Here is a 72089-nt window from a genome sequence, read left to right on the forward strand (position 1 = left end):
AAAATAGGAACCTATTTAAATGAACATAAAAATGAGAATTTGACTTGTGTGGATGGTCAACGATACATTGTTATTTCCCTCAAAAGATACATCTTTTACGGATACTTAGTTCCATTATCAACTTAGTTATTCACCTCTACCAGGACCATGACCAACTTAGTTCCATATTCCTCTTGATGTGATGATACATCATTCTGAATACAAACTCAATAACAAAAAAAGAAAGATTAGGGATACTTAAAAAAAAGCAGAGGTATATTTTGAATACAAAAGAAACAATAAAAACAAATGTTAATCTATGGCTTTCATGAATATACTGTTAATAAATTCTGTTTTTGTAGTGCATACTCTTGTTAATCTAGAATGAAATCGAGAACGACTTTATAGCCGTCTTCTTCAATTAACTTCCACCCATCATCACCTTACACCTGGAAATTACAATGAATGACAGAAAGTAAAACAAATATAGCTAATTACAGTGTAATCGTCGATGATATATATTTCTTATGATAAAAAAACAAACATTTAGCTAATTACTTCCAACAAAATGTGTGGAAAAATGGATGTTAATTTAAAAAAATCCAAAGATGATGATGTAAATTATAAACTTCAAATTCCAAATTGACACCTTTAACACTTGTGCAAGTTCAATTTCTAATCTTCACAAATCACACACTACTCCTTTGTTTTCTCTTGGTTTCTTCTTCCTTAAACCTATTGTTCTTGATTATATTTATCGTTGATGTTTTTACAAGCATATCATTAAAGTTGCCCTTCAAATTTACCATCAAAGAAACCACAGTCAAAACCAATTAACCTGAATCATATAAAGTACTAATTATTAAAAGCTTGGGAGTTTTCCTCGAGTGTTCGTCGATCCACATTAATGAATTGAGTTGATTGTTAGGGATCCGAACCACCACATCCAGTGGGGCCATACGATCACTTGCTTCAACTTCTCCCGCCTATTATTATTATATCCAACATAAACATATTCAAATTAATCATTTTTTTTTTACTTTTCAAAGCTGCTTTTTGCATTGCCAAATAAAAAAATAAAATAAAGATAAATAACCTGATTGGCATTAAGAGTCTGAATAACAGACTTTATTTGTTCGGTCATTTGTTCCATTTCTCTCTATATGAATTCAGCCTGCTCCTGAAATTTAGCAAATGAAAACAATAAGAAGCACCTTGTTTGTAATGTGAAAAAGACGTAAATGCCCTCGACTCTAGAAACTTACATTGCATCGCTGGTTGAAGCTGCTTCATGTATGTGACTAAGAATCTGAGACTAACAAACTCCATGAGCAATCATACTCTTATAACTCTCATCCAATAACCTTATGAGTCTAAAGGGATGAATAAAAGAAAAAAAAAAGTTCTAGTCATCATCGTAAACAATTTACTTTGGTTTTAAGATAAAATCAATAAAAAATCTAAGTCTATCCACAAAAATTAAGTGATTATTAAAAATTTGCAAACACTTCTTTTATACAACATTCCAATACAAACAATTTTTTGTTCCAAGATTCATAAATATAAAATGTTCTTTACTTTCTATTTTTCAACTACAAAATCTTTCTCTACTCCTTTGATGTTGGAAATTATAAAAAATATGCTGTTTTTACAAAGTAGAATGCTATAAATAACAGTTTAAGGAAAGTGGAATACTATAAAAGATGTTTTTTTTTTAAATCCACTCAATGTTCGGAGTCCTCGAAAAGATACCATTTTACAAAGTAGAATGCTATAAATGACAGTTTCAAGAAAGTAGAATACTATAAAATAAAATGTTTTTTTTTTTTTTTAATTTTCACGCCTATGTTCGAAATTCTAAAAAATTTTACAAAAAAGAAGGCTATAAATGAAAGTTTCCAGTATGTTTGAATCGATATCAGGGAAATTAGATCTTAGTTTACCATATTTCTCATGTTACATGCCGATTGATCTCTATCTTTAGCTGAAAAATGAATATGAACTTTATAAAAAACAACTCAGCAAGATAAATCCAAATATCCTAAAGCAATTTCTTAAACATCTATCATGAAATAGAAATATATATATATTATAACCTTAAACATTTAATTCATTTAAATATGAACAATATGTAAGATGGTGGTGGTGAATATTTAAAACTAAACATCTCACCTCATATCAAAAGATATATTGCAGAGTAATGTAATCTCCTAATAAAATAAAGCAATACACCCCTGTAAAAGGGTTAGTCCATAAAATGGAAATTTCATCCTCTAGCAGCATGTCTTTCAAATTCCACATTATCAGTCTACGCTAAAAGTAAATCAAATCAAAGATATATAAAAAATCAAATATTTAAATTTTACCACTACAAACACATAAAGTTAACATAGTATATTATCATGTGGCATAAAAGTATATGAGACTTTGGTAGAAAGAAAAAGCTTTTTCAAGCCGCTAAAGAACACGTTCTTCATTTTTTGAAAACTTTGGGAAAAATGACCTCATTTATGCAACAAAATGGCAAAAACACACATATCATCCCTGGAACCAAGAATAAAAGCACAAAGAAAAAATCTATGCATTTTCTTGTTAAACATCTTTTACTCGAAATTTTTAAAATAATAATAATAATAATAATAATAATAATAATAATAACCAAAGCAAGATACTCAGATGAATGGCATCAAATCTGAGAACCAACACTTACAAAAACACCCAGATTGTTCATTCAAGCTATGAAATACGTATTCAGATAGATTGAAGATGAAAGTTCAATTTGTATTCAATAAACCTAATCAAGTTGGAATCGAAGATCGAACATGCAAAGTCAAAAATCGAAGTTGAAATCAGAAATCGAACCCTGTGGCCGGAGGTAGAACGTCGTCGTCGGTGTGTCTGGCCGGATCAAGATGTGGGAGTAACAGCTTAACCTAGATGAGTAAAGTTGCGCAAAGAAGATCGATGTTTACCCGAACGGAAATTGTGGCGCTGGAGGGCATATGGGTGTCCTCTTCACCATTGATGAGGGAGTAATCGCAATTCAACATAAGCCCTAGTATACCTGATTCAGTGGGTGGAGGTTTCATCATTAAGGTCATTGGAAGCAGGAGAAAAAGAGAGAAAGAAAACGATTGATATTGAAGATTAGGGAAAAACGTAACCGAATTAATTTGGAACAGTTTGAATTTTGATTTTGATTTTCCTGAGAAGAAGAAACATCGGAGAAGTATCAGAGGTAAAATGGAGTTTATCGTAATCGTAATCGTAACGTAAGGATAAGGGCAGTGTTGGTATTTCACTTTACAGAGTCGAGTGGGAAAAATTGATTTGAAGGGGCTTAGAGATTGCCGAGTGGCAAGAAATGTTTTATTTATTAGGATAGGAGATATTAGATATTTTTCTCAAATCAGAATCAACAACCAAATCCGAAAAATCCTGATATCCTAACTTTCTCATAATTTTGGATCGAGTATTCAAAGAGAGGATATTTCTAAGACCTAGCTAGGTTGTCATTCATGTGATTATTATATCTCACCGTATCATCAAGCTATAGTGTTTTTGAAAAAGAAAATCATTATTAAAACATGAAAGCAGATCCTAAATATATGTAACGTTTGATTCGAACATGAAGCCAAATCCCAAATGTGTATAACGTTTGATTCAAGCATGAAACCAGATCCAAAATCTATGTAACGTTTGTACAAGTTGAAATTCATATATTGAAAATATTATCGAATCTCCACCATCTTAAAACCAAAATACCCTTCAGCAACTCCTCCGTTAACATTTGGATTGCCCTCCCTCCACCACCGTGTGTGCCACCATGACCCTCCTACTCCTCCCCACTATCTTCCCTTTATTCTTCTTCCTAGCTTACATTAGTTACATATTCTACCAAAAACACCGATTCAAGCTCCCACCGGGCCCACGCCCATGGCCAATCGTCGGAAACCTCTACGACGTCAAACCAGTCAGGTTCCGCTGCTACGCAGAGTGGGCACAGCAATATGGTCCGATCATCTCCGTTTGGTTTGGATCAACTCTAAACGTCGTCATTTCCAACAGTGAGTTAGCAAAAGAAGTACTTAAGGAAAAGGACCAACAAATGGCGGATCGGCACCGGAGCAGATCGGCGGCGAAGTTTAGCAGAGAAGGGCAGGATTTGATTTGGGCGGATTATGGACCACACTATGTGAAGGTTCGGAAAGTATGTACACTTGAATTGTTTTCACGGAAGAGGCTTGAAGCTCTAAGACCAATTAGGGAAGATGAAGTTACGGCTATGGTGGAATCTATTTTCAAGGACTGTACTCATCCTGGTAAGTCTATTCTTTTTTAAAATCATTTTTCGTGGTTTTATGTAAATTTTCGCAAATTGGTAAAAATCTTACATAGTCTTACATAGACTGATAAAAAGTAGGTTTATTACATCTAAATAGTTAACTAGGGAAGTGATGGCTCAATGGGTTTTAATTGGATACCCATGAAGTTAGAGGGAGCAAAAGTGAACCCTTGAAAATATAGGAGCAAAAGTTTTTAATATATGAAGATGGGTTACAAGTGTCAATAACAGAAATAGTTGTGGCCAAACTCATAATCAAGAAAACTTAAATGTTTTTAAGTGATGCCATTTTTAATATATATATATATATATATATATACCAGTGGGCAATAAACCTAGTCGTTTTTTTTTTTGTTTACACTATATATTTTACTACAACATATTTAAGAAAGAAATATAATGATAAAAGAGCATGCCATGGACAAATTCATAAAGAAAAAATTACATATATTAGCAACATACTTTTATTATTTTGAAATCTTGGGTGTTGTTTTTGTTATTTAATCTTTATGAAATCTAATATAGTGGCACCATTCTTTCAAGATGTGTAGTCTCAATTCTGTCTGGTCTTTAACCAAATTTGTAATTGCGGCTTCAGCTTCAAAAGGTGGCATCTCCCTTGTAATTGCATATCCCCCATCATAACCATCAACAGAATCTTCAAGGATGTTATTCCTATAAATTGGTACATTTTTCCAAGCCTCTTGTTTGTACAACTCTTGTGGATTCCACATGCTATCTACTCAGATTGAACATCATCACCTCAAACTTTCTGTTACTGCCGCATTCCATTTCCAATCTCATATATCAAAACCATATAACCATGGAACACATATTCATATACAAATTGATTGTTGAGAAAAAAAAGCTAAAAATAGTAGAGCTACCCTACCCATTGATTTTAATTCACAAGGTTGTTTTGTTTTTTACTTCTTTCCATTGCATGTTTTCTGCTTCTTAAAAATCAACAATCTACAACAATTTGTCCCACATATTACAATTAAACTAATATCCTTTAATGAAGGAAAATATAATTTCATAATTCATACATTAGAATAAATAACTTCTGAAGTCAAATTAATGGAAACTTTTTTTTTAAAGTAAGTAGAAGTAAATGTTGTCGGAAAACCAAGGCTGTTTTCACATTTGTTCTCTTCATTTTACTAAAATCTAATAGTGTTAAGGATGGTGAAATGGGTGGTTACGTAGGAAATGTATGTGGTATGATTTTGACCATATCATGCGACAAATCAAGTAATGTTAGATTATTACTTTTACCAAATCCATGGCCAGAATTTCAGATCCGGTACTATTGACCCGAACATATTATATATTAAAGGATATGGGAAGTTTCACGGGAAACTTTCCATGTTTATAATTTTAACATTATATTTTTATTTTTTCTTAATTTTGTCACTAAAATTTCAACAAACTTTTCCTTTTTATAATTTTGCTTTTTATAATTTTGCCACTTATTTTTAGTTCTTCATATTTTTGCCACTAAACTTTAAAACCTTTTTTCTTTATTCTTTTATAATTTTACCACTTTATTTTTACTTTTTTATAATTTTGCCACTAAAATTTCAACAAACTTTTCCTCTTTATAGTTTTGGTACTTTATTTTTACTAATCTTGCCACTAAAGTTTCAACAAACTTTTCATCTTTATAATTTTGACACTTTATTTTTACTGCTTTATATTTTTGTCACTAAACTTTCACCCGTGCGTTGCACGGGCTTTTTCCTAGTTATAATCAAATAGAATAAGTAATTCCATTGTCATTTTTATTTCACGTGTAGTGAAAAATATCAAAAACTACCTTCATTCCGCCCATGGCAGAACAATCAAAACACAACATCGGGTTTTACTAATCTCATCCATCGGTGATTCGGTTCTGTCCCACGAAGCCTACAACCGTATAAAAAACCCAAATTTTATTGTATTGCAAACAATTACATCCGGTACAGATTGTAAAAAACATGAAAACCTTGATTATCCCTAAAACCCGACATCATCATATACAAATAGTGAAAAAAAAATAGAACATAGTGGTTCTTGCTCACCTGGATATCAATAAGATAGCATACCAATCGCACAACACTGAAACCTGCAAAAAAAAATCCAACTTCAACATAAACAAATTGAATACAAAACAATATTAGTGTTTAAAAATATGTGTGTAATAGTAACACAATCACTTAATGACTTTTATAGACATTATGTATACTAAACTATAGTGAATTTAAACAACTTTATGATACCTAATTACCTATTATGCAACTGAAAAGGAAAGAGGAAGTTATTTTGAAATACCTACCATCCCTAGAAGTTCCTTTGGCAGTTTGGATATGTTATCCAATATACCAAGGATGTTGGCTACAGATGCAAATAAAGGCTCAGTAACCATTTCCATGGCATTTTTGTTCTGGTCTAGGGCTTGGAGTGCTCGCCTCCCCTCTTCTCTCTTCCCGTCTCAACCTCGTCGGATTACTCCGTCTTGTACTCTTTCCGGTTACCGATCTCCATCTCGGTCTTCTCTCTGCCCAATGGAGTATATGCCCTCCATCTCTGGATGTGCTTCAGCCAAATACCCTCTTTGCCACTTTCCTGCTTTGAATCCGGTGGGTTTGAGATTATAAAACGAATAATAAAGAAGAGAAATAGAAATCAGATCTGTAGAAGAGAAAATAACAGGCGACGATATCATCGAGAGAGAACGACGTTGACTGAGAATCGAGGACGGCTCCATACTCCAGTTGACAGAAAATCGAGGAATCGCAACCCGTCAAGTTTGAGTCTTTAATACCGAATGATCTATGTGGATTAGTAGTATTTTAGAAAATAACGTTTGCATATGCCTGAATCGAAAATAAAGAAGAAATTAGGGCTCACTGCCGACTGTAAGGGGTAGGGCCCCTTCTTTGTAGAGGTGGAAGGTTCAGGTTCAACTCTGGGGAGATGATTTAAGAGCATTGAACTCGTCAAAGAGGAAAACAGAAGCGACAGAAAGAGAAGGGGTATGGAGGAGACTCGACTTGGGAGAGGAGAAAGTAAGCGGTGGTGGCAGGATCAAAAGAAGTGGCAGGAACGGCGATGAAGGTATCTAGAAGAAAAAAGAAGTGGTGGGATCTCGATGCAATGGTGGTGGACCGAATGTGACGATAGTAGATTGTAACCCACCGATCAAAAAGAAAAAAAAAATTAAAAATTTTTTTTTGGTCCAATTCAGATCAACTATTGACAAAGGAACTGATAATTAATATATATATATATATATATATATATATATATATATATATATATATATGGGATCTGGATGCAATGGTGGTGGACCGAATGTGACGATAGTAGATTGTAACCCACCGATCAAAAAGAAAAAAAAAATTAAAAAAAAAATTTTGGTCCAATTCAGATCAACTATTGACAAAGGAACTGATAATTAATATATATATATATATATATATATATATATATATATATATATATATATATATGGGATCTGGATGCAATGGTGGTGGACCGAATGTGACGATAGTAGATTGTAACCCACCGATCAAAAAGAAAAAAAAAATTAAAAAATTTTTTTTGGTCCAATTCAGATCAACTATTGACAAAGGAACTGATAATTAATATATATATATATATATATATATATATATATATATATATATATATATATGGGATCTGGATGCAATGGTGGTGGACCGAATGTGACGATAGTAGATTGTAACCCACCGATCAAAAAGAAAAAAAAAATTAAAAAAAAAATTTTGGTCCAATTCAGATCAACTATTGACAAAGGAACTGATAATTAATATATATATATATATATATATATATATATATATATATATATATATATATATATATATATATGGGATCTGGATGCAATGGTGGTGGACCGAATGTGACGATAGTAGATTGTAACCCACCGATCAAAAAGAAAAAAAAAATTAAAAAAAAAATTTTGGTCCAATTCAGATCAACTATTGACAAAGGAACTGATAATTAATATATATATATATATATATATATATATATATATGGGATCTGGATGCAATGGTGGTGGACCGAATGTGACGATAGTAGATTGTAACCCACCGATCAAAAAGAAAAAAAAAATTAAAATTTTTTTTTTGGTCCAATTCAGATCAACTATTGACAAAGGAACTGAAAATTAATATATATATATATATATATATATATATATATATATATATATATATATATATATATCCATTCTTAATAAAAACATCTCCTACATGCCACATGTCTATCTTTTAAAGCAACTTTCTGCCACGTGTAATCGTTATAGAGCTCTTCAGCGTTTTTTTCCCGCCCATCCGTTTTATGCAAAAAGTTTAAAATCAAATTTTAAAGAATTACCAAATTCAAGTCAGTAATTTGAAAGCCAAATCCCTAAATTCTAGGCCAATTTCAAAAGAAAGTTCTACAAACAAATAAGAGTTTCCAACTTTATGTGAGAATCAGCTCCAAAATATCCAATATTTTCGTTCCGATTACCAAGAAAGACAACGATGAAGGTAATCTCACGAAACCAGCTCCAAGGTTGTAGACACCGTTCAATTCTTCAAGCACATCGTCTTAATCCTTTGATTCATCGATCGATTGTTGAACATTCTTCCACAAAAATCTACGATTCCTCAACTTCTTCAAATATTCAAGTAAGATTTTTCTTTTCTCGAGATCTGATATCGATTTTGAGTTTTGTTTGATGTCGATTTCAGGTTTTGTTAACGGAGGAACGAAGCACCTTTATCTGCTATGATTTTATGACTTCAGGCTTGATTTTCATTTATTGCGCCTTTAATTTTAGGATCCGATAGGGTTTTGTTCGATCTCTGCAGTGTGTTCTGATTTTTGGTTTTTTATTTGATGCTTTTGAAGCTATGTTGAAATTATACCTCCATGATTGTTGCTCACTATGGATTCGTACATGTGCTAGGGATTCAACTTCCAAGAATTTGCAAATGGAAGCCACGGGAGAAGCTAATATCAGTAGCTTGTTGGATAAAATCAAACCACCGCTACTCGAAGATGCAGGCCTTGAGGATTGTGCACTTCCTCCGGACTCCATACAAGAAGCGTTCCTGAAGGCGGCCACGCTGTCCGCTCCTATATTTTCCACGACTCCGGTGATGAATCCAAAGGAGATTGCATCAATGATCTATGGCCTAGAAACGAATCTGGAGGTGATAGACTCATCGGATTTACAAACTATCAATTTGATTATTTAAGTTCATAAATGGGCTGAATGCATATATTTCCACTTCTTACATCATCCTAATTTCATTTTACAAAGTATCAATTTTTATGTTTTTTGTTTTAAAATATCAAGATTATGAGAAATTATGGTGTTTAGGAAATTGGCTAAGCGGTAAATGATTTGTGTGATGTGTGGAGTTTAGAAAAATTATGTGTGTGATGTTTGTGTGATGTGTTGTTTGCAAGTAAGTTCCTTAATCACCTTCAGATTTGAAAGGGTTGATGATTGATTTCACAAAACACTCTTTATTTTTGTACAATTATAACTGGACACATGAATCCTTTTTGCACCCACTGATTGGCTTCATGCATTGATCCAATGCAATATAACATATAGGACATATTGATATTGGTTATGACATTTCCATCTCTAATCAGGTAGGTTATGAAATGCCTAAGACATGTCAATTGCAATCATATTTGTTTGATTGCTGCAATGATAGGAGGGCGGCTGCAAGTCGGGACAGATACGACTTCTTATAATCAGATTTAAAGTCTAACCCTCACAATCTGAAGCTAAAGGTGAAATCTTTGACTTAATATCCTCTTTTTGAAATTATTCCTCATTTTGTCGATTTATTTCGAATGAAGCGGCGACATAAGAGGCCATGATGAATATTCAAGCATGTGGTGGTCATGGTTTAACAATGTTGATGTAGTGGTGCAGATACATGGTTGGGATAGTTGCAACAAATCATTTGGTGCACGAATATTATAGGTCATGATCGAATCCTCTTTACATAATTGAAAAGGGGAATAGTCACTCTTGAGATAGTCAAGGAGGTTAATTTTTCCATACCAGCAGGTTGATATTAAATTTTCTATTGATTGACTTCAATATCATTGGTTTTATCTAAACGAAGAATATGATAAAAGTGTCAATATATACATACATTAATCTCAAGTTTTTTTTTAGTGAAACCTTATAATATGGTTAACGTATTTTGTAACTATACTAATATCATTATTTAATAAAGATACGTATGGTATTTTTTATGGTTAATTGTTAAAAAGATACTAATGGTATTTTTGTTTTATGGGTAATTGTTAAACATTAATTATTAATTTAACATATATTTATTTTAGTTTCAAACATGTTAATGATTTATTGATTTTGATGCGGTGCAGAAGCATCAACTTAACACAGGTTTTCGAAGGGTTTTACATTTTTTATTGTTAGAGATTGGTAAGAATATTTTCTTTCTATATCTCTTCCGTCTACAACATGATGATATTAATTTAAAATAACGACAATATAGTTATGGTTAACATATTAAATTTTGTAAAAAACTTAATGATTGCAAATCTATTAATAATGATTACTAATTTTTATAATTTGTATGTTATTTTTACTTTGCGAACCGTGGTTTCCACGGGTTATAACCTAGTATATATATATATATATATATATATATATATATATATATATATATATATATATATATCTCCATTCTTAATAAAAACCTCTCCTACATGCCACATGTCTATCTTTTAAAGCAACTTTCTGCCACGTGTAATCGTTATAGAGCTCTTCAGCGTTTTTTTCCCGCCCATCCGTTTTATGCAAAAAGTTTAAAATCAAATTTTAAAGAATTACCAAATTCAAGTCAGTAATTTGAAAACCAAATCCCTAAATTTTAGGCCAATTTCAAAAGAAAGTTCTACAAACAAATAAGAGTTTCCAACTTTATGTGAGAATCAGCTCCTAAATTACCAATATTTTCGTTCTGATTACCAAGACCGACAACGATGACGGTAATCTCACGAAACCAGCTCCAAGGTTGTAGACACCGTTCAATTCTTCAAGCACATCGTCTTAATCCTTTGATTCATCGATCGATTGTTGAACATTCTTCCACAAAAATCTACGATTCCTCAACTTCTTCAAATATTCAAGTAAGAATTTTCTTTTCTCGAGATCTGATATCGATTTTGAGTTTTGTTTGATGTCGATTTCAGGTTTTGTTAACGGAGGAACGAAGCACCTTTATCTGCTATGATTTTATGACTTCAGGCTTGATTTTCATTTATTGCGCCTTTAATTTTAGGATCCGATAGGGTTTTGTTCGATCTCTGCAGTGTGTTCTGATTTTTGGTTTTTTATTTGATGCTTTTGAAGCTATGTTGAAATTATACCTCCATGATTGTTGCTCACTATGGATTCGTACATGTGCTAGGGATTCAACTTCCAAGAATTTGCAAATGGAAGCCACGGGAGAAGCTAATATAAGTAGCTTGTTGGATAAAATCAAACCACCGCTACTCGAAGATGCAGGCCTTGAGGATTGTGCACTTCCTCCGGACTCCATACAAGAAGCGTTCCTGAAGGCGGCCACGCTGTCCGCTCCTATATTTTCCACGACTCCGGTGATGAATCCAAAGGAGATTGCATCAATGATCTATGGCCTAGAAACGAATCTGGAGGTGATAGACTCATCGGATTTACAAACTATCAATTTGATTATTTAAGTTCATAAATGGGCTGAATGCATATATTTCCACTTCTTACATCATCCTAATTTCATTTTACAAAGTATCAATTTTTATGTTTTTTGTTTTAAAATATCAAGATTATGAGAAATTATGGTGTTTAGGAAATTGGCTAAGCGGTAAATGATTTGTGTGATGTGTGGAGTTTAGAAAAATTATGTGTGTGATGTTTGTGTGATGTGTTGTTTGCAAGTAAGTTCGTTAATCACCTTCAGATTTGAAAGGGTTGATGATTGATTTCACAAAACACTCTTTATTTTTGTACAATTATAACTGGACACATGAATCCTTTTTGCACCCACTGATTGGCTTCATGCATTGATCCAATGCAATATAACATATAGGACATATTGATATTGGTTATGACATTTCCATCTCTAATCAGGTAGGTTATGAAATGCCTAAGACATGTCAATTGCAATCATATTTGTTTGATTGCTGCAATGATAGGAGGGCGGCTGCAAGTCGGGACAGATACGACTTCTTATAATCAGATTTAAAGTCTAACCCTCACAATCTGAAGCTAAAGGTGAAATCTTTGACTTAATATCCTCTTTTTGAAATTATTCCTCATTTTGTCGATTTATTTCGAATGAAGCGGCGACATAAGAGGCCATGATGAATATTCAAGCATGTGGTGGTCATGGTTTAACAATGTTGATGTAGTGGTGCAAATACATGGTTGGGATAGTTGCAACAAATCATTTGGTGCACGAATATTATAGGTCATGACCGAATCCTCTTTACATAATTGAAAAGGGGAATAGTCACTCTTGAGATAGTCAAGGAGGTTAATTTTTCCATACCAGCAGGTTGATATTAAATTTTCTATTGATTGACTTCAATATCATGGGTTTTATCTAAACGAAGAATATGATAAAAATGTCAATATATACATACATTAATCTCAAGTTTTTTTTAGTGAAACCTTATAATATGGTTAACGTATTTTGTAACTATACTAATATCATTATTTAATAAAGATACGTATGGTATTTTTTATGGTTAATTGTTAAAAAGATACTAATGGTATTTTTGTTTTATGGGTAATTGTTAAACATTAATTATTAATTTAACATATATTTATTTTAGTTTCAAACATGTTAATGATTTATTGATTTTGATGCGGTGCAGAAGCATCAACTTAACACAGGTTTTCGAAGGGTTTTACATTTTTTATTGTTAGAGATTGGTAAGAATATTTTCTTTCTATATCTCTTCCGTCTACAACATGATGATATTAATTTAAAATAACGACAATATAGTTATGGTTAACATATTAAATTTTGTAAAAAACTTAATGATTGCAAATCTATTAATAATGATTACTAATTTTTATAATTTGTATGTTATTTTTACTTTGCGAACCGTGGTTTCCACGGGTTATAACCTAGTATATATATATATATATATATATATATATATATATATATATATATATATATATATATATATATATATATATATATCTCCATTCTTAATAAAAACCTCTCCTACATGCCACATGTCTATCTTTTAAAGCAACTTTCTGCCACGTGTAATCGTTATAGAGCTCTTCAGCGTTTTTTTCCCGCCCATCCGTTTTATGCAAAAAGTTTAAAATCTAATTTTAAAGAATTACCAAATTCAAGTCAGTAATTTGAAAACCAAATCCCTAAATTTTAGGCCAATTTCAAAAGAAAGTTCTACAAACAAATAAGAGTTTCCAACTTTATGTGAGAATCAGCTCCTAAATTACCAATATTTTCGTTCTGATTACCAAGACCGACAACGATGACGGTAATCTCACGAAACCAGCTCCAAGGTTGTAGACATCGTTCAATTCTTCAAGCACATCGTCTTAATCCTTTGATTCATCGATCGATTGTTGAACATTCTTCCACAAAAATCTACGATTCCTCAACTTCTTCAAATATTCAAGTAAGAATTTTCTTTTCTCGAGATCTGATATCGATTTTGAGTTTTGTTTGATGTCGATTTCAGGTTTTGTTAACGGAGGAACGAAGCACCTTTATCTGCTATGATTTTATGACTTCAGGCTTGATTTTCATTTATTGCGCCTTTAATTTTAGGATCCGATAGGGTTTTGTTCGATCTCTGCAGTGTGTTCTGATTTTTGGTTTTTTATTTGATGCTTTTGAAGCTATGTTGAAATTATACCTCCATGATTGTTGCTCACTATGGATTCGTACATGTGCTAGGGATTCAACTTCCAAGAATTTGCAAATGGAAGCCACGGGAGAAGCTAATATAAGTAGCTTGTTGGATAAAATCAAAACCACCGCTACTCGAAGATGCAGGTCTTGAGGATTGTGCACTTCCTCCGGACTCCATACAAGAAGCGTTCCTGAAGGCGGCCACGCTGTCCGCTCCTATATTTTCCACGACTCCGGTGATGAATCCAAAGGAGATTGCATCAATGATCTATGGCCTAGAAACGAATCTGGAGGTGATAGACTCATCGGATTTACAAACTATCAATTTGATTATTTAAGTTCATAAATGGGCTGAATGCATATATTTCCACTTCTTACATCATCCTAATTTCATTTTACAAAGTATCAATTTTTATGTTTTTTGTTTTAAAATATCAAGATTATGAGAAATTATGGTGTTTAGGAAATTGGCTAAGCGGTAAATGATTTGTGTGATGTGTGGAGTTTAGAAAAATTATGTGTGTGATGTTTGTGTGATGTGTTGTTTGCAAGTAAGTTCCTTAATCACCTTCAGATTTGAAAGGGTTGATGATTGATTTCACAAAACACTCTTTATTTTTGTACAATTATAACTGGACACATGAATCCTTTTTGCACCCACTGATTGGCTTCATGCATTGATCCAATGCAATATAACATATAGGACATATTGATATTGGTTATGACATTTCCATCTCTAATCAGGTAGGTTATGAAATGCCTAAGACATGTCAATTGCAATCATATTTGTTTGATTGCTGCAATGATAGGAGGGCGGCTGCAAGTCGGGACAGATACGACTTCTTATAATCAGATTTAAAGTCTAACCCTCACAATCTGAAGCTAAAGGTGAAATCTTTGACTTAATATCCTCTTTTTGAAATTATTCCTCATTTTGTCGATTTATTTCGAATGAAGCGGCGACATAAGAGGCCATGATGAATATTCAAGCATGTGGTGGTCATGGTTTAACAATGTTGATGTAGTGGTGCAAATACATGGTTGGGATAGTTGCAACAAATCATTTGGTGCACGAATATTATAGGTCATGACCGAATCCTCTTTACATAATTGAAAAGGGGAATAGTCACTCTTGAGATAGTCAAGGAGGTTAATTTTTCCATACCAGCAGGTTGATATTAAATTTTCTATTGATTGACTTCAATATCATGGGTTTTATCTAAACGAAGAATATGATAAAAGTGTCAATATATACATACATTAATCTCAAGTTTTTTTTAGTGAAACCTTATAATATGGTTAACGTATTTTGTAACTATACTAATATCATTATTTAATAAAGATACGTATGGTATTTTTTATGGTTAATTGTTAAAAAGATACTAATGGTATTTTTGTTTTATGGGTAATTGTTAAACATTAATTATTAATTTAGCATATATTTATTTTAGTTTCAAACATGTTAATGATTTATTGATTTTGATGCGGTGCAGAAGCATCAACTTAACACAGGTTTTCGAAGGGTTTTACATTTTTTATTGTTAGAGATTGGTAAGAATATTTTCTTTCTATATCTCTTCCGTCTACAACATGATGATATTAATTTAAAATAACGACAATATAGTTATGGTTAACATATTAAATTTTGTAAAAAACTTAATGATTGCAAATCTATTAATAATGATTACTAATTTTTATAATTTGTATGTTATTTTTACTTTGCGAACCGTGGTTTCCACGGGTTATAACCTAGTATATATATATATATATATATATATATATATATATATATATATATATATATATATATCTCCATTCTTAATAAAAACCTCTCCTACATGCCACATGTCTATCTTTTAAAGCAACTTTCTGCCACGTGTAATCGTTATAGAGCTCTTCAGCGTTTTTTTCCCGCCCATCCGTTTTATGCAAAAAGTTTAAAATCAAATTTTAAAGAATTACCAAATTCAAGTCAGTAATTTGTAAACCAAATCCCTAAATTTTAGGCCAATTTCAAAAGAAAGTTCTACAAACAAATAAGAGTTTCCAACTTTATTTGAGAATCAGCTCCTAAATTACCAATATTTTCGTTCTGATTACCAAGAACGACAACGATGAAGGGAGTCTCACGAAACCAGCTCCAAGGTTGTAGACACCGTTCAATTCTTCAAGCACATCGTCTTAATCCTTTGATTCATCGATCGATTGTTGAACATTCTTCCACAAAAATCTACGATTCCTCAACTTCTTCAAATATTCAAGTAAGATTTTTCTTTTCTCGAGATCTGATATCGATTTTGAGTTTTGTTTGATGTCGATTTCAGGTTTTGTTAACGGAGGAACGAAGCACCTTTATCTGCTATGATTTTATGACTTCAGGCTTGATTTTCATTTATTGCGCCTTTAATTTTAGGATCCGATAGGGTTTTGTTCGATCTCTGCAGTGTGTTCTGATTTTTGGTTTTTTATTTGATGCTTTTGAAGCTATGTTGAAATTATACCTCCATGATTGTTGCTCACTATGGATTCGTACATGTGCTAGGGATTCAACTTCCAAGAATTTGCAAATGGAAGCCACGGGAGAAGCTAATATCAGTAGCTTGTTGGATAAAATCAAACCACCGCTACTCGAAGATGCAGGTCTTGAGGATTGTGCACTTCCTCCGGACTCCATACAAGAAGCGTTCCTGAAGGCGGCCACGCTGTCCGCTCCTATATTTTCCACGACTCCGGTGATGAATCCAAAGGAGATTGCATCAATGATCTATGGCCTAGAAACGAATCTGGAGGTGATAGACTCATCGGATTTACAAATTTTTTAAACTACAAAATAAACTAAAATCTAAATAAACGAATCTGCAAGCTACTAAAATAAACTAAAATCTAAATAAACTAATTTTTTAAACTACAAAGAGATTTTTTAATATATTTATGACTTTGATATAAATAGTTAACAAATCTAAATCAACTTTTAGTATTATTGTATAAAAAGTAAAAATAAATATGGTACAAATTAACCTATATATTTGAAAAAAACAACAATTTTGGTCGTAAAGTTATGCCTAAACATTGTAATTAGGAATCAAAGAATTTGATATATAAATGAATGGAAATAAACTTCGATTTATTCTATTAAATCAATTAAAATCGTGTCATAAATATTTTTTCTAAGAAATTGACGATGCATTATTAAATAATGTTTTATAAAATTTAGCACAAAAAATATAAGAATATATATATATATATATATATATATATATATATATATATATATATATATAAACAACTTCAACGACTATTATAATAATAAACTTTTATTTATAAATTTTTCAAAAATATCATGTTTGTGTCGTCGAACTTTTTTTTTTAAGTATTTTAACTTTTTTTTTTCAAATTGTTTATCACTAATAAAGTTTGAATAAATATAAATTCAAAAAACAAAAAAAATAGAAATTAAGTATATGTGTTTTTTTAGGCTAGAAGATGTCTGAAGACTCTGGTCCACATCTGCGCCAAGAAGGGGACGCGCATACATTTTTAGGTCTACAATCTTCAAAAAACAAACAGTCTGCGAATGCTAATGTCTGCGTGTGGTGTGCGCCACGCAGACAGAAGAGGCCAGAAAGATCTGCGGACAAAAAACAAACACTACCTAAGTTGTATGTACTGATAAGCGATAAGATATAAAAAAGTGTTGCAAATTACTACAGTTTATCTTGTATTTGGTCCAACTTAAAATAAAGTCAAATTTTGTTTTAATTGAAATTGATGGAATGTTGAATAAGGATGTAATGGTTGTTGATGGGGGCCGTAGTTGGGTGGGCAAAACTCAAACCGCAAATAAAATAAAAAGAAAAAACCAAAATATTGTATCAATCGAAATTGAAATAAAAACGGACGGTAGGTTTTTAGTTTTCCAAAACCCTAAGGTTGCGTTTAGTTACGGAAAAACAGTTTTCATTTTCTGTTTTTCGTTTTTCATTTTCAGTTTTCGTTTTCCGTTTTCGGTTTTCATTGGAAAATTTAGAAAACGCATTTAGTTAAAACTTATTCATTTTTCATTTTCAGTTTTAGAAAATTAGAAAACGTGTTTAGATGTGTATTTTTTTATCGGTTTTCATTTTTAGAAAACGGTAGCGGTGGTAGGGTGGGCGTAGGGACGGTTGTGGTGGTGGGGGCAGCGGCGCGGGGGGGGGGGGGGGAGGGGGGGGGGGGCAGTGGTGGCAGTGGGGTGGCGACGGCGGTGGTGGTGGTGGCGGTGGCAGCTGGGTGGCGGCGGTGGTGGTGATGACAAGCGGTGGTGGTGGTGGTGATGGGGTAGTGGTGGTGGTGATGGTGATGGTGATGGTGATGGTGATGGTGATGGTAGGTCGGTGATTGTGGTAGTGGTGTTGGGTGTATGTGTGTGTGTGTGGGTGTGGGGTGGGGGTGGGTGTGAGTTTGTGGGTGTGTGTGTGTGTGTGTTTGTGGGGGTGGTGGTGGGTGTGGGTGTGTGTGTTTTTGTGGGGGTTGGTGTGTGTGTGTGTGTTTATGGGTGTGTGTGTGTTTGTGGGGGTTGGTGTGTGTGTGTGTGTGCGTGTTTGTGGGGGTGGGGGTGAGCTTGGGAGTGAGTGTAGGTAGGTAGGGGTGTGGTGGGTTGGGGTGTTAAGGTGAGGGTAGGTAGAGGTGGATGGGGTGGGAGTAGGTGTTTATATTTTAGAAAAATTTTGGAATTAGAAAAATGTGGAAAACAATGATTATTGGTTTTCCAAAAATTTGCAACTTCTTTGTAATTTTAGAAAATGGAAAATTTTCATTTTCCGTGAAAAATTTAGAAAAATAGACGAACTAAACGCGTTTTCAAAATTCTCATTTTTCTTGAAATTTTTTTCCGGAAAACGGCCAATTTTTCCGCAACTAAACGCACCCTAACCCATCCACCTCTACCTACCCTCACCTTAACACCCCAACCCACCACACCTCTACCAACCTACACTCACTCCCAATCCCACCCCCACAAACACACACACACACACACACACACCAATCCCCACAAACACACACACACCAATCCCCACAAACACACCCACACCCACATCCACCCTCACCCCCACAAATACACACCCACCCCCACCCACACACCCCCAAACACACACACACACACCAACCCCCACAAACACACGCACACACACCCACCCCCACAAATATGTGGCTGAGGTTGAATCTCAAGATCTCTATTTTTTTAATCTCAAGTGAACCATCCCTTATATATATATATATATATATATATATATATATATATATATATATATATGTGTGTGTGTGTGTGTGTGTGTGTGTGTTTGTGTGTGTGTGTGTGTGTGTGGATCTCGAAGTCGTATCTGGATCGTAGATAAGGAATGGTGCCGTTACCGAGTCTCTAGTGAGATCCCGAGCTGTCGTCATAGGACAAAGTCGTTAGAAATGCCACATGGATTATACTGTGGGAGCAGGCTCCTACGATCAAATTAGGTCGTTGTACGAGATGAGATGGTTTCTCTCAAAGCCGGAGAAAACCATCTTGGCGAGGAGGGGAAGTGTATGAGCATCATGGAGGCTGATTCCTCAGGGTCAGCTCCTCCTCGTGGAGGAGGTGATACTCTATTTATTGGTATAAGTCAAGGTCAATTAGTTTTGGCCTTGGGACAACTCAGTTCATGCGCATCTAGCCAAGGGATAGGCGAGGCCTCCATGTAGTGCTATCAAGCAGCATCTACGTGTAACGCCCGTGTTTCTAGACTAAGCATTAGCATAATGATGTAATAGTTAGGGTCAACTATTGTAACCTACCTTGAAGTAATAAAGAGGAATTACTTGAATAGTATGTGATTTCATGTGCATTATACTTATTTATAAGATATAATAAATTAAGAATTAAAATAAGCGTCAAAAATACAATAACAGATAAACTCAATATCTATAAAGAAAGTTGTAGTGGTCGTGACATGGATTCCGGATATATAAAGAACGCCGAAATCCGAGTTATAATGGAGAAGTTATGACTTGTCGAAGTTTCGCGACAAAACCGGCACGACGTTGTGTGATATAAAAAGTGAGTTTATGATGAAGTACTTTTTAGCCTTAGCGATCTAAACGAAAGTCGTAGTATACGTTAAACCGAGAGCGTGCATAAAAAGAACGCCAAAATCTGACTTCGTATGAGGAAATTTTGATTTTTCTAAGATTTGGCATAACAGTATGCAGCCCGGAATTCGAATATTAGATCGACCAATTTGTAGCCGAAACAACCTAAATGAGAATCGAAGATCTCGTTAATAGGAGCTCAACGATAAAAGATAGACGAAAACGGACGCCGGATGACAACGTTATGAATTTTTAACGGACTTTACATGTCTCGGCCTGTTAAAAATATAATTTGAAAATAAATTCAAAATTAGCCGACGGAGTCCAAATGAAAGTTGTAGATTATGTCGCCACCTACACATGGATATAAAGAACGTCGAAAACGGAGCTCGTATGCGAAAGTTACGAATTTTAGAAGATGGAAGTGGTTATTGCGAGGGTACAGGGTACGCCTTGCGTACATAGCCTGTACGCCCCACAGTCTCGCAATGCATGGCTCCGGAGCTTCCATGTCGCCCCACCCGAAGCTCGCACCTTTCCCTTCTTACGCGGAGCGTCACCTTGTACGCGTAGAGTAGTGAGTACACGCAATGTACTCCGAGGAGTACGCTTAGCGTAACCGAGGTTCTAGCTCCTATAAATACCATGTGAGGGTCTCCATTCTTTTCCACACCAAAGCCATTTCTCTCTCTCTCTCTCTCTCTCACTCACTTATCTCTAAGCCGTCCCAACCTCTAGTATCTTCTAAGTGCTAGAGGAAAGCCCCCGGAGAGCCAGAAGGCTCCGAGAAAAAGCGATTTTCGGCTCGGAAAGTTCTGCCCCCGCAGAGCCCGGTTTCTAGCAAACCTCCCGGTACGTGAGTTATGATTACCCTGCTTTAAATATAGCTTATGTTTAAATTTAGTATCGTTATTATGAACTTATAAACAATATATATTATAAAATATAATATAAACAGATTATTATAATATCTTTTAACTACACGCGGTACGGGGAATCTGGTTTGAAGGGCCGCATAGGGTTGTTGGATTTCAGAAGTGCTATAATGCCAAAATGGTCCTGTCCTCCGATGTTTTATGTCTGACCCGTGTCTGTACATAGTGGTTGAAAAGTATTGTTTAACACTTATAAAATAATAGCGCTCGTAAATAGTCGCGATAAATATTAGACTAAAATCTAGTGGTAATAATAGTAGGTTTCGTCGAAGGAAATTATATTGTTAAGAAGCGAAGCGTTGTCCAAGTTGGAATCACCACTTTAACAAGTGAGTGCATAGTCCCTTTCATCTTACACATAGATATGAAGTATTTAATATGAATTACGTGCTATGTGTGCATATTATCTGTGTTCTTGATATCTATGCTGGATGAATGATTTACACATGTTTTAAATGATTTAAACTGTATATATATGTATTTTATATCTACGTATATGCTGGGTAGAACATGGGTAGATAAAATACTCGATGTGTGATGAAATAAAATAATGAGAGGCCTCGATGTTTACGATGATCCAGTCATCTAGCGGAGTATAGATGACGACCACAGACTATTCTAGACAGTCCAGTGGAAGGTTTACAGACTCGCAACCTGTAGGTGTTTTTGAACTACGTGTTCACCAGGTGTACTCCATCCCCCTCATGGTTTCCTTATTTGACATAAATTGCTGAGGAATCCCCTGAGCAATGTTGTCCATCCAGATGAAAATCCTTAGGCTAGGTCCCTTGAATTAGATGCTTTAGGGACGTAAAGTGAGGATAACGGGAACGGGTAATCGGGTTGAATGAATTGATGAAATTAATAAACTTAATTATTGTGGGTTGAAAACCCTATGTTCTCACCAGGCTCCCAAGCCTGACCCACTCAGTTGCTTGTATACAGAGAGTGGCATGAGAGCACACAAGTGATGGTCTGATCAGAGATCAATGGATTACAGGCCATTAGAATAAATAGATGTTGTAAGGCCTATGTTGTTTCTGTTTATGCTTTTGATCTGTATTGACAATGACATCCCGAGGTTTTTAATATAATGAAAATACATTTCTTCGAAAATGCTTTGATAAATTCTTTATCATATTTTTTGGGAACAAATTCCGCAACATAAAGTATACTCTGATTTTCAAATAAAGCATAAAAAATCGGTCTTTTCTGGCCGCAAAATTGGGGATGTCACAGTTGGTATCAGAGCATTAGTTTAAGTAAACAAGGAATTTGTAGGATTTCTAGACTTAAACTTAGAATGATAAGCGATGATTGTGAGATGAGTGTCTACTATATTTTAGATGTGAGCACTAGCTTATTTTAGTGAAAAATGCCTAAAATGCTTTTATGTGCTAAATGATTTATATTATAGCTATAAAGATGCCTTATATGTTATTATTTGATCGGATCTATGGTCTGTTGCCGCCCGGATCTGGAAACTTTATGTGTTCAGATTTCTAATTGTTCAACTACGATATTAGAACTAGCATATAACGTTTCGGAGTGACAAAGAAGATTTAAACGTCTATCGTAAATAAAGATCTAAATTCTCCTACTTTGGTGTATAGATCGACATGGCGAGAACCCGAAGTGGATTCGGAAATGCAAACGAAAATAGGAATCAGCAGCCTCAACCCCAAGTGATTGAGCGTGCACCAGAAGTAGCAGCTACACTTGAGCCATTCACGATGGCAGGAGTACAAGCCATGATTCGGGCTATGATGACCGAATAGAGGGAAAAGATGAGGCAAATGTTGCTGAATAATAGGGAAGAACCTACGATGCATGTTGAACAACTGGAACTAAATAACAGACAGTCAGAAGAAGGAAATTAAAGTCAGCTACACTTGAGCCAATCACGATGGCAAGAGTACAAGCCATGATTCGGGCTATGATGACCGAATAGAGGGAAAAGATGAGGCAAATGTTGCTGAATAATAGGGAAGAACCTACGATGCATGTTGAACAACCATAACTAAATAACAGACAGTCGGAAGAAGTAAATTACAGTAGAGCCGTTGGTCAAGCCGAACCACCAGTGGTTAGGAGGAATGACCAAGATGAAGGAATCGAGAGGAACGGATGCAAGTATAAAGAATTCACAACTTGAAAGCCATCTACTTTCACTGGGAAGGAGGATCCAATCGGAGTAATGGGTTGGATCTCAGAAATGGAGTTAGCCTTCATAACATGTGGTTGCAAGGGCAAGCTACAAACCACATATGCAATGCGTCAGTTCAGAGGTGGTGTTGTTCGCTGGTGGAACACTCTACCATAAGCCCTAATGAACCACTACAAGTGACTTGGGCAGAGTTCTTGGTACACTTTAAACGTAAGTTCTGCTCAGCCCAAAACCTACTAGAGCTAGAGAACCAATTCCTGAAATTAAAGAAGGGCAGCATGTGCATTGATGAATACACTAATGCCTTCACAAACAAGATGGAGTTTTCTTTGCGCATCGTCCCTGAAGAGTTGACGAAAATCGATAAGTATGCAAAGGGACTTCCATAGAAGTACGTTGTGCCAGTACGCCAGGCACCTACTCTTGAGGCAACTATCTGGGTTGCCAAGTCTGTTGAGGAGATGATAAAGGGAAGAGCCGCCAGCAAGGTTGAAGTTAGCGAAAATAGGAAGTTTGAAGGATCTTCAAGAAGAGCAAATTCTCAAAGTCTGGTTCGAAGAAATTTAGAGGAGGAGGAGTTGAAGCTAAGTGGTGCAAGAAGTGTAAAAAGAAACACTTCGGGAAATGTAGCGAGGAGGTGACTTGCTACAAGTGTGGAAAGACTGGGCATTACGCTAACGAGTGTACATCCAACAAGAGGGTGTGTTATGGATGTAACGAGGAAGGGCACATCTCGAAAGACTGCTCGAAGAAGAAGGAGGCAGCAAGGCCTAGCGTTCCACCAAGGCCGAAGGCGAGAGCTTTCCAGATGACCCTGGAAGCCGCAAAGGATGCAACATATGTCTCTTCAGGTATCTTTATTGTAAATGCATTGCCTGTCAATATATTGTTTGATTCTGGAGCGAGTTACTCCTTTATATCACAAAAATTTGATAGAAGACTAGCATTGCATATAGATAAACTTGATAATGCTCTAGTTGTAGAAGTTGCCAGTGACAAATTCATAACTGTTAGCGGTTATATTAAAAACATCGTCATCGACTTGAACAGAAACAAATTCCACGAGGAGCTGTTACCCATTGAGTTGAATGGTTTTGACATCGTACTGGGAATGGATTGGCTTAGCGCTAACGATGTTGAAATACTATGCAAGAAGAAGATAGTGAGAGTAAATCCACCTGGAAAAGAGTCATTTATGGTGTACGGGGACAAACGTAGAGTAAATTCTGGAATCATTTCCCTAATGAAAGCCAGAAAATGTTTGTCCAAAGGATGCACATCATACTTGGCATTTGTAATCGATGCAAAGAAGGAGAAGAAAGAAATACAAAGAATACAAGTGGTGTGTGACTATACGGAAGTCTTTCCCGAAGATCTTCCTGGATTACCCCTTGATACACAAGTGGAGTTTTGAATATACTTGTTACCAGGATCGACACCCCTAGATATGGATATGTCTACTTAATCAAGCATAAGTCAGAGACTTTTGAGAGGTTTAAAGAGTTTAAACAGGAAGTCGAGAATCAATTGGGCAGGAACATTAAGATGCTTCGATCCGATCGAGGTGGTGAGTATCTTAGTTCAAAGTTCCTCGACTATCTTAGGGAATGTGGGATTGTCTCACAATTGACACCTCCCAGGACACCGCAGTTGAATAGTGTAGCTGAGAGGCGTAATCGAACCTTGTTGGATATGGTTCGTTCCATGATGAGTCGAGCTTCGCTACCAATCTCATTTTGGGGGTATGCCTTAGAGACTGCCGCCCATATCCTTAATCTAGTTCCCACAAAGAAAGTTGCCAAAACTCCTCATGAGATGTGGACTGGTAAAGTACCCAAACTAGACCACATTAAGATTTGGGGTTGCGAGGCTTTCATGAGACGCGAGACTCATGATAAGCTCGAACCTCGAAGTGAGAGGTGTATTTTCATCGGCTACCCACAGAAATCCCTTGGTTACCTCTTCTACAGACCTAGTGAGAATGTGGTCTTTGTAGCTAGGAGGGCTTTCTTTCGAGAGAGAGAGTTCATAAGTCAAGGAGACAGTGGGAGGCAAGTTGACCTTGAAGAAATTCAAGAGTCAAGTGGTGAAGGAACTTCAAACCCTAGCACTCAACTTGAGGAGGAAACTTCTGTTGAGCCAATTGACAAGTCTGTACCTCTGAGGCGTTCCACAAGGGTTAGGAATGCACCTGAGCATTACTATGGATTCCATATTACTGCGGAAGGTGATACACTTATCAGTAATGAGACACTGATAGGTCTGGATGAACCTAACAGTTACGCGGAAGCCATGGCAGGCCCTGAGTCAGCCAAGTAGAAAGAGGCAATGGACAGCGAGATATAGTCCATGTATGACAATCAAGTTTGGAACTTGGTTGAGAATGTACCAGGTCGTAAGACTATAGGGTGCAAATGGATCTTCAAGAAGAAGACCGACATGGATGGTAATGTACACACTTATAAGTCACGACTGGTTGCAAAGGGTTTCTCACAAACTCCGGGAGTTGATTATGATGAGACCTTTTCTCCAGTGGCCAAGATTAAGTCTATTAGGGTTCTGTTAGCCATAGCTGCATTCATGACTATGAAATATGGCAAATGGATGTCAAAACCGCTTTCCTTAATGAAAAGTTGGCTGAGGATGTTTACATGAGTCAGCCAGAGGGTTTTGTCAATACAGAGTACCCTAATAAAGTGTGTAAGCTTGAGAAATCCATTTATGGGTTAAAGCAAGCACCTCGCAGATGGAATCTTTGCTTTGATGAGAAAGTCAAAGAATTTGGCTTTTCTAGGAGTGAAGATGAATCTTGTGTATATGTCAAGGCTAGTGGGAGTATAGTTAGATTTTTCGTATTGTATGTGGATGACATACTACTCATAGGAAATGACATCCCAACTCTGTAGGAAGTTAAGTCCTGGCATGGGAAGTGTTTCTCTATGAAGGACCTAGGAGAAGCTGCCTATATTCTAGGGATAAGGATCTTGAGAGACCGGAGTAAAAGACTAATTGGACTTAGTCAGAGTACCTACTTGGATAAGGTGCTGAAGAGATTCGGCATGCAGGACTCCAAGAAAGGAGAGTTACCCATCCAGAGTAATGCCAGATTGAGTAAGACACAAAGCCCTAGTACTGAGGCTGAGATAGCAGAAATGAGTCGAATACCTTATGCTTCGGCTGTAGGATCGATCATGTATGCTATGACGTGTACTCGACCTGATGTAGCCTTTGCTTTGAGCATGGTTAGAAGGTATCAGGGGAACCCTGGCAAGGCACACTGGACTACGGTAAAGAATATCCTCAAGTACCTACGGAGGACTAAGGTCTGGGTCCTTACCCTCGGTGGGAGTGAAGACTTGAGAGTTGTAGGGTATAGTGATGCTAGCTTTCAGACTGATAGGGATAATTTCCGCTCTCAGTCCGGCTGGGTCTTTACCTTAAATGGAGGAGCAATTTCTTGGAAGAGTTCCAAGCAAGAGACAGTGGCTGATTCAACTTGCGAATCAGAGTATATAGCAGCTAACGAGGCAGCAAAGGAGGCGATATGGCTGAAGAACTTCATTGGAGACCTTGGAGTTGTACCAGCTATTAAAGAGCCAATGGAAATTTTCTATGATAGTGAAAGTGCAGTTGCCTTAGCCAAGGAACCAAGGGATCACGGGAGATCCAGACACATCGACAGAAAATACCATTTCATCAGACATCGAATAGAAGAAGGACTCCTCGTGGCAAAGAGGGAATCATCGGATGAGAATCCAGCAGATCCCCTCACGAAGGGACTGACTCGGGTTAAGCATCTCCAGCATGCTCGGAGCATAGGGCTGAAGGATGATATTAGATTTAGTAGTTAGATAACCTTGAAATTTGTAAAGTGTAATTGACATTAGATGATGAATAAAAGGTGTTTTATTTATGAGTAAAGTGTTGCTATCTCTTGTCGATCGTTTACTATATTTCTTTTGCATGTTTTGACTTCCAGTATAATTATGTTTGGTATATCATATTATTCGAACCTCCATAGTCGGTCATATGTCGAAAGTAGGTATGAATCAAGACTGCCATGATTGGTTGCAGAGGTCTAAGTTGTTGGACATGGCTACAACACTCATGAGTGCTCATACGTTCTGAGCATTGGACTCAACCCACGCTCACTGGAATCACTTCATGGAATTTATCTCGAGTGATCGTGAGACGGTAATATCATATAAGTCTTCAAACCTAGAGATATGATTTGTTACTTATGAGTTGGTTATGCATTGATTGTACGTTAACGCATTGGTAACTCGATGTTATAAAACGTGCTTTTGTGTATAATTCAATGAGTGGTAGAACAAACATATGAGTCGAAGTTTATCTGTTCCTTCTTGGATTAGAAGCTGATATCTGGGCCCCTCGATAATTTTGTTTTGACCTATGTACCGGGCCCGGTCAGAACTAAGTTGATGTGTTCAATTAAGTTCTTTGTCAAACAAATCGGAAATCGGGAAACAAACTGTTGGACAATAAGTAAGACATTGTTCCATGTATTTGTCCGGCTGATATCTAGAACAGAGGATTATATGATCACTTATCTTAAATGGCGTATCATCATCTTCTCAGTTCCGAGAGACCTTGAAAGAGCTACGATTGCCGATCGGTTCCTGAAGTATTGCAGTTATAGTTATTAGACTTATCCAAGTGGGAGACTGTTGGATAAGGTGTCTAAGTCCATAACTATTTCTGGTATGTACTTGACCCGACCCGGCATGGTCCATTTGGGTTGCATGGCACCATGCAATTGGATAAACTAAAATGAGAGAAATAACACTTATGGTTTATTAATATATTATAAGTTCTAATATATTAATAATATTATTTAATTAGTTTGATCAAGAATTAATTTAGAATTAATTAAGTGATCAAAAGATAACTAATTAAATATATGGGTAGATTATGTAAATCTTCCATATCTTATATAGTGGGCTAAGAGGCTCCATGGATTATCTAGTTGGGTTCCACCCATATGATGCTCCATGGATGCTCCATGGGAGTTACAAACCCATGGGTCATGGAAATGAAGAGTCGTGACACATTAGGGTTTACATGGTGTAACCCTAGATGTGTCAACACTATATAAGAAACCCATTCTCCACCAAAGTTGGCGACACATAAGAAACAAGAGGGCTAGGCCGATTTTAGAAGTGTGTATTCTCTCTAAAGTCATTCCAAAAGCATTTGGTGTTGTGTGAAGCATTTGAGGCATCACACTTGGGGTGCTTGGCTCACAAGGTTTCAAGGATCATAAGCAACAACAAGGTAAGTTATTCTATCTTTCATGCAAGTTAAAATTTGTTCCCCATGTATGCTAGATAGGAATATAACCTTGGAATTCAACATTGCATGATAATTAGACAAACATAGATCCAAGGTTATTAGGGTTGCATGTACACTTAGGAAGTGTTAGAATGCTCAAAACCCATCAAACCATTCATTGATAAATCTGTGATAGTCTTCATAGATGACATTCTGATTTACTTAAAGAGCCAGCAGGAGCATGGCAAGCATCTGCGAGAAGTATTAGAAGTTTTGAAGAAGGAGAAGTTGTACGCAAAGTTCTCCAAATGTGATTTTTGGATTCGAGAAGTCCAATTCTTGGATCATGTGGTTAATCAAGATGGAATAATGGTTGACCCAACAAAGATTGAAGCTATGATGAAGTGGGAACGGCCAAAAAGTCCCACTGAGATTCGAAGCTTTCTGGGATTAGATGGATATTACCGAATATTTATCCATGGCTTTTCTTCGATAGCTGCTCCATTGACAACTTTGACCCATAAAGGAGCTACATATACATGGAGTGAGAACATGAAGAATCATTCGAGAAGCTAAAGAAGAAGTTGTGTGAAGCACCAATTCTTTCTTTACCTGACGGGGTTGAAGACTTCGCGGTCTATAGCGATGCATCTGGAGTTGGGTTAGGTTGTTTTCTGACCCAAAGAGATAAGGTGATAGCATGTGCATCTCGACAATTGAAAGAGCACGAGAAAACCTACCTTACTCATGATCTGGAGTTGGAAGCGGTAGTATTCGCATTAAAGATATGGAGACATTATATTTACGGCACAAAATGAAAACTTTTCACTGACCATAAGAGTCTCCAGTATCTCTTTAATTAGAAGGAATTGAATATGAGACAACAACGCTGGCTAGAGTTACTCAAAAGATTACGACTGTGAGATACTTACCACCCTGATAAAGCAAATGTTGTAGCTGATGCTCTAAGTCGAAAGGTAAACTTGGAAAGAAAAAGGCCGAGAGCGTTAAGAATTGAAGTTGTCTCAACGATTGTAGAAAGCATCAAGAAAGCTCAGGAAGAAGCTTTAGAGAAAAGTGACTGAAAGGAAGAACGTTTAGGCAAAACGTTGGTGTTCGGTACGAATAATCAAGGATTAAATCTATTCCAAGATAGGATTTGGGTACCTAAGAGGGGGGTATAAGGGATCTTCTGATGGAAGAAGCTCACAAGACCATGTACTCGATTCATCCCGACAGCACTAAGATGTATAGGGATATGAAACCCTACTACTGGTGGCCGTCGATGAAGCTCGATGTTGCAAAGTATGTGGCAGAGTGTGTAACATGTGCGAGAGTTAAGGCACAACATCAGAAACCATATGGGAGTTTAGAACCTTTACCTGTACCCATGGGTAAATGGGAAGATATCACCATGGATTTTGTGACTAAACTGCCCAGAATGAAGAACGGTCACGACATGATTTGGGTAGTCGTGGATCGGTTCACAAAGAGTGCACACATCATAGCAGTCAATGAGAGATGGTCTATGGACAAGCTCGCTAATGCTTACGTGAAGGAGGTAGTAAGACTTCACGGTGTACCTTTAACGATTTATCAGATCGTGATAGTCGTTTCACATCAAGGTTATGGAGGAGTCTACAAGAGGAAATGGGTACTAAGCTATGTTTAAGTATAGCCTACCATCCGCAGACTGATGGTCAGTGCAAAAGAACGATTCAAACACTGGAAGATATGCTAAGAGCATGTACCCTGGAATTCCAAGGTAACTGGGATGAGTACTTACTCCTGGTAGAGTTTTCCTACAACAATAGCTACCATTCGAGCATCAAGATGGCACCTTATCAAGCTTTGTACGGTCAGAAGTGTCATACGCCGTCTTGTTGGCTTGAGGCCGGAGAAAAGCAGTTTATGGGCCCCGAGATAGTCCATCAGACTGCTGAAAAGCTAAAGGTGATTAGAGAAAGGATGCTAGCAGCTCAGGATCGTCAAAAGAGCTATGTTGACAAAAAGTGACGACCGATGACATTCGAAGTTGGAGATACGGTTTTGCTCAAAGTCTCGCCGTGGATGGGACTTATAAGATTTGGAAAAAGAGGAAAGTTGAGTCCAAGGTTTATTGGACTGTTCAAAGTTCTTCAGAGAATTGGGAACCAAGCTTACAAGCTACAACTACCAGAAGAACTAGATGGTATCCATAACACTTTCCATGTGTGTTATTTGATGAAGTTCACTGGAGAAGTTCTCGATATAATTCCACTTACGAAGTTAAGGATGGATGAAAATAAGAGGCTAATCGAAGATCCTGAGGCAATTGTTGACCGTAAGATAAAAAAGTTGCGACACAAGATCGTCGACTTAGTGCTTGTGCGATGGAAACATACGAATGGGTCGAACCTCACCTGGGAAACAGAAAGTGACATGATGAGTCGCTATCCACATCTGTTTGTTGATGCATGATTCTGGGAAGGAATCATTATAAGGAGAAGAGAATTGTAACGCACGTGTTTCTAGGCTAAGCGTTAGCATAATGATGTAATAGTTTGGGTCAACAATTGTAACCTACCTTGAAGTAATAAAGAGGAATTACTTGAATATTATGTGATTTCATGTGCATTATACTTATTTATAAGATATAATAAATTAAGAATTAAAATAAGCGTCAAAAATAAAATAACAGATAAACTCAATATCTATGAAGAAAGTTGTAGTGGTCGTGACAAGGATTCCGGAGATATAAAGAACGTCGAAATCCGAGTTATAACGAAGAAGTTATGACTTGTCAAAGTTTCGCGACAAAGCCGACACGATACTTTGTGATGTAAAAAGTGATTTTACGATGAAGAACTTTTTAGCCTTAGCAATCTAAAAGAAAGTCGTAGTATACGTTAAACCGAGAGCGTGCATAAAAATAACGCCCAAATCTGACTTCGTATGAGGAAGTTATGATTTTTCTAAGATTTGGCATAACAGTATGCAGCCCAGAATTCGAATATTAGATCGACCATTTTTTAGCCGACACAACCTAAACGAGAATCGAAGATCTCGTTAATAGGAGCTCAACGATAAAAAGACAGACGAAAACGGACGTCGGATGACAAAGTTATGAATTTTTAGTGGACTTTACCTGTCCCGGCCTGTTAAAAATATAATTTAAAATCAAATCAAAATTAGCCAATGGAGTCTAAATGAAAGTTGTAGAGTACGTTTCCATCTACGCGTGAATATAAAGAACGTCGAAAACGGAGCTCGTATGAGAAAGTTACGAATTTTAGAAGACGAAAGTGGCTGTTGCGAGGGTACAGGGTACGCCCCGCGTACATAGCATGTACGCCCCGCGGTCTCGCAATGCATGGCTTCGGAGCTTCCACGTCGCTCCACCCGAAGCTCTCCACCTGTCTCTTCTTACGCGGAGCGTCGCCTCATATGCATAGGCGCATAGCGTAGTGAGTACGCCCAACGTAACCGAGGTTCGAGCTCCTATAAATACAATGCGAGGGTCTCCATTCTTTTGCACACCAAAGCCATCTCTCTCTCTCTCTCTCTCTCTCTAACTTCTCTCTAATCCTTCCCAACCTCTAGTATCATATTTTTTGGGAACAAATGCCGCAACATATTTCTTTAAAAGTATATTTTGATTTTCAAATAAAGCATAAACAAACCTGTCTTTTTTGGCCGTGAAATCGGGGATGTCACACTACGCCATGTTGCTAAGTTGCTGGTGGGTTGGGGCTGCGAAGTAGTGTTGGCTCACTATCATATTGTGTATGTCATGCCAATGGAGCTTACATCGTCAAGTCCCTCCAATGCAATGTGGTTGGTATTTCATTAATTATATTGAACCGGACACAATTATATAAGTCATGCATCATCAAGTCCAACAATCTGATGTGATTGGTTTACTATCAATCAGATTGAACTATATATATCAACTACTCATCAAAGTATAAGGGGAATGACCGAACCTCACCTACGGGAGTCGTAGTGTTGCATGAAGTTTAAGATATACGTGGGTTTATGAAGCACAAGCTGGCTTAATGATCCTTTCTTTTGGCATAGGAATATTTTATGGTCGACGAGATGCAACATAGTTGTTTCCATGATCATGCAACAAGGTTGTTGTATTGATAATGCATCAAGGTTGCTATAGCGCTTTTGTCGTATCTTGGTGGAGTATCACCAATAATCATCTTCATTTCATGTTTTGCATGAGCATTGATAGTCATTTTCAAAATGTTTTTCTTTTGCACGGGTTGTACCTAACCGATTCCCCCAGTCTGATGTGAGTAGCTTAGGTAGTTGTATTAGACTGTGTTGAATAGAACAAGGTTGTTATAACGATACACAATGAGGTTGTTGGCATGATAATAAACAACAAGCTAGATTGTGGTCTTGAGGGTAAGAGGTAACATTGTTGTCCGAATAACATGTTGTCAAGAGAATGAGTAACATGATTATTGTCTGTATAATAGGCATCAATGATTGATGTCGAGATATGCAACAGTGACTGGTGTACATATAATAAGCAACAAAGTTGATGTCAAGATAATAGGCAGTAGGGTTGCTGGCAAGATAATAAGCAGCTGAGAGCTGATGTAAAATATAATAATTAGCAGACTTGCTGTCAGAATAATATTTTTGTGTAAGAATAACCTTGTAGTGATATGTAATGTGAGAAACTAGTGTTGGTTGTCTGAGCACAGAAAAAACCACGTTGGTTGTATTTATTGATCTTTGTACGAGAAGAACATCAAACGTGTGGTGTTAAGCATGGCTTAGGCTTATGATACTCGACAATGCGTGAATGTGAAGCATGGTTTTTGATCGAATGGAATGGATCGAGCTTAACATCCATTGATTGTGAAGACGTCATGCATGAGAGAATCGCGTGGAATGGATCGGGCTTAGCAGCCAACGATTATGGCAGAATTGGGCTTAGCAGCCAGCGATCGTGACGGAAGTGGACTTAGCAGCCAACGATTATGGCGGAATTGGGCTTAGCAGCCAGCAACTCAAGGTTGAGATTGTTATTTCGACACCTTAAAGGGATTGGGCCTAATGGTCTGTAATCGAAATGGAGTTAGGCTTAGTAGACATGCAACATAGGGTTGATATTGTTATCTCGAAGCCTTAATGGGATTGGGCCTGATGGCCTGCAATCAAAATGGAGGTGGGCTTAACAGCCATGCAACTCATGGTTGAAATTGTTATCTGAAAAACTTTAACGAGATTGGGCATGATGACTTACAATCAAAATGGAATTGAGCTTAGCAACCATGAAACTCAAGGTTCAAATTGTTATCGTGAACCTTAAATGGATTAGGCCTGATGGCCTTCAGTTGAAATGGTGTTAGGCTTAGTAGTCATGTAACTCAAGGTAAATGTTGCTATCTTTTTGAAACTTTTAGCGAGATTGGTTATAGCGGTTGAAAATCTAAATGGAATTAGGCTTAGTATCCAACAATTCAAGGAAAAGGTTTCTATCCTTTTGAACCTTTTAACGAGATTAGGCTTAGCAACTGACAATCTATGTGTCTTCTCCGGGTGATCAATCCTAGCGAAAATGTAATGGTGACTCAAAACTTGGTACTTTGTTGGTGTTTTGTTGCATTATTAGTTGTAGTGGTAGCCGATTACAGGTTATGTAGTGTGGCTTCTATCGAGAGTTGGGCAACGGGGCTGCTGAGAGCTCGACAACGAGGTTGCTGAGAGCTAGGCTGCGAGATTGTTGAGAGCTGGACAATAAGGTTGCTTATTCTGTCTAGAATAATATTGTCATCTCTTAAGGATACGTTATCATGTATGGTACTAGTTTGTCTTATACTTCAACTCTGCACTCAAACGAAAAAAAATACTTTTGTATAGTGTAGTGTCGGCCATTCTACTCCCTTTTTTCTAGAAAAGGTAATAATGATTAGATGAACATGATTAGTGTATGGGGTTGAGCTTTTATACGACTGAGTATGAGTTGCTTCTATGCATTGCTTATTTAACCCAAAAAGTGTGCAAGCTTGTGCATGATATGTCATCGGTTTACAGGAATTGTTCTCGTGTATGATTATGCGATATCTAAGACTTGTCGTAACCCCGATAGATATTGTTTGTGGTTTGCTCTGATGTGAAAGCTTTCAAGGGGTTGAATCTTTTGAATCCATAAAGTGTTAAAGTTTTGCAATAGAGAGTCGTGTTTGTGCTATGTGTCTCCAACATATAGTTGGTCTTCAGTAGTGGCACTTCACTATTATAAACTGTTTGTTATCACAATCAACAAGTTTTTTGAAGTTCAACTAGGATGATGAATATCCCACCGACCATACCAATAGACATGAATCCCCTTGTCCTCCATTAACACTAGTGACAAATAAAGGTTCAAAGATATGTGTGGCTTATGATTCTTGGTTAAAATTGTAGCTTTTGAGCAGGAGTGTTAAAATGTTTGTGAGGGTTCCTTCACAACTTCGAAAACGAACACTTTTTATTTGATGAAGTGAAATTTGACGACAAGAACTATTATAGTTGTAGTTGTGCTTGTCAAAGTGATATATCTTGTTGGCTAAAGCAAGAGCTTGTTAGTGATACACCATACCCCCCCCCCCCCCCCCCTTAAAAAACTAGAAAATAAGTATCTACCGCTCCTTGAAATAAATAGTTTAGCAGCTTGTCGACTAAACTGATATGCGTGAAAGCTGCTCTTTACACGCTTGACTAGAACAAAACTTTGACACTAGCACTATTACTTTAAATTATTACATTTTATTTTTAACCATTTCAATAAAAGAACAGATAATTGGTGTAATTGGTGATGATCACGCACATATAAATGATGAAGTTCTATGAGAAGAGATTTTGGTTTCATCATTTCATCAAATCTATTATGTATACATTCACTACCACCACCTCTGACACCAGCCGACCCCATCACTATCACCTCCGTCACTTATACCACCACGACCTCTGTCACCATCACCTCTTCTGTCACCAACTATCATAATCATATATGATTAATCAATCTGTCAATAGACATATATATGTATGATCATTTATGATTAGACATATACATATGAACATGTATAATCATATATGATTATACCTATCTGCCATATAGTCATTTATGATTAGGCATATCCCGCTATTATCGGTATGTTGGGGCATTAGAGCGGCATATAATAAATATGTGGCTGAGTTTGAATCTCAAGATCTCTATTGTTTTTAATCTCAAGTGAACAGTCCCTATATATATATATATATATATATATATATATATATATATATATATATATATATATATATATATATATATATATATATATATATATATATATATATATATAAGTTTGATCGGGTAATAACTCAAAAATTGGTAAGGACTGCGAGGACAATTTTTAGCCTTACGATTGAAAAAAATAAATGGATAAGATTTAATTTTATTTATCGTCAAAATCTTGTGAGATGATATGACATTTTGGTAATTATTTACGATATTTTGGCAATTTCCGACAAAGGTTAAATGTTTGGTGGGTTAAAATGGAAAGGGGAAAGGGAAAAAAAATCACTAAAAAAATCTTTTAATTCAACTTGTTTATGATCCTTAATTTGTTATGATCTAAAAATATTTTATTCAAATATTTTATAATTCTTAAGTATATATTTTATGATTTAAAATATATAATGATTCATAATTTTTTTTGGACAAAAACTTTATTTAATTAAATATATTATTGATCCAAATTTGTATGATTAAAAAATGATTTGAATCAAAATAGTATGATTCAAAACAATTTGATTTAAAATGTTATGATCCAAAAATATTATGATTCAAAAATAGTATAAATAGAAAATAGTATGATCCTTAATATTCTTGTTATTTCTGACCACGTGATGTTACCGTTATTACGTACTTATCTTAAAGCTTTCATCATTTTTGTTTTCTTTATATAAATAACCTAGATACTTCCATTTATCCTACGCTTCTTGATTATGCCTTTCTTGAGTAGCGCACGACTGCATCTATCCCTATATCTTTAATCTTCCTCTGCATCTATCCCTATATCTTTAATCTTCCTCGTATATTTTGTTTTTGCTGCTTGTCAAATAGTTAATGTTTCTTCCCCCCTTAACCGTATGTGTGTTTAGTAGTACAAACGTTGATTGAATATTCCATAAAAATATAATTCTACCCTAATGAGTTAATGCTTCAATTAGTTAATGTTTCTCAATTAGTTAGTTTTTCAATTAATTATTAATAGAATCGTTATTGCTTCATTTAGTTAATACCAATGTTTTGAAAACCGAACCCCAGCCGGTTGAACCAGTTCAACCAGAAAACGGCGAGGTTACCAATTTTTTAAACCCCAAAAACCGCTTGTAAACCAAACCACTAAAAACCACTGGTTTTGTTAGAACCCGGATTAAACCGGACTAGTTGAACCGGAAATAAAACCAGTTTATTGATCAAAATTTTGGTTTTCTAATATATAGCTCAAGGGAGCAAGCCGACTTATAAAAGTCAGCCGATTGGAATGAGATTTTTGATTATTCTTTCAAACGATGATAAGGCTCCTTTTATAGACTTCATATTGCTTTTAACTCTTTCTCCCCGTCAATGTGGGATGCCTCAAAATGCTTCCATATTCCTCAAGTATGCTTCCAATTCCTTTATATTTTTACGCAGCATACCTCTTAATATATATCACATATATTTAAATCACACACATTACGTATATTTAATATACATATATAAATCACTCATATTTTTATACAACGATATATATATATATATATATATATATATATATATATATATATATATATATATATATATATATATATATATATATATATCGTTGTATAAAAATATATATATATATATATATATATTCCAGTTTTTAGGACCTGTCCAACCGGTCGGACCAGTTGAACCATCGACCCAGTAGGACGGCCGGTTCGATGTCCGGTCCGGTTTTCAAAACCTTGGTTAATGCTTCTCAAATACTTATCTATTTTTTTTTGTGTCTCAAATAGTCGATGATTCATCTACTTAATGTTTCTATCAGGTTCATTCTTTTGATTTCCTGAATATTTCATTAACTATATAATTGATAATTTATGGAAATTGTAAAATCCCCTTGAATCTCATATATGAATTTTAAATAAATTCTTAATTTTTCTTGTTAACGTTCAGTTAATTTTGTTAAATGTAGTTTTTATTTTTATTTTGACAAACGGGTAATATTGTCGTTTTAATGTTTTATTTGTTATGTTCTAGCTTTACCTAACATAATCTAACAACTTGTTCTGTTTTGCTTCAGTCCTACCAAACGTTATATGAATAAATTGTTTTGTCATAATCTGTCCAATAAGTCCAGTTCTGTTTCATCCGGTCTATCTGCCAAACGTTTCATTATAGCAGTATCTTTAACGTAAGTTTAATATGATAGAATATCAATCAAATATGATTGAAAAAAATATTGTTTATATATGGCAAAAACTTAATTAAACAAAAGCGTTAAAGTAGACATTTCTAAATTTTAGGGTATCTTTGGCTATATATATATATATGGGTGAGATCGGTTGAGAACTCATAGTTTCCCGAGAACCCGATAACTAAAATTGGAGCGTTATATCAAAATTAATTCATTAAGAGCATGATCATCATCTTACCAATCTCATTTAATGTTTAACTTTTTTTTGTGTTATCAGAAATATTAATAGAAATGCTTAAAAATTTACATAATAAATCAAATTTTCGGATTTTTTTAAAAATAGTATTTTTCGATTTTTTTAAAAAAGTGTAGTTTTTTAATTTTTTTTATAGAAAACATGAATTTTTGAAAAAAAAATTGAAAAAATATTTAAAAAAAACAACTGCAATTTTTTTAAAAGCATTTAAAAATCAATAAACAATTACAAAAAAACTGGAATATTTAAAAAATACTATAATTTTTTAACAAAAAAAAAATCAACATTTTAGGTACATATATGAATATTTTTACAAATAAATACATGCATATTTCATATACATATTTCATATATTATAATATTTGTAAGGGAATCATAAAAAACTCATTTTATTTACTAATCTATAAACACAATAGAATAAATATTTTATTTGATACAAAATAAAATATATAAAACAAATAAAAGCTATAAAGTTTCAAAGCGTTTTCATGTCTTCGTGTCAATATTTCCATATTTTCTTCAATTTATCATTTTTCACCTCTTTAATAATCACCAAAATTTCTTTCAAATCTACAAGAAAAATAAAAAAAATTGATTGATACGAAAACACTCACAAAAATACATATGTAATTTATATGTGATTAACATATGAATCACATGCGTTTCATATATGAATCACATGCGATTCATATATGAATCACATTTACATATGACATCATATGTGAATTACATGTGATTTTCATATGAATCACATGTGATTCATATGTGAATCACATGTGATTTACATGTGAATCAAATATGATTAATATGTGAATCACATATGATTCATATGTGAATCACATATGTGAATCGCAGATACATCATATTTACGAGTGAAAAAATGAAGCATGGATCAATCATAGTCAAAAGAGCGGAGTGAAAGTTCAAGATCATATTAACCAGATTTAGCGAATCAATCTTCAATTTACAAAAATCAAGTTCTGGTGATCAGCATATATCATCATTTCTTCTGAAAAAAAGAGCGACAGATTCATAATCGGCTATGGATGTTGACGAAGGAGCAAGTTGTGATGGCCATGAAGATGTGTGTGTGTGTGTGTGAGAGAGAGAGAGAGAGAGAGAGAGAGAGAGAGAGATGTGAGGAATAATGAAAGATGATAGTTTCTTAAATTATTTTTTTAATAATTAGGCAATAATAATTGTTAATACCTAATATACCACTGAGATTACTTTTAAAAAGCCTAAGATACTATTGAAATTGATGATAATTACAAAAATATCATCTTTGATCTAGGCTATTACAAGTGTCCAGCCCTTATTGGCTGATGGGTTTTTTTTCCACCCATTAAGTTTTTCGGCCTTAACCGTTTTTTTTTCTTTGAAAAAAAAATCTGAAAAAACCAAATTTCTTAAAATTTAATTCTCTACCAAATGAGCACAATCATGAAAATTTGAAAAAAAACAATTTTTTTTATTTTTTATATTTATACAAAAACCCATAAAAAAAATTCTCCAAAAATTACAAAAATTTAAAGAATACTTCTACTCACTATTCTAATGACTTTGTAAGGTGTTTTAAATACCAAACTTGATATTTTCGGAAACCACAGGGACCATTATTAAAAAATAAGGTGTTTTAAATACCAAACTTGATTTTAAAAGATTAAAAGATTTAAAAAAAAAATGTTGAACATAATATGATCCAAATAGAGATGATTCAAAATATTTATGATTCAAAAATATTATGATTCCATATGTTTATGATCCCTAACTTGTTATGATCTAAAAATATTTTGATTAAAATATTTAATGATCCTTAATTATTATATTTTTTATGATTCAAAATTAAAAGATTCAAAAATTATAATGATCCAAATGTTGTATTGAACAAAAACTTTTTTAATACAATATATTATGATCTAAATTAAAATGATCCAAAAATGTATGATGCATTATATCGTTATGATTCAAAATACTACGATTCAAAATTTTATGATTAAAAAATAAGTATGAATGAAAAATATTATGATCATTAATATTCTTCTTATTTAAAATTGTATAATTGTTAAACATTCAAAAACTCAAACCGATATCTAGTTTAAAAAATAAATAAATAAATAAACACAAAAAACCCTACTATCATCAAGTATGTAGTAAAGATATTAAAAAAAACAAAAAAAAAACGAAAAAAAAATTAAAAATGAAAAAAATAAAAAAAATAAAAAAATGAAAAAAAATATAAAAACATTAAAACCGCGCATATATCTATTTAAGAAAAACAATTTTGAATTTTTTTAACGAAAAATAAAAAAATATTAAAAAAACAAAATAAATGAAAAAGAAAAGTAAAACCCGTTTAAATGACGTTCCTGTTGGGTTTTGAGCATTCTAACACTCCTATGGTGTACATGCAACCCTATAAACCTTGGATCTATGTTTTCTCTATTATACATGCAAATATTAACTATTCCAAGGTTTCATCATAACTAGCATATTATGAAGCACCTATACTACAAAGTTCTAGTTAGATGACATACCTTTTGATGTAGCTTGATGTCTTCAAACTTTAAGAACTTAGCCCCAATAGTGTGGAAGCCTCAAATGGAATCACAAATCACCAAAACACCTTGGAAGAACTTGAGAGAATATGTATGCACACTAAAATCGGCCCACTCTTATTTTCACACACTTGTGCCAATTTTATGAGCCAAGGACCCCTTTATATATTATGGAGGATTAGGGTTACATCCATGTAAACCCTAATACTCATGACCTTTCATTTACATAGGATCCATGGGTTAAAAGCTCCATGGACCATCCATGAAAGCTTAGCCCAACCTAAATAAACTTGGCCAATTCCATATATATAAGAGTCCATATTTAATTAGTTCTTTTTGATCACTTAATTAATTCTAAATTAATTCCTGATCAATACTAATTAAATAATATGATTCCATATTAATATATTAGAACTTATAATATATTAATATAAATCATAAATATACTATTCTCAAAAGACTATCCATATAAATTGTGCCGGTGAAGTGCAACCCAAATGGACCATGCCGGGTCGGGTCAAGTACATACCAAATATAGTTATGGACTTAGACATTAATCCAACAGTCTCCCACTTGGATAAGTCTAAAACTATTATTGAGTATGACTTCAAAACCTAACTCCAATCGTAGCTCTTAAAGCCGCTGTCGAACTCTGACCTTGTCAATGACTTGTCCATTAGATAAGGGATCATATATTCCTCCATTCTAGATATCATATGGACTGAGACATGGATTATAATCATTCTCTCTGTCCATTTGTTGTTTCCCGATTTTCTATTTATGATGACTGACTGATTGAACAAATCAAATCAGTCCTGGCTTGGCCAAGCACTCACATGTGTCATCGCTAAATCATCGAGGGGCTCACAGATATCGCTTTTATCCCGAAGGTAAAAGGAATGGATAAACTTCGACTCATACGGCTTGTTCTACTACTTGTTGAGTCATACACAAAGGCACGATTTATAACATCGAGTTACCAAATGCGTTTTCGTGCAATCAATGTATAACCAACTCATAGTAACAACTCATATATCTAGGTTTGAAGAATATAAGATATTATCGTCTCATGATCACTCGTGATAAAATCCATGAAGTGATTCAAATGAGCGCGGGTTGAATCCAATACTCAGAACTTATGAGCACTCATAAGTGTTGTAGCACCACTTTGTCCACCAACTTGGACCTCTACAAACCAACCCATGACAGTCTTGATTCATATCTACTTCCAACATATGACCGACTGTGGATGGTTTGAATAACTTAATCATTCAGGAAGAGCGACTTAGTTATTCTGGAAGTCAAAACATGCAAAGTGAAACACAAGAATAAATGAATCAAATATGGTATCAAACCCTATGAATATAAATAAACACTTTTATTTATCACCATACTGATTACTGATTATTCATTGTTTCGGTTTTATCAACTTTATACTTGAATTAAAAAACACTAGTTGTCCCATGCTCCAAGCATGTACACTATGTTTTTCTTAAACAATAGCTTTGCCATACACCAAGTATGCACTCTATGTTTGTCTATGATCCTTACTTTGTGAAATAAACCAATTGAACATAATTTCAATGATTCTAATTTCACACTCCCAAATCCTTATCGAAAAATGTGAGAATTTCAAATTCCTATCATTTATCGAAATCTGTTTAGATTTTAAACTTATATGCACTGAACCTCCTGTAATGAATATGTACAAAGTCAAAAAGACTTGTCAACAGTCATTATAAGGTATTCCAATGGAGATCAACTCCATGGAAACTAAGTCTCATATTCAAAGTACATTGCTTTGGACATGCTTCTTGCATTAAGTTTTCTAATCTTACACAGATAACTTCCACCTATGGAGACAACTCCATATTCTCATTTTGACTATCACTTCTGAATAAGAGATGCCTCTTTTCAGAATATGTCAATATGGTCCTTCCAAAATTAGCACTATACTTCCAACTGTCCCTGAGCAACCAATCTTTGGTAAACCTCAGATTGTCCTCGACAATTGCTTAATCATTTTAGTCATATCCAATTCTAGACCTTTTCCCTTCTTAATGCCTCTGGGCATTTGGAAAAATTTAGAAATGACAAATATTATAGCACATGCAATCGATCCTGTACCCAAAGCAAATGGTACACGATTCATGATGTCTCACATAAAGACATGATTCTAGACCAGTCTTTTGCTACAATATTTTTATTTGCCATGTTTTCAAAATTTGACTATGAAGAGGGATGCCGTAATCATAATCGAATTTTGAGAACGCAATATATAGAATTTCCTTAAGTTGAACCAATCCAACATGAAATTCATATATATATATATATTCTTGACTAAAGATGATTAAGGTCTCAATCTAAGCCTTTAGAACTGAAATGAAGTATATCCTCTCTCTTAATTATAGCAAAACAACTTTTTCAATCCCTGCAGCCTCATGAATTGAAACTTTTGTTTTCTATAATTAACATTGCTAACTTGCAACATTAACAATAATTATCATGCTCCCACTAACATGATGATTATTAGCATAACACTTATGCTCCCACTAGCTTTGACATGTACTCAGAAATCAACTGGACTTCTAGAAATCAATACTTTATTGACTTTCTTACCAAAGTTCAGATTTCTGATACGAGATGCTTTGATAAAACTTTATCAAAATCTTACACCTTTCCTTAGATAGCATGCATGTGTGTCTAAACAATTTCAGAACTATGAAAAGGGATGACGTAATCATAGTCTCAATTGTTTAGACCTTTTGCCATCTGCTTCAAATCTACTTGGTGGAAGTGTTTCCTCACCATCATTTTCATGAATCGGAGAGAAACCTTATGACCCTTAGATTTTATGGTGTATGTGTTCTTATCCATGTGAATCGTCAAAACCATAGTCACAAGACAAGGATAATGAAAAATCCAAACTCATATGGACTGAACTTATGCAATCTTAACTTCTTGCCACCTGGCAGTACAGGGCCTGCCATTGCTTCCAAGTTGTTATGCAACCAATTGAGAACTTTCAGAACTCCTATGCAAAGCCAACTTTAACTGGAATGGGCACAGAATATGTCAACACGATAGGTTATAAACCTCAAGTCGTGTGCTAGTGAAGAATCTCAGGTTTTATTCTTAATTAGTTCTTGAAATTCTTTTTAGGATCTTTAAGACTCCCACTATACTCTTGACATATAAGACTATCTTGCCAAATATTCAAGAGATAGTGCGGATTCTTTATCAAGACAAACACTTCACACAATTGGCCTTAGTTGGTCTTTGTTTTATCCAAAACATCACAACTTACCAATTTCAAATGTACAAGAGTAGGACACTTTTACTCTTACATTTGACAAGTGTTTTAAACCTTTCTTTAAGATATGTCACTCAAGTTACAATCTTGGAGTATGACTCTAAGAATTGTTTTGGAACGAAGTATGACTCATCTTCCTGATCTAACCATTTCAACAATTCATGACTCCTCTTCTTAGTCATAAGAATGCACTAAGATGACCTTTAGAGGACTAATTGTGATATGATTTCTAAATCATTAAGATGATCACAAACATGATACTAAAGTACTCTCCCATCTTTTTAGATTTGAGAAACTTTTATCTTTCTGCCTAATTTGATTCTTCTCATTCGTTCTGCCATACATTGAGACTTTTCCAATGTTTCAGAATTATACTTAAACTTGTAAGTATAACCATATTTACTAAACTTTAGTAAATAAAATAGTCTTAACGAGCTTTGTGGTGGACATGACCAGTGCACAAGAATGTGTACTCGATCCCTTTAGTCCTTCACTTGACTCACACATCCATGTGAACAAGTAATTAGTCTTGATTTTCCAATGCTTGAAAGTTCTCATTCATCATACTATTCAACTTGCATGATTCCAAGTTTCGGTCAAATTGAAACTTGGGTGATGAGGAACTTTCCTGATTTGGTAAATTTAGACACTACCACAAATGAAAGAATCAAATCCATTTTCCAATATTGCTGTCAGTGGAATCATATAAGCAACAATTTTCCACAAATGCCATTGTAAGGATACTTCAAATAAACAAAATTAAACAATTTTCTTTTATTTTAAAACTTTGCGGAAAAACTTATCCTTACAATCCACATGGAAAATTGTTGTTATCTATTCCTTAGCAATATATCATAACTTCTTAAGCAACTGCTCAAAATTCTGATGCGATCGAAATCCACCTTCGCGATCAGAATCAACATATACTTCCTTTAAGATTTCTCTCTATTCTTTGATTCTTAAAACATCAACATGTGACCCAGTCACATCATGTAATGAGGATCTCAGAATAGAACTTAACAGAGTTAGATAATGGGCTCTACCTGATGTAGAGTCAAACTTATTGACTTTAACATCCTTAGGTAAATTTGGCAGCTTTGCAATCAACGCCCCTTCCTTTGGCAAAATAAACATATGGACCCTTTGGTAATGGGACTATCTCAGACTTAGCCTTTCTCTTTACCATTTGGTCAATCGGATTGACTATGGCCAATCCCTTTCCATTGGGAAGAGAATGCTTTTTCTGGATTTCCAGTGTCACCATTGTCACTGTCCATAAAGTTTTTGGGAAGTTGATCTTCTAATCAAATTTGCTTCACTATCGTTCCAAATCATTGCTGATTCAGTAGCACCAAGCAAATAAATATGATCATTAAGGTTCATGTCATAGTCTGTATCATAGTAGTCCCAAAGGAACTCACTATGTGACTTAGAAAGTGATTGAACATCCAACTTTCTCAAGACTTTGAAACCCAACTCTCCCGGCTTGTCAATATATGACTTCATCTCTAAGATGTGATCACACATAGACATTGCTTGCCATTAGGGCTTGAGCGACCTTGAACTTGTGGGTTAGGGAGAATAATTGGAGGAGGTGGAGGAAGAGAAGTATGACTTCCATGAGCCAAACTCGGGAAGTCATATTCATTAGGAAAGCTTGGTTTGGGAAGATCATTGTTGTCTAAACCAGACATCAACAATGGGAGAAATTCACGTAAAGTTGATTTAAGTCCTTAATATAACACCCAATATGATATATTAAGGCTAGGACCCAACAAACTATTTTATAACTTAGAAGAGGGATGCCGTAATCCAAGCTATAAAATATTTGAAGGTAGGTGAATAACGATTCACCAATTTCCACCAAGATAAACGAAATGTATTATTAGGTTTTAATTGGTTTTGAAGCTCCTAGATTCTTTTGAGATTCATTGAACTTTTCAATGACATGTTTCAATCTCGAGTGTGCCCTTCAGGTTTTGTGACTGGGATGTCGAGGATCACAAAACAAGGTGTGAAGTAACCATGCAAATATACTTGGTACCCTTAATATTTACCCCTCAATCGATGTGCTGGTTAACCACACACGCTCCAACGATACTATGATAAACATTAAGTTACCCTTTGCCTACCTTGTTAAGTCCAGGTTAGTGTGCCGGTTAATCACACACGCTCCACTAACAGCTTAAACAAAGTGCAAAGTGTAATTTCATGGATTAGCACCTTATTCACATTTTCCTAAGTAACTAAGATTGGGAATTTATAAGTGTTTAGTTACTTTGTATTTATCATTATACTTATAATGAAAGGAGAATTATAGTCCTTGTCCTACCTGTTCGGCTAACGACCCTCCACCGGTCAAGGAAGCGGTGAGTGAGAGTGGACACCCATTAAACTGCCATTTTATAGGCAGTAACCTTATACCCCCTTATAGACCGGCTTCGTGAATGAGGCCTACTAATGGTAAGACAACTTGCTCTTATACATATAATATATTAAACTTTTAATATTATAATAGTATAAGGGTGTATTTTTGACATTTAAAATACTTGGTGGTTTAATCTATTAATTAAACTAGACTTTTAATTTAATTAAACTCAAACCATATATTTATGGATTTAATAATACTCTTTTAATTAAACGCTTTAATTAACTATTAATAAAGTCCATAAGAGTTAATTTGAACTATTCAACAAAACATCATAATTCCAATTATTAAACTCAAAATTAAAACCATTTAATTAATTGTTTAAGTTATGAACCCAAGAGTTTTAGAATTCAATTCTTTTTTTCATAAAAAACTTTTCTCAAATTCCAAAACTTGAGGGCAAGTTTTGTAATTCTTGAAAACCTTTGGATTCCATAACTTATGGAATTAATGGTGTTTTATGATGAAACTTTCCATGTTCCATAACTTAAGAACAAGCTATGGAATTCTTTAAAACATTAACACCAAATTTTGTAACTCCATAAAAACTTTGAATCAAATTTTTATTTTTTTTTAAAAAAAGTTTCATATCCATAACTTATGGAAGTTTCAAAAACCCTTAAGATCACAACTTTAAAAAAAACTTTTGAGCTCCAAAATTTTATGACAAAATATGTAACTCCTTAAAACATTTAGGTCAAACTTTTAAAACTAATAAAATAATCATATCATTTTATCTTTTACTAAATTTGACCTAATTCAACTCATATAACAAATGATTCAAATTTTACAAATAATTCGTTTTTCACAAAACAAGTAATTATCTTAAAATTTGACAAACGTCATGTTTTTTTTCCTTTTTTTTCCACTTGAAAATAAAACATTTGCATCAATATAACAGAAAACAACCCATGGCTCTGATACAACTGTTGGGTTTTGAGCATTCTAACACTCCTATGGTGTACATGCAACCCTATAAACCTTGGATCTATGTTTTCTCTATTATACATGCAAATATTAACTATTCTAAGGTTTCATCCTAACTAGCATATTATGAAGCACCTATACTACAAAGTTCTAGTTAGATGACATACCTTTTGATGTAGCTTGATGTCTTCAAGCTTTAAGAGCTTAGCCCCAATAGTGTGGAAGCCTCAAATGGAATCACAAATCACCAAAACACCTTGGAAGAACTTGAGAGAATATGTATGCACACTAAAATCGGCCCACTCTTATTTTCACACACTTGTGCCAATTTTGTGAGCCAAGGACCCCTTTATATATTATGGAGGATTAGGGTTACATCCATGTAAACCCTAATACCCATGACCTTTCATTTACATAGGATCCATGGGTTAAAAGCTCCATGGACCATCCATGAAAGCTTAGCCCAACCTAAATGAACTTGGCCCATTCCATATATATAAGAGTCCATATTTAATTAGTTCTTTTTGATCACTTAATTAATTCTAAATTAATTCTGATCAATACTAATTAAATAATATGATTCCATATTAATATATTAGAACTTATAATATATTAATATAAATCATAAATATACTATTCTCAAAAGACTATCCATATAAATTGTGCCGGTGAAGTGCAACCCAAATGGACCATGCCGGGTCGGGTCAAGTACATACCAAATATAGTTACGGACTTAGACATTAATCCAACAGTCTCCCACTTGGATAAGTCTAAAACTATTATTGAGTATGACTTCAAAACCTAACTGCAATCGTAGCTCTTAAAGCCGCTGTCGAACTCTGACCTTGTCAATGACTTGTCCATTAGATAAGGGATCATATATTCCTCCATTCTAGATATCATATGGACTGAGACATGGATTATAATCATTCTCTCTGTCCATTTGTTGTTTCCCGATTTTCGATTTATGATGACTGACTGATTGAACAAATCAAATCAGTCCTGGCTTGGCCAAGCACTCACATGTGTCATCGCTAAATCATCGAGGGGCCCACATATATCGCTTTTATCCCGAAGGTAAAAGGAATGGATAAACTTCGACTCATATGGCTTGTTCTACTACTTGTTGAATCATACACAAAGGCACGTTTTATAACATCGAGTTACCAAATGCGTTTTCGTGCAATCAATGTATAACCAACTCATAGTAACAACTCATATCTCTAGGTTTGAAGAATATAAGATATTATCGTCTCATGATCACTCGTGATAAAATCCATGAAGTGATTCAAATGAGCGCGGGTTGAATCCAATACTCAGAACTTATGAGCACTCATGAGTGTTGTATCACCACTTTGTCCACCAACTTGGACCTCTACAAACCAACCCATGACAGTCTTGATTCATATCTACTTCCAACATATGACCGACTGTGGATGGTTTGAATAACTTAATCATTCAGGAAGAGCGACTTAGTTATTCTGGAAGTCAAAACATGCAAAGTGAAACACAAGAATAAATGAATCAAATATGGTATCAAACCCTATGAATATAAATAAACACTTTCATTTATCACCATACTGATTACTCATTATTCATTGTTTCAGTTTTATCAACTTTATACTTGAATTAAAAAACACTAGTTGTCCCATGCTCCAAGCATGTACACTATGTTTTTCTTAAACAATAGCTTTGCCATACACCAAGTATGCACTCTATGTTTGTCTATGATCCTTACTTTGTGAAATAAACCAATTGAACATAATTTCAATGATTCTAATTTCACACTCCCAAATCCTTATCGAAAAATGTGAGAATTTCAAATTCCTATCATTTATCGAAATCTGTTTACAACTATTTTTTATCCGAACACTTGTACACAATTAAATTCCAACCTCCAGTTAGTTTTGTCAAACGTATATTTAGTAAGTATAGAGTGTTGCACTAGATAAGTTACTCACCGTTTGTGTTTGTACCGATAAGATTGGCAAGTGTTTGCTAGTGAAATCCTACCTAGGATCAGTTGCATTTAACAACATCACTCGACTCGCTTTTGGGAAACAATTTGTGAATTATGATGGCATGATAGATGAGCAAGGGAATGAGTTTAAATCTATTGTGGACAATGGGATAAAGCTTGGTGGATCTTTAGCCATGCCAGAACACATTCCATGGCTCCGGTGGTTCTTCCCACTTGAAGAAGAAGCCTTTGCCAAACATGGAGAACGTCGTGATCGGTTGACCCGAGCAATTATGGAAGAGCACATTTCCGCTCGTATGAAAAGCGAAGGAACCAAGCAACATTTTGTTGATATTTTGCTCACACTTCAAAAGGAGTATGACTTGAGTGACGACACTATCATCGACTTACTTTGGGTATTCTTCACTACTCTCCCATTTTTTGTGTATAAATCATAGGATCAAAAAGTGTAGAGAGACTAATTATAATGACATTCACGCCTTTTGACCAGGTAATAGATTGGAATCAAGCCCGTATCATACCTTGTTTCACATTTTTGTATATGAAAAAATTTACAATTTTTGTTCCCTACATCCATTCGAGTTTGATTTTTATTCCAATGATACGTAGGGTTAGCCATGTCTATTATACATACATGAGGCAATAGAAATGAAAAAAATACAATTGGGTATTGTATTTGTTATGTGTTAGATTAGGGATTAGAACAGATACCAAAAAGATAAAAAATTTACAATCTTTTTCCTATCAGTAATGTGGAACCAAGTGGGGTAGCGACTTGCTCTCAATCTATCCTCACAGTAAAATACGTAAATGCCCTCTTCATCCCTATCATTGAATATATCTCTAAAAAGCTTGTTAAGTCCTATTATACCATTTTGCAACCACAAAACCTTAGAAACAAGTCTATAGGTTGTTCGGACATGCACCTAAATATGAATCTATAATAATTAGTTTTGAGGGCATTAGTAGAGCCACATGATTATGATTTTCTATATAATTATACAAAATTAATCAAATTTGATTATGATTATTCAACTCGTGGAAATTTTTATTTTTATAACTGTTTTCAACGTCTTTGATTCATGAACAGGACATGATCACAGCAGGAATGGACACAGCCACAAGCTCAGTTGAGTGGGCAATGGCCGAGATAATCAAGAACCCAAGGGTCAAACAAAAAGTTCAACAAGAATTAGACTCCATAATCGGCTACGAACGTATGCTCACAGAACCCGACTTCTCAAACCTCCCATACCTCCGAAATGTAGCCAAAGAAGCTTTGCGATTGCACCCCCAACCCCACTCATGCTCCCTCACAAAGCTAACACAAATGTCAAAGTTGGCGGTTACGACATCCCAAAAGGGTCCAAAGTACACGTAAATGTATGGTCTGTGGCCCGCGACCCTACCACATGGAAAAACCCGTTGGAATTTAGACCAGAACGGTTTCTTGAAGAGGATGTGGACATGAAAGGACATGATTATAGATTATTGCCGTTTGGTGCGGGAAGGAGGGCATGTCTGGGTGCCCAATTAGGGCTTAATTTGATGACCTCTATGTTAGGCCACCTTTTACATCATTTCTCATGGGCTCCAGCTAATGGCTTGAGCCCTGGAGAAATTGATATGTCTGAAAACCCTGGGTTAGTGACGTACATGAGGACCTCGCTTGAAGCTGTTGCCACACCTAGGTTACCTGTTTGTATTGTATAAACATGTGGTTGTTGATATGTAACTTGGTTTGTGTTTGAAAGGTATTGTGGTGGTTAAACTTACAGTTTGTAGAGTTTTTGTATGTTTATTGAGGTTGAGTGATTGAAAGAAAGAGGTGTTATATGTTCCTTTCTTGATGTCATGTTAAAGGAAAACATAAGGGAACATATAAGAATTGACTAAATTTTTATTTTTACAAACATTATTTTTACGTTAGTATGAGGAAGGTATTTTTCTTCTTTAACTCATATTCTTTAAAATTCACCTAGGGCACGAAATCAAGAATAGTTGGTACAATAGTGAAACCTATAAACTTTGTAACATATATGATATACCAATCATAAAACAACAATTTATTGAGGAATTCCATCGAACCCATTGTAAGCAATATAGAAATAAACCATTATCTATAAAATATGAAATTACCGATTAGGAGTTATATTTAGATAAGTTTGAATAGAATAAGCAATTGTTAAAGTACCCGGTTGCAACAAACTAGTAGCAAGTTTATTCATAGGAAATTGACTTAGGAGGGTAAGTATCTTTTTGTTTTGTTCACATTTAGGCAACTTTTGTTTTATACACGATTACGATTGACCAATGAACTTGTTAAAAATGTTCAAATATTACCATTTTAGCCGACTATCTTAAGTTACAACTTACTTGGTGTATACGTACCATCTACGAATGGGAAAATGAGTTAGGAGGGTAGTTGTTTATTTGTTTTGTTCACTTTTATGAAACTTTTTTTTGTACACCATTGGGCTTCAAACTTTTTAGAAGTGTTCAAATAATATCATTTGTAACTAATACACAGTCTTGACAATTAAGTAACTTTGTAATACATGTTCTAAAATTTGATGCTACTGTAACACCCGTTTCCCAGAATGGATCAGTGGATGGTATTAGGGAGTCAAAGACATTGTTTTTTTAGGATAACCATGTGCCACGACGTGGCGCATAGGGTGTCGCGGCGTGGAATGCAAGATGCTAAATGTGCTTTTCGAGAAGGCGCCACGACGTAGAAGTATGGTGGCCACGACATGGCGAGCATGGCATCCCAAGCCCATGAGTTTTTAGGGGTTTCTCCATATTTAAGCATATTAACCTCAAGTTTGTGCATAATTTTCAACCTCTAACCCCTCCATATCATCAACATATAGCCATAATATGACATAACCATGAGTAGTGTTTTTCTCATATACACACTTATTCTAAACCCACTATCCAACATGGGTTGATCAAAATTTAGATGCCATTGTTTTGGAACTTGCTTTAAACCATACAATGACTTAACAAGTTTACAAACTTTGTTTTCTTTTTCTGAGGCAACAAATCCTCTTGATGTTAAGACCAAAAAACTTCTCTTGTCTTTCAACATGATTAGCTATGGTGTTTGGCATAGGTGGGGTAGCATTTTGGTTCACAGGTGGAGGATTTTGTGTTTCACTTGGTCCAGTCATTCTGAAAAGTTATTATTCAAACAAATAATTAGAAACAAAAACGAAATTGTTTACACAAAACAAAATTTGTTTACACAAAACATATATAAGGCGATTAGCAAAAAAAACCGAAAAAAGAAGAAAACAGATTTAATCGAAACAAACTCGATTAAAACAATTTTAGCGAGAATCTGTATAAGATTGTTAGTTCTCGATAATAAATATGCAAACTAAATAATTAGTGATTTATAATGGTGATTGACTGAGGCTCGTGTTTGACACGATTCCCCTAAACAAATTCTTCGTCTGTTCCCAGGGAACAACAAACGAAGCAGTATGTACTACCGGATCTAAACATACGCCTGGAAAGTTTGCTGGAATTTGTATGCATAGTGAAGGAGAAGAGAGTATTTGATGGGGGTGTGTTGGAATGGGAGGGAAAGGTCTCTCTTTATATACCACACTTTGTAGCTGCACTCATTAATTCAAAATTAAATGAATTAACTCACAATAAATGCATCATTTACAAAAATTAGGGCCCCGGAATTTCGAAGCTGCATTCTGATGGGTTTTATAGGTTATAAGTCTATGCATGAGGAAGAAAAATACTTAACTCTTGAGTTCACATGCAACCAGTTTGGATCTATGTTTTCTCTATTGATAGCAATAAACTATGAACATCAAGAACCCTAATGGTAACCTATTATAATCGAAATATCCATAGGATTAGGGTTACATAGCTCTTGATTATTGTAGCAAATAATTACACCAATATTCTTCTTGAAAACCTTGGAAAGCAAGCACCAAAATTTTAGTGCCTCTAATGGCTTGTACCCAAAACCCAAGAAACCTTAGAATGGAGAGGAGAGAGAGAGAGTATAAGGATATAATTTTCGTTCCAAAGCTTGTAGGTAAAGGTATGAACGAAAATAATGAGCCAAGGGGTCATATTTATAGCTAGGGGATCACTAGGATAAACACTGTTTTGAATTTTAAAATAATAATATTTTAATCTATTCAAATCCTTATCCCTATTAGCAATCTGGAATATTCAAAAAACCCTAAAAAGGCTCCAAGAAATCGTCCAACTCTAGAAACAATCTAGAATTGTCTTTATTGTTCAACTATTGAACAATTACAATTCAACCCTTGCACTTTTAATTAATTCCAATTAATTTATGATTAATTATTAATTAAACAATGTTATTTCTAATTAATATATTAATATCATAATATATTAACAAATCATTTATTGCTATTTATTAATCACATAATAAATCAATAAATCAACCTCTCTCTTCAACAGTCATTCTACACAATTACTAGTTCTAAGGGCAACCTAAAAAGAACTTTGCTTCCATTTGCAGCTTTATACCAATCTGGTTATGATCTTAGAAACCTTAATCCAATAGTCTCCCACTTGGATAAGTCTATAACTACAATTGCAAGTATAACCAAACAACAAAGAGTGCTTTCCAAAGCCACTGTCGAACTCTGATCTAATCAGACATTGGCCCTAGGATAAGTGATCAAATATTCCTTCGTTCTACAAGATATCGTATGGACATTAGATATGGATCAGAATCAATCTCATAGTCAAAGATTATGTTTCCCTATTTCCCGATTTATGACAACTGAATTCAAACTACTAATTAAACACATCAATTTAGTTCGGGCTTCACCAAGCACTTCAGATGTCAACAACAAATCATCAAAGGGCCCAAAGATATCGCTTTTCCTGTTAAGGAAAAAGGAACGAATAAACTTCGACTTGTGTACTTGTATCTTTTACTCACTGAATCATACATGACACAACGTTTTATGACATCATGTTACTGATGCATTTTCGCAATACCAATGCATAACTTACTTGTAAATTACAATTTATATATCTCCGTTTGAAGAATAAAATATATTATCGTCTCAAAATTACTTGTGATAGAATCCATGAAGTAATTCTTTGAGCGTGGGTTTATCCAATACTCAAAATCCCCAATTTTCTAAGTACTCATGAAAATTTTAGCAATCTTATTGCAATGTCTAATCCCCGTAGACAATCTACAATTCAATTCATGACAGTCTTAATTCACTACTTACTTCTAAAAGCATGAGCGAATGTGGAATTTGAATAATCAAATTATTCAGGAAATAAAACATGCAAAGTGAAACACAATAATAAACCAATTGACTATTGTATCATGCTTATTGAATATAAATAAATCCTTATTATTTAATCACCATAACAATTACGAATTTATTCATTGTATAATGTTTCGAGTAATCAACTAACCACTTGAATAACATCAGTCATGCCATGTTATGAACATGCATACTATGCCTCTCTATGGTCCTTCCTTTGTGAACAGATCAACTGGACATTACTCCAATGATGCTCATTTCACAATTCCAAATACTTATCACTATCCAAGATGTGGTGGAATTCCAACTTTACATGCATTGATCTCCTGTGATATCGAGATTCCAAAGTCTCAAAGACTGAGTCTTCGATATTATAGAATATTCTACTGGAACTTTGTTACTAGAAATAATTCCATGGTAATGAAGTCTCAAATTCAAGGTACACACTTTGAACACCTTTCTTTCATTAAAGTTTCGAACTCATATGTAGATTTTACAAGCATCACCCATCATGGAAACATTTTCATATTTCCAGATAACAATCAATTCTGACCAAGAATCATCTCAACCCAGAAACATGTCATTATGATCCGTCCTAAATAATATCATACTTCTAACTGTCCACAAGAAACCGGTCTTTGGTAAATCTCAGAAGGTTCTTGACAGTTTGTTTAATAACTCTAGTCAATTATAATTCTAGTCTTTTTTCTCATAATGTTCAAAGCATTTAAAAAATTAGAATAAGTGAATATTATAGCATATATGATCCTATATCCGAAGCATATGAGACTCAATTCATTATCTCTCACATAAGGATTTTATATTTGTTCAATCTCTTGCTATAATATTTACATATAACGAATTTCCTATGTTGAAAATTTTCAACATGATATTGATATACGTCTTTAACTAAGTCCTATTAAACAATATGATCTAAACCTTTAGATTCGAAACAAAGTATGAGTGCCCTCTCCCTTAAGTCTACTATAGTGAAATAATTCCCAAAGTTTGCAAATTGCACATTGGAGACATTGTTCCCTATGAATACTAGCATCAACATGCAATACTGGCATAACAATTATGCTCCCACTAGCTTTTACATGTACCCATAAATCAACTGGACTTCTAGAAATCAATACTCTTTAACTTTCATACAGAAGTACAGATTTCTGCTATGCGTTGCTTCGAAAAGTCTCTAACTAGAATTCTTAAGCTTATACACCTTAATTGGATAGCATATGTATGTGTTTGAACCCTTCAAGACCGATAGATATATCTCTCAAAAGTTCAAAAAATTCCATGCCATTCCCCACAATTCAAAATATGAAGAGGGATGTTGTAATCATATTGTAAATTTGTGAATGCAACTAACACAACCAATATCAATATTGATCTTTATCAGTTATTTTAAAATGTATATGCGAAAGTATTTCCTCATAATCATTCTCATGAATTAGAGCGAAACCTTTCCCACCTGATTTTATAGTGCATACGTTCCCATCCATGTGACACTATCATTTCCAACCTACACTCATAAGACAATGTTTAAGACAAAACCAAATTCAAATTTAATTTTCCTTCATGGACTTAACTTGGCTATTCTAAATTTCTTGCCCTCTGGCAACACAAGGGCCTACCAATGCTTCCATGTTGTCAGTAACTCACCCATATTGATCAATGTACTTTCACTGACCAACGTGCTTTGCTTTTGCAATTAAATGAGAAACATAGAACTCAAAAGCATTTCCAACTCAACTTGAATTGCACATAATTAAGAATGTGTCAATCAAACACGATAGTTTATTAACCTCAGGCCGTGTGCTAGTAATACCTAAAAGGTTTATTGTCGGTTGACTCTTGAAACTCTCAAGATCAATATGACTCCCTCTAACTTATTGACATATGAGTTTATCTCAAGGAATATTCCTTGATGAGCAAAAACAAATATTCAAAAGTTCATGTGGATTCCCGACAAGAAAACACTTCATAGAATAGGTTTCATTTTATCTTTTGTTTCTCGATTAACGAAAACATCATAACTCTAATTCTATATGTGCTAGAGTAAGAATTTTTTTACTCCACATATTTCAAGGTGTTTTAACCTTCTTAGTTTGAAATGAGTTTCAAGATATGATTCATAATTACTACATCATGGCTCTACAGCTTGATTTGGAATAAAGTATGACTCATTTCTTGATCAAACTATTTCGAACAATATCCGATTCCTCTTCTCAGTCATACAATTACACTAAGATGTTCTTCAAGGATCAGTTATGATATAAATCCACAATCAGTAAGATGATCATAAAACATGTCACACCCCCAAACCGGAACGACGAAAACGTTCGGGGGCGGATGACGTCATGTTTAGTATCACAACACACACATCATAGTAATCAAAGTAACAAACAACCATTGCATTAATATTAAAGTGTTTCCAAAGTATGTGATTCACAAAAGTTAGACTCCAAAATTAAATAACAAAACAAGACATGAAGCTACTATGCTCCATCTTCTGAATCCCAGTGCGCGTACCTGTCTACTAGTTTCCTGAGAATACAAATTATTTTGAAAGAGTAGATAAACATTTAAGCTGGTGAATTCATAAGTATTTTAGTGATGTAAAGTAAGTTGTAAGTTCTTTTAGAAAAGTTCGCCTGTTCCTCCAGAAAATCATATATTTTCTGATATGATGAATGAAAGTAAAATAACTCTACAATTCCTTCTATGAGTACTAAATGGATACAAGTTATATAGAATCCAGATCAAACAGACAATCGATTGTATGCATGTGCCCTAAGCCCACAACCAAACAAGGAACATGAAATGAGGTGGAAGACACACATCCCATTGTTTGTTAGATCTTCATTGTATATAACCCTGGCGTATTCATTTGGTACCTACGGAGTTAACTGTAATAGTTCTTTATATTTGATGAAAACATTCTTTAAGAAAATCATATATTTCCTTTAGTAAAAATGGTAACCACAATAGTTACTTCTATAATCACTTAGTTTATACTAGCTATATATAATCTAATATCGAACAGATAGTCAATTGTGTGAATCTTCCCTAAGCCCACAACCAAACAAGGAACAAGAAGTAAGGCGGAAAGCACACATCCAACTACCTATCGTATATTAGTTATATATAACCCTGATGCTTAAACTAAGGTATTATAGAATTAACCACCAAAGGTCCTTTAAGTTATAATGGTTTAATAAAATGAATTAAACCTTTTACTGATAAGTTTCTAGTTTAGTCTACTAAATGTTCTATCTGAAAAGTATCTTTTTGTACTAGAAAACGATATATTGAATTTGTATACTATGACCTGACCCGTACCTGGTACTCCTCATGATTTCTTGGTGTATACGGAATATATATATATATATATATATATATATATATATATATATATATATATATATATATATATATATATATATATATATATATAGCTAAGATCGATTAGATAGTAGACTGGGTGAATCTGCTCTAAGCCCACAACCAAACAAGGAACAGGAAATGAAGCGGAAATCACACATTCTACTATCTACCGAACCTGATTAATATATATTCCTGATGTATCTACCGAGGAATCATAAAGTTAGCATTATAGGCCCCCTTCTAACTGAATGTACTAAGACTCGACTGTTCTGTTTGTCTTTTGTAATGATGTAAGTTTTCCCAAGTTTAAGACTTTCTTTACTAGAAAATAGTTTGCAATACCTTTTATGTGAGAAGATCACTATATGAATGTAATGGGAAAATGATAGTATTCAGTAATACTGCGTAAAGTAACTACTGAAACACTAACTACCTTAAAAACCAGTTTGTTAATTAAAGTTAAAATATGATGCGGGTTATAACCATGCTTGATTTGACTAGTATGAAACATGATGCTCCAAAGACGTCGAAAATGGTATGACATTCGTCACCCGTAGACCTGCAGGTCCCACTGTAGCTAGTAGCAAGGTGTAGGATGGTCAATCCCGTATAGATCTATACACAAATTCACGCTCTCCCTCCAGGAGACTCTGGTTACAAAACGCGACCTAACAAGTATATTGCTAAGCCGTGAAGTAGTGGTTTCACATTATTGTTATCTTGTTCTTGTTATAGTATGTTCCTTTATGTTCTTGTTATTGTATGTTCCTCCTTGTTCTAGTGTATAGTATGTTCATTCTGTTCTAGTGTATAGTATGTTTTGAACCCCTAAACTATACCTATTATAGTTACTAGCATGCTTGTTTTGAACTATTTCTGATTTGAAGAAAGACTCAATTATCTACTGAGTTATGATTGTACTTTAAAAACAAAGTTTTATAAATAACAAAGTAACATAACTTTAAAAGAGTTTTTGAAATGATTTGATCACTTATAAAAGCATAAGAAATCCTTTGAAATGGTGTTTAACACAGATAAACATTTACACAATTAACATTGTGTTCAACTTGTATTCCCCCCTTAAAAGCATTTAAAAATTTAAAAGATTGATTATAGGGGTATGAACTCACCTTATGTGGGTGATTCAATTGATGATTCACGTAAGGATGAGAAGTTCCACGAATGAATTCCCGTGACACAAGCGAGTCCTAAATGTCATATAATGGCATATATAGGCATATAATTAGTGTTTAGAACAACTAACATGCAAGGAAACAACCTTAGGGACTAGGAAACACTTGGAATGAAGTGTTACAATCACATGTGGTTGACTAAAGGGAGTTCACGGCCAAAGGAAGATGTGTTTACAGCCTAGATGTGTTCACGACCATGGGTATTTACGGCCAAAGATGATCTTGAGTAGGGTTTACGGCGAAGGGAGAATCTATGGCCGTAAACTCTTGGTGTTCAAGCTAAAATGGTTGATTATTGGACGTATTTCAAGGGCTTCTAAGGAATATCAAGTACATGGAAAGGATACTTACGATTTGGAAGCTTGAAGGGGTGTTCACGACCCAAGAACAAGTAGGTGTTCTTGGTGAAAAGATGAAGACTTGAAGATCTTGAAGGAAAAGTGATGAATTCAAGAATGTGATTCATAGGATTCATATGATCAAGAAAGTTAGCTAGTAAAACGGATGTATGAATAACTTACGTTTTTGAAGAGAAATGATGGATTCCCTTGATGATACTTGATAGAGAATGGAGGGTTTGCGGCTAGGACTTGGAGAAATGAAGGAAAATGAAGCAAACTCTCCTAAATGGGGGGTAGTTCACGGCCACCAAGAGATTACAGCCGTAATCTCTAGTTTACGGCCATAAACTCCAAGTGATGGAGTTTCCGGCTCGATTGCAACTCAATGAACTTAAGCTGACACAACCCTACACTCAATCCTTAAGTGTACTAGGCTTAGAACTCATTAGAATGACCCATAACAAGGCTAAAAGATAGCAGAAACAAGTCTGACATTTGATTGGATTGATTGACTATACTGGATAAAAATTTTCGGGTTGTCACATCATCCCCCCATTAGATGGAATTTCGTCCCGAAATTAGCTTTCTTAGAAGTACTCCTGGGGTTGTGTTTCTCTGATTGGCAGAATACTCACTCGTAGACCTGGGCATCTTTGCCCCGACGTTCATGATAAGATTCATACTTGGCCCATCTATCATCACCTCATGTATACAAGTCATATATAATTAAGATTAGTAAGACTGTCAGATGTGCGACTCTGCCCCAGGTCCACAACCAAACAAGGAACAAGAGATTGGGCGGAAACACACATACTAAATCTGCATAATCATAATTATACACCACTCTCGCGTATACACTTAATAGTGATATGTGGGTTGTACTTGTCCTTAGCCTCTGTGCTTGAACTTGATCTATTGTACGAGTGGTAGTTTGGGAAGGTCTGCTGAATATACGGTGGCAAGGTTTCAGAAGGCAATGTACTCCTCGCATGAATATTTCGGGGTTTAGAAGACAAGAGACAATACTGTGGTCTAGGTTGGGTTGTCGTTACGAATGACGAGGGTTTCGTGAATTTGACGATCAAGGAGATGGAATTTCGAAACATATGAACTTAGTATTGTGAGGACCACACCAATCCATGACGAATGATGACAACGGACTCTTTACCGAAACAAAAGTTAGGCCGATTTGAAAGAAGTGTTTGTTATACGATGATGTATTCTGAGTGTGCTCGACAATGTACTCTGTGTAGACTTTCTAGTGATTTAAGTTTTTCTCCTTGATGATACTACTGCCCCAATCGTACCGCGATGAGCGAGTACTAACAGTGGGAGTGCTTTGATAACTAGTATCGATACTTTATATTATGATCCTCCTCGATACCTCTATGATCGCCTGGCATATACAAGTTATGTATAATTAAGATGAATAAGACGGTCAACTGAGTGACTCTACCCCAGATCCACAACCAGACAAGGAACAGGAAGTAAGGCGGAATCACTCACTCTTAGTCTGCAAAATCTCCACTATGCACAACCCTGATGTACATACTAAGCCATCATAGTTCACCTGCACGGATCTTTAGTTCTCTTATGAATGTTGTGACTTGCTCAGATGACTGAGTTATTATAATTACTTTAAAATTTTCCCCACATTTTAATCTTATATAAATATAAATTAAATTTTTAGAGTAATTACTTTATTTCGAAGACGTACCGCTGCTCGCTGGTGATTCTGGGGTAGATTCTCCTGCGGTGATCATCAAAATTCGTCCGTCCGCGCCCGAGTTCTTTGTTATCGGGCAGTCCCTCTTGTAGTGCCCAATCTCACCACAGCCATAGCAGGCCTGGTTCATTTCAACTTCGGGGACTTGGGAGATCGGTTGTGCTGGTGCCCTACCGAACCGGACAGTGTGCCCCTTCCTGTGGCAATTCAGGCATTGCATTTCCCGACATACTCCAGTGTGGTGGTAGTTACAACCATCACACTTCGGGAGAGTTCCAGCATATCGACTGGCAGGTGCTGGAGTAGCAGGTGTTGTGGCGGCGTATATAGTACCCATTTGTTGCTCCTGCGGGGTTTCCTGTGTTGTTCGTTCCTTCCTCTTATTCCCCGACTTTCTTTTATAGTCCCCTCCCTTTGATGGCTCGGGAACAGGGACCTCCACGCCATGGCGGACTCCATGGTCAATGAGTCGCTGGGCCAGGCGTTTGGCGCTATCGAATGTAGTTGGGTTAGAAGACAGTACATCTCCTTGAATCAGGGTAGATAAACCCCAGATGTACCTTTCTATCTTCTTGCTCTCCGGGGTAACCATCTCAGGGCATAGTGCTGCCAGGTCGCTAAACCTGTCAGTGTCGGTCACTATATCTGAGCCGACCATGGTGTGCTCCCATAGTTCTTGTTCCAGCTTTTGAACTTCGCCCCTCGGGCAGTATTCTTCCAACATGATCTCTTTTAGGTTTTCCCAACCTATTGAGTTAGCCACTGATAGGGTCAGTGACTTAACATGGCTATTTCACCATGTTAGGGCTCTGTCGGAGAAGGTGCAGGCAGCAAACTTAACTTTGCTCCCTTTTGGGCACGGACAGATTGCGAAGACCGAATCTGTTTTCTCGAACCATCGCATCAGAGTAATGACTCCTCCATTTCCATTAAAGGATTTGGGTTTGCAGTTCATGAAGTCATTGTACGGACACTCCCGTGGGTGTCCGTGGGTAACTCCGGGGTTGGTTAAGTGGGTACCGCTACCATTTCCGTTGGTACCACTTTCGCTGATGTGAGTTAGAGCAGCTGCCACTGCGGCTGATATCGTTGCTTGGAGAGTAGCATGATCGAATTGTGGAGGAGGTAGCAGAGTTTGAACTGGAGTTATCGGAGTAGTGCGCCTGTTTGATCTACGAGGAGGCATCTTGCTAAAAAGAATACAAAGATGAGATGGAAATAAGTCTATTGCAGTGGATATAAGCCGAAAGTTGAAAGACTAAGTTATCCTAGTCTGAATGTATCTGGTTCTGACTTTCATAGGGTTATGGAAACAATTCATAAAGGGAGTCTATACAAAATAAACTTTATGAATCAGAAGTGGCTATCCTCGAATGAATCTCTGGGAATTGAATAACTGTTACTGGCTGCATGAAAAAGGAATAATCCTAACACATAATGTGAGTAGTGTATTCACTAGCTCACTAAGTCAATCAAGGTTATTATTTATTAGTGTGACGCATAGGACGTTTTAGTTTCTTCGGCTGATCCCACCTTGGAAAACTCTTCTTGAATCTTTTTTTGTTCCTCCTTGACTCCTCTGCTAACTGCTATGATGGAGTGGTTACACCTATCTGGGTTTGTCGTGCGAGAATGGGAGCGTCTAAAGAATCTATGAGGTTACGTGAAACATTATGGGGTGATCCTTACTGGGTCCTTCTATAATTGCGCAATGTATACAAGTTGTATATAATTTAAGATTAAATAGACCTTCGAATAAGTGATCCTACTCCAAAACCACAACCAAACAAGGAACAAGAAGTGAAGCATAGATCACAAATTCTAAGTCTATAAAATCTCAATTATATAACACCTTGGGAGTATACCCTTCGGAATCATAGACCTAACAGAAGGGTCTTTTAAATTTTCACATATGTTATTTATAGTGCCTAAAATACTCCTATAGTATTTTATTGTAATGAACTTGGTATGTTTTAAACTTGTTGTTGTCTTATAGTATCATAAAATACTCCTATAGCATTTTAACTTTATGTTCTGATCTAGAAATCCCTTGAATAGAATTTGGTAAGTTTTAAGACTGTTGCAACACCACATCACTCCCAAACACATGTCGGTCACATCTCAAATGAATATAGTTGATCAGGCTATATTGATCCCATATATGATTACATAACTGTCCAGGTTTGACCGCAATGTTCAGCCTTTAAGTACTTCTGTTCTGTTCTTCTTGTGATACTTGTTCTAGTATGTATATATGTATAAGCATGTATGTATATTTTTATAAGAATATTGTTATATTTTAAAATATACTTTTATTCAGAGAACTTCGGCCCCATTGCATTTATAGTTGTATTCCTTTTATAGGTTGATATACTTAGTTTACTATAAACAATGCTCTGATACCAATCTGTCACACCCCCAAATCGGAACGACGGAAACGTTCGGGGGCGGAGGACGTCATGTTTAGTATCACAACACACGCATCATAGTAATCAAAGTAACAAACAACCATTGCATTAATATTAAAGTGTTTCCAAAGTATGTGATTCACAAAAGTTAGACTCCAAAAGTAAATAACAAAACAAGACATGAAGCTACTATGCTCCATCTTCTGAATCCCAGTGCGCGTACCTGTCTACTAGTTTCCTGAGAATACAAGTTATTTTGAAAGAGTAGATAAGCATTTAAGCTGGTGAGTTCATAAGTATTTTAGTGATGTAAAGTAAGCTGTAAGTTCTTTTAGAAAAATTCGCCTGTTCCTCCAGAAATTCATATATTTTCTGATATGATGAATGAAAGTAAAATGACTCTATAATTCCTTCTATGAGTACTAAATGGATACAAGTTATATAGAATCCAGATCAAACAGACAATCGATTGTGTGCATCTGCCCTAAGCCCACAACCAAACAAGGAACAGGAAATGAGGCGGAAGACACACATCCCATTGTTTGTTAGATCTTCATTGTATATAACCCTGGCGTATTCATTTGGTACCCACGGAGTTAACTGTAATAGTTCTTTATATTTGATGAAAACATTCTTTAAGAAAATCATATATTTCCTTTAGTAAAAATGGTAACCACAATTGTTCCTTCTATAATCACTTAGTTTATACTAGCTATATATAATCTAATATCAAACGGATAGTTAATTGTGTGAATCTGCCCTAAGCCCACAACCAAACAAGGAACAGGAAGTAAGGCGGAAAGCACACATCCAACTACCTGTCGGATATTAATTATATATAACCCTGATGTATAAACTAAGGTATTATAGAATTAACCACCTATACTGGTTTAATAAAATGAATTAAACCTTTTACTGATAAGTTTCTAGTTTAGTTTACTAAATGTTCTATCTGAAAACTATGGTTTTGTACTAGAAAACGGTATATTGAATTTGTATACTATGACTTGACCCATACCTGGTACTCCTTATGATTTCTTGGTGTATACGGAATATATATATATATATATATATATATATATATATATATATATATATATATATATATATATATATATATATATATATATATATATATATATATATATATAAGATCGATTAGATAGTAGACTGGGTGAATCTGCTCTAAGCCTACAACCAAACAAGGAACAGAAAATGAAGCGGAAAGCACACATTCTACTGTCTACCGAACCCGATTAATATATATCCTTGATGTATCTACCGAGGAATCATAAAGTTAGCATTATAAGTCCCCTTCTAACTGAATGTACTAAGACTCGATTGTTCTGTTTGTCTTTTGTAATGATGTAAGTTTTCCCAAGTTTAAGACTTTCTTTACTAGAAAATAGTTTGCAATACCTTTTATGTGAGAAGATCACTATATGAATGTAATGGGAAAATGATAGTATTCAGTAATACTGCGTAAAGTAACTACTGAAACACTAACTACCTTAAAAACCAGTTTGTTAATTAAAGTTAAAATATGATGCGGGTTATAACCATGCTTGATTTGACTAGTATGAAACATGATGCTCCAAAGACGTCGAAAATGGTATGACATTCGTCACCCGTAGACCTGCAGGTCCCACTGTAGCTAGTAGCAAGGTGTAGGATGGTCAATCCCGTATAGATCTATACACAAATTCACGCTCTCCCTCCAGGAGACTCTGGTTACAAAACGCGACCTAACAAGTATATTGCTAAGCCGTGAAGTAGTGGTTTCACATTATTGTTATCTTGTTCTTGTTATAGTATGTTCCTTTATGTTCTTGTTATTGTATGTTCCTCCTTGTTCTAGTGTATAGTATGTTCATTCTGTTCTAGTGTATAGTATGTTTTGAACCCCTAAACTATACCTATTATAGTTACTAGCATGCTTGTTTTGAACTATTTCTGATTTGAAGAAAGACTCAATTATCTACTGAGTTATGATTGTACTTTAAAAACAAAGTTTTATAAATAACAAAGTAACATAACTTTAAAAGAGTTTTTGAAATGATTTGATCACTTATAAAAGCATAAGAAATCCTTTGAAATGGTGTTTAACACAGATAAACATTTACACAATTAACATTGTGTTCAACTTGTATTCCCCCCTTAAAAGCATTTAAAAATTTAAAAGATTGATTATAGGGGTATGAACTCACCTTATGTGGGTGATTCAATTGATGATTCACGTAAGGATGAGAAGTTCCACGAATGAATTCCCGTGACACAAGCGAGTCCTAAATGTCATATAATGGCATATATAGGCATATAATTAGTGTTTAGAACAACTAACATGCAAGGAAACAACCTTAGGGACTAGGAAACACTTGGAATGAAGTGTTACAATCACATGTGGTTGACTAAAGGGAGTTCACGGCCAAAGGAAGATGTGTTTACAGCCTAGATGTGTTCACGACCATGGGTATTTACGGCCAAAGATGATCTTGAGTAGGGTTTACGGTGAAGGGAGAATCTATGGCCGTAAACTCTTGGTGTTCAAGCTAAAATGGTTGATTCTTGGATGTATTTCAAGGGCTTCTAAGGAATATCAAGTACATGGAAAGGATACTTACGATTTGGAAGCTTGAAAGGGGTGTTCACGGCCCAAGAACAAGTAGGTGTTCTTGGTGAAAAGATGAAGACTTGAAGATCTTGAAGGAAAAGTGATGAATTCAAGAATGTGATTCATAGGATTCATATGATCAAGAAAGTTAGCTAGTAAAACGGATGAATAACTTATGTTTTTGAAGAGAAATGATGGATTCCCTTGATGATACTTGAGAGAGAATAGAGGGTTTGCGGCTAGGACTTGGAGAAATGAAGGATAATGAAGCAAACTCTCCTAAATGGGGGGTAGTTCACGGCCACCAAGAGATTACGGCCGTGAACTCCAAGTGATGGAGTTTCCGGCTCGATTGGAACTCAATGAACTTAAGCTGACACAACCCTACACTTAATCCTTAAGTGTAATAGGCTTAGAACTCATTAGAATGACCCCTAACAAGGCTAAAAGATAGCAGAAACAAGTCTGACATTTGATAGGATTGATTGACTATACTGGATAAAAAATTTCGGGTTGTCACAAAACATGATACTAAAGTACTATCCTTTCCTTTCAGATTGGAAAAACTTTTATTTTTCTGCTTAATAGATTCTTCTTATTCGTTCTACTACTCTTTGAATCGTTTCAAAGTATCAAAATTATGCTTAATCTTATAAACACAATCATATTTACTGAAACATTAGAAAATCATGACGAATAGAGTTATCGTCCTTTGTGGTGGATCTGAAGAGTCCATATCAACATGTACTAGATCCATTAGTCCTTTACTTGACTCACATAAACATGTGAACCATGAATTAGTCATAATTTTCCAATGAACAAGATTCTCATGCATCATGAAATTCGAATTATATGACTCCAAGTTTCCTTCCAATTGGAACTTGACGATGATATATCTTCTCACCTAGTCAATTATGACAATACCACAAGCGATATCATAAAAATCAAATCCACAATTAACATTGTCATTATCAGAAACACGATCAACATATTCATGTACGCCATTGCAAGGAAATATAAAATGAGGCAACCAGATGAACCAAAACTTCATTTTATTGAAATAAAATTGGAATTTTCCTTACAATGCATAAAGAGAAAACTATGTTTCTAGACATCTATGAAAAGTAATAACAATCTATTAAATTATCGAAACTCCTTAACACTTGCTCCAAATTCTGACCATCGAACCATGCGTAACGCCCCCAAAATGGTAATAAAAATTTTCATTTAAATGTCTATCAAGTCATTAATTAATCATTCAAAACCCATATCAAATCATAATATTTAAAACATCAGTGTACAAATTATTTCAAATGCGAAAACCATGATGGGAGGATGTTGTGCCATCACGTCGGACCTTTCCCTTTCGAATTGGAAGTACCTGAAATCATAAACATAAACTGTAAGCACAAAGCTTAGTGAGTTACACAACATACCAATACCATACATAAGAAAGTGAATGCTATGGGCCAAATCATAGTCTTACAATCATTTCCCGCCATGGGGAAAATCATGGTCTTTCGTTGCAATGCCGAGGGCCAAATCCCGGTCTTTCATACAAGTGCTAGGGGCCAGATCCTGGTCTTTCATATAGTTGCCAGGGGCCAGATCCTGGTCTTTCATACATTTGTCACAGAGACAACTATCATTCTACACAACAAAGTAATGGGCCAATATTGGTGCCTTCGACCCATGGATCAAGTGAGGAGACTCACCTCACAAACATATAAGCAAAATGAATAGCACTCCGCTCTAAGATCGACTCTACCAATCACCTTAATAAATTCAAGGACACAATCTCAACATATAGGCGAAATTATCTAAAATACCCTAGGTCAAACCATAGTAAAAATCCAGGTCAAAGTCAAAAGTGAAAGTCAACGGTCAAGATGGACCCTCCACGTCGTGGCCATCCCTGGCCATGTCGTGGCCTTCACACGACAAAACAGACGTGAAATCCCATAGTTTCCACGTTGTGGAAAACTAAGCCACACCATGGGGATTGGATCCAAAATGTCTTAATGAGGTAAGACGAATCCTTCAACTCCAAGGGTTCCAAAGTCCAGATCTGGTCATCTCTAATGTCTAAAAGGGTAAAGTTGTCACCTTTATCACTTGAGACCCACCAAGAGGTCTAGATATAAAGTCTTAGATCCAAAAAGGATAAATAGTGGCAATGACTCATCAAGAACCACTTAATTCCTTGAGTCTCAAGCTCATTTGCTCCAAAAGAGCTTATAACACCAAAACCATCCTAAAGTTTGATGCTTTTTAGACTTGCATGTCCAATGCAAGTCTTGGACTGAAATTAGGTAAAACATGTGGTTTTATGACCACAAACTTATGCATGGCACAAACCAACCATCAAACATCATATCCAAACTAAGAACTACTCTAAATGATCCAAAGATTCATAAAGTTGCAACCTTTATGAAGTCTCTCCATCCCATCTAACAAGATCAAGAGGAAATGGGAAAAATTACAAGATCTAACACTCTATAATCAGAAATCTTGGAACTTGGAGACTTACAAGAGTCCAATAGATGCACAATAAGGTGGTGAGAAGAGCTGCTTGGTGATTCCAAATCTAGAAGTTACCTCCTCCTTCTTCTAATCTTCAAAAATTAACACCAAAAAGCTTAGAGTGCAACAAACGGAGTTAGGGTTTGCTTGGAGACTGAGAGAGTGTGATGGAGGATGAGGGTGAGCAACCCTAGCCATCATATTGCCCTAAATAGGGTGTAAACTCCAGATATTTAAGGTTTCTTATTAAACAGCTGCGACGCTGTGGCCATAGGCTGCCACACCGTGGCGGCCATTTAAAATTCGTGACCCATCAACCCTCACCATGTAGTGGGGTGCCTTCACCATGACGTGGTATCACCCAAAATCCAAAATTCATAAATTTTAATTACCTCCAAGGGTCCGGACGTTACAACTCTCCCTCACTTGGATATGACTTCGTCCTCGAAGTCCCCTGCTGCAAATAAATTTGGGTAGTGCTCTCGCATCTCCGCCTCATTCTACCATGTCCATTCGGAACCATTCTGATGTTACCACTGGACCTAGACCAGTGATACTTCTTTATTACGTATAACCTTCATCTTCCGATCTAAGATCGCCACCAGTCTCTCCATATAATTCAGGCGATCATCAACCTGAATATCATCCAAAGGAATAACTGTAGACTCATCGGCCACACACTTCCAACCGGTATGCAACATTGTCCATTCAGGCAGATATCCTGAAAAGAACAATGAATCTGGGGCATAGCTTGCCCTGCTTTCGAAATCGGATAACACCTTTCCAAGGTGACACCTTCAGAAGCACCAAGTCCCCTACCTGAAACTCGAGGTCCGAACGTCGCCGATCTGCATAACTCTTCTGTCGGCTTTGTGCGACTCGCAACCTACCGAACGCGTTCTGAATCAACTCAGTAGTCCTAAGTACAACATATGTACTCCCCATGAATCGATGCGCGACCTCCCCCAACAAACCGGGGTCCTCCACCTTCTTCCATACAACATCTCAAATGGCAGTCGGTCGATACTTGCGTGATAGCTGTTGTTGTAGGATAACTTTTCCAGTGGAAGGTATGTATCCGAACTCCCTCCAAAATTCAACACACAAGCCCGGAGCATATCTTTGAGTGTCTGAATCGTCCGCTTGCTTTGGCCGTCAGTCTGGGGATGGTATGCTATACTAAAATGCAGCTGAGTACCAAATTCCTCATGAAAATTCCTCCAAAATTTGGAGGTGAAACGAACATCCTGGTCCGAAACCACCGAAACTGGCACCCCGTGCCGAACTACCACCTCCCGAACATAGATGTCGGCTAACTTCTCAGTGGATATGCTCTCGTTAATAGGTATGAAGTGTGCACTTTTGGTCAGTTTGTCAAAAATGACCCAGATAGAATCAACACCATGTGATGTCCTCGACAATTTCGTAATGAAGTCCATGGTAATCTCTTCCCACTTCCACATGGGAATGCATAAGGGCTGGATTATCCTGTGGGGTCTTTGATGCTCAGGATTGACTTTCCTGCAAGTCAGGCACCGCTGAACAAACCAAGCTATCTTCCTCTTCATACAGGGCTGCCAATAGCTCAACCTCAGATCCTTGTACATCTTCGTAGCCCCTGGATGGATAGAAAATTTTGACTTATACGCCTCCTCCAGAACCGTCTGTCTCACCCCACCTGATGCCAGAACCCACACCCTACCACATTGATTCAACAACCCTGGTTGTCTCTGAAAAATAAGGGAACATGTCCCCTGATACCCTCGGCCTTCCAATTTCCCTTTTTCAATCCCTCCACTTGAGCCTTCTTGATCAAATCCATTAAAGGCGAAGTGACAACCATCCTCAAGCAAATATCTACGATAGAAGAACTCACCGCCTTGCGGCTCAAAGCATCGGCCACCACATTGGCCTTCCCAGGATGGTACATGATCTTACAATCATAATCCTTCACCACATCCAACCATCTGCGCTGCCGTATATTCATATTCGACTGGTCCATCAAGTACCTCAAACTCTTATGGTCAGTATAAATAGTACACCGAACCCCATACAAATAGTGCCTCTAGATCTTGAGGGAAAAAACCATGGCGCCCAGCTCCAAATTATGTGTAGGGTAGTTAGCTTCATGAAGCTTCAACTGCCTCGAAGCATAAGCAATCACGTGACCCTCTGCATAAGAACGACTCCTAAACCTGAAATCGAGGCGTCACAATAAACCACGAAGTTATCAAAGACCTCAGGAAGCACGAGAATAGGGGCCTCACACCATCTCTGTCTCAGAGTATTAAAAGACAACTGCTGATTAGGCCCCCACCGAAAGGTCACATTCTTCTTCATCAGACGGGTCAAAGGAACTGCAATCTTGGAGAAATCCTGGATAAATCTCCGATAATACCCTGCAAGACCCAAGAAACTCCGAATCTCTAATGCGGTCCTCAGAATCTCCCATCGCATAACAACCTTGATCTTGGCTGGGTCGACCACGATACCCTTCTGGTTGACGATGTGCCCCGGAAACCGCACCTTGCGCAACCAGAACTCACAATTGAAGAATTTGGACTAAAGATTCTCCCTCCCCAGGGTCTCCAACACCTCTCATAAATTCTCATCGTGTTGCTTCTTGGTCTTGGAGTAGACAAAGATATCATCAATGAATACAATCACAGACCAATCCAGCATCGGCCTGCAAACCCGATTCATGAGATCCATGAACGCTGCTGGTGAATCGGTGAGCCCGAAGGGCATCACCATGAACCGATAATGACCATAACGAGTCCTAAAGGCTATCTTCTGTATGTCATCATCCCTGACCCTCATATGATGGTACCCTGATTGCAAGTCAATCTTGGAAAACCAAGATACACCCTGAAGCTGATAAAAAAAGTCGTCAATCCTCGGGAGTGGGTAACAGTTCTTCACCGTTAGCTTATGCAACTCACGGTAATTAATGCACATTCTGGTGT

At 35.6% G+C, this 72089-nt stretch overlaps 3 long non-coding RNA genes and 1 pseudogene across 8 annotated transcripts; 2 read left to right on the plus strand and 2 right to left on the minus strand.

Moving 5' to 3' along the window:
* Window positions 1-545: 545 nt before the first annotated feature.
* LOC145117186 (uncharacterized) lies at window positions 546-3179 on the minus strand. The gene is made up of 4 exons (XR_013712542.1): window positions 2842-3179; window positions 1923-1963; window positions 1076-1352; window positions 546-965 (listed from the first exon to the last, which is right to left on the minus strand). It is a non-coding gene; the product is annotated as an uncharacterized LOC145117186 (long non-coding RNA).
* Window positions 3180-3580: 401 nt separating this feature from the next.
* LOC145114918 (cytochrome P450 98A2-like) lies at window positions 3581-51372 on the plus strand (annotated as a pseudogene).
* Window positions 4755-7486, minus strand: LOC145114919 (uncharacterized). 5 transcript variants are annotated; one of them, XR_013711339.1, is made up of 5 exons: window positions 7217-7484; window positions 6642-7138; window positions 6388-6431; window positions 6144-6232; window positions 4755-5102 (listed from the first exon to the last, which is right to left on the minus strand). It is a non-coding gene; the product is annotated as an uncharacterized LOC145114919 (long non-coding RNA). The 5 variants fall into 5 exon arrangements; XR_013711337.1 differs by having other exon boundaries at window positions 4755-5063; window positions 6642-7486; XR_013711336.1 differs by having other exon boundaries at window positions 4755-5096; window positions 6642-7486.
* Window positions 8592-17993, plus strand: LOC145114920 (uncharacterized). Of its 2 annotated transcripts, none has more exons than XR_013711340.1 (13): window positions 8592-9009; window positions 9073-9537; window positions 9989-10415; window positions 10739-10796; window positions 11350-12034; window positions 12486-12912; window positions 13235-13292; window positions 13864-14549; window positions 15001-15427; window positions 15750-15807; window positions 16361-16517; window positions 16581-17045; window positions 17732-17993. It is a non-coding gene; the product is annotated as an uncharacterized LOC145114920 (long non-coding RNA). The 2 variants fall into 2 exon arrangements; XR_013711341.1 differs by having other exon boundaries at window positions 9291-9537.
* Window positions 51373-72089: the final 20717 nt, after the last annotated feature.

The sequence above is a fragment of the Lactuca virosa genome, chromosome 5 (assembly GCF_052849685.1).
Source record: "Lactuca virosa cultivar CGN04683 chromosome 5, Lactuca_virosa_CGN04683_v6, whole genome shotgun sequence".
Lineage (NCBI taxonomy): Eukaryota > Viridiplantae > Streptophyta > Magnoliopsida > Asterales > Asteraceae > Lactuca > Lactuca virosa.